Source organism: Arvicanthis niloticus, chromosome 4 (assembly GCF_011762505.2).
Source record: "Arvicanthis niloticus isolate mArvNil1 chromosome 4, mArvNil1.pat.X, whole genome shotgun sequence".
NCBI classification, from domain to species: domain Eukaryota; kingdom Metazoa; phylum Chordata; class Mammalia; order Rodentia; family Muridae; genus Arvicanthis; species Arvicanthis niloticus.
In genome coordinates this window covers 30,244,218-30,316,306 of record NC_047661.1, presented here as the reverse complement: position 1 = coordinate 30,316,306, position 72,089 = coordinate 30,244,218, and the positions used below count along the sequence as shown (strand labels likewise).

The window sequence follows — 72,089 nt, the reverse complement described above, 5'->3', positions numbered from 1 at the left end:
AGATGGAGAACACTGGAGGTTCCATCATGGCAGGTTTCTCTAGGTTGTGTTGTAAAGATGAAGTATGGAATAAATGAATTGTAATGGCTGGCTTAAATTTCTAAATAGAAACATCAGATTGTTTTGTATACAATGATTGAAATAACAGATGGTAGAATGAAGTAAACAAGAGACAAAAAGGGGCATGAGGAAAAAGGAAAATTGTAACAAAATAAATGTCAACACATGTAGTTAAATCAAGCAGAATGATAACACACACACAACACACACACAATTCTCTTTCACTGAGAATGTGTAAACCTAATTTGTGTACCCATGTTATAAATACAATTGTTAGACATCTGTGCATAAAATGAAATGATGAAGAGGACAAACATTTTGAAATCACATTAAAATAATTTTCTAGCTTAAATAATAAGATATGAAACCTTGAGCTTGGAAACAAATTTATTCATCTTAATATTGTCATGCTTTCCCCCTTGGTACATTATCCCTTCTTCATTTTTAACAATGATTGATGTCAAGTAACAATGTGAATGAAACAAAAATTGCTGTTTTATCATGAGCAGAGATATAAATAACTAAATAAATAGGAACATACAACCATCAGTTTCAGTTGGTTAAGGAGTTTAGTGTTTTATCCCACACTTGAGATGATTTAAAAAAATTCATCTGCCTTTGGTTCTCAATAAAGAAGTTATTAGATTTTCTAATTTATATTTTAGTATTTAAAAAGCATTCAAGAGATATAAAACAGATATTATGTCACATAGCATCATTGGGCAGTATGAGTTTTATCATTTTTCTTTGAACTTTGCTTTATTGGTGATGTGTCTCTCATGCTAGGATAATGTGCAATTTACTTACATGCAATGTCACTGACTCTTCTCTTTGGGCCTGTATTTATAAGCTGGTTGAAATGTTACCAGTAACATCCTGAGCCTTGTGGCTGATCTGTTGCTGATGAAGATCATAGCATATAGACATGCAATCCTTCACCCGGGCTTTTTCATATTAGTTCTTCTGTTTCCTTTCTTGGTCTGCAACAACATAAACTGAATCCACTTTGGCAAATATTCTATTATCAGTTAATAAAGGTTCCTTTCTTATGTAAAAATTTAAAGTCATTGAATCCATTTAAAGTTAGCACAATTCCTCTGTACAAATCTCAACAGAAATATTCCCTTATAGCAGTAACTTTTACTATATAATTATAGTTTTACTATATAATTTTTCAGTTATATAAAAATACCATTTTGTCCTCTTTCTTTAGAAAAAAAAAAGGTTCATATTCCCTACATTTACACTTGTGATAGTAACTGGTTCTAATTAAGATATTCTTGAGGTAAAGATTAGTCTACAATGTACTTTGAAATCTCCAGTAAATCATAGCTCAGAGCTCTTCCTTTTGTGTCACACAATGACACATGACATCCATGATTCTTATAGTAATTGTCTCTACTCTCTGTTTTGAAATTTATGGCCGCAGTGACTCTACCAGTATTTGTTTCTCACTATCATTTTCAAGCCAAATAGAACTATTTCCTGGAAGTAGCTTTGGTGTATTCTCCATTAGAGGATTCAATACAGAGTCTGCATATTTTGAATATATATATATATATTATATATTACTGCCATCAAATGTTGTTACCCAAAGTCACTCCATTTTGTAAAACCTTTTCATTTTGGTTGAAATATGGCTGATCCTGCATCCAAGGCCTTTGATTTTCCACATTGAAAACTAAAGCAGCTTGCTCTATCTATCTATGTATCTATCTATCTATCTATCTATCTATCTATCTATCTATCTATCTATTTATTTTTGAGACTTTTCCCTATACATCCTCATGAATTATTCACTAATTGTAACCATACACTGTAGAGTATGTTTTACTTACAGGCCAAAGAACCTTCCCCCTTTCTCTGAAACCTATACAAAAGGATTCTAACTATGAAATATAAATGTGTCTACAGTGCTATTGATGCTTTAAATAAATCTCTTACCCAAAAGGTGAATCTGTCTCAGGATTTGAGGCCTAAACCAAATTTCCTGATAATGCCATGAGCCTCGCTTCCTTCATAAAGGATGACATTACTTCCTTAATATCAAGTTCATATTCTATCATCTATAGACTGCATTACACTGTCTGTTTTATTTTGTCGTCTCTGTTTTTTCTCATTTTCCTTTCTTTGCTTTTTTCTTCTCTGTCTATATCTTGGTATGTCTCTGTCTACAGACAACCTTTATTATCTTACATAGTACATAATAACCTTAATGAGGATGAAGACCAAGCTTGCCTTTCTACCTTCTGATAACTAACATCTTACACTCTTCTTAATCCATTGTAAATGCCTTATAAGCAATGAATGGACCTTTTACATTCCTAGGTAATGTGCTAGTGTTAATTCCTTCCTTTGTATTAATTCTTTGAAAACATATTCTCAGAGAAAGAAGAAAAACAGTAGTTGTGGGTGAACAAAGCAAAAATAAAAAGACTCTGGAGATTTATAATGTAGGAGCAGTGATGAATGAAGAATATTAAAGGAGGGTTAAAGGCAGGAAAGATGGCTCAGTGGTTAAGAATATTTGTTACTCTTGCAAAGGAATGAGGTTCTGTTCCTAGCACCAACATTGTAAATCATAGCTAGTCATTCCTTTATTTCCAGGGTATCAGACATCTTTTCTTGCTTTAATGCACATACTTCAGTTTATATTTTCAGTAAAATACATATAATAAAGTAAATGTTTTTTAATTGTTTTATTTATTTATATTCCAAATGTTTCCCTCTTCCCAGTCCCTCCTCCAAGAGTTGTTCAACCCATCACCCTTCTTTGCCTCTGAGAGATGCTTCCCCATTCATCATCCTTGTATACTCCCCCACCTCCACCCCGACCCACCCATTCCCACTTCACCAGTGCTCCCATCATCCCCCTTCTCTCAAGCATCAATTCTCTACAGAATTAGGTATATCCTCACCCACTGAAGCCAGATAAAGCAGTCCTCTGATACATATGTATTGGGGTCCACAGACTAGCCCATGGATGCCATTTGGTTGGTGCCTTAGACTCTGGGCTCTCCCAAGAAATCAGGTTAGTTGATACTATTGTTTTTCCTATGGGGATGCCATCCCTTTCAGCTTCTTCAATCCTTTCCTTAATCCAATCATAGGGGTTCTGACCTCAGTCCAATGGTTGGCTGTAAGTATCTGCATCAGTTTTAGTCAGCTGTTGAGAGAGTCTCTCAGAGGACAGTTGCACCAGACGCCTGTCTGCAAGCACAACATGGCCTCTGTAATAGTGTCAGGGTTTGATGACCATCTTACAGGTGGGATCCAAAGTTTGGTAGGGCACTGGATTTTTTTCTTTCAATCTATGCTCCATTTTTATCTCTGCATTTCTTTTACACAGGAACAGTTCTGAATCAAAAATGTTGAAGGTAGATTGGTGACCCCATCGCTCCACTGCGGGCCCTGTCTATCTACTGGAGGTGGCCTCTTCAGCTTGCATTTCCCTACTGTTGGACACTTAGGCTAAGGTCATTCCCATTGAGTTCTGGGAGCTTCTTACATTCCAGGTCTCTGAGACTATATAGAGGTTCCCCTCACTCCCACAAAACCCACAATTGTATCTTTCCATTCATTCTTCATTCTTCTGTTCCTCTGGACTTCTCTCCTATCTCCCCCAGTTCATGATCTTGTCCCCTTTCATGGTATTGTGCAAGTTGTGGTACATTCCCTATCAGAAGAGAAAAACTTATCATAAAAGTAATTAAAAGGGATTTTTATTTCCTACTCCCTTGTTATCTGTCCCGAAAATTTTTAATTTTTAAATAAAACACACTAACATTTTAATTACATAACATTGCATTTAATTTGTGTTATAAATGAAAATGGAGTGATTTATTTAAATGGCCAGAACTTTAATATTATAACTTAATCAAATACATGTATGCTTTATAATTTTTCAAGTTCTTTGGTATATCCTATTTAATTTAAAGCTGTAAGGTCAGCTAAAAGAGAGTGCACATGGAAGACTTCTGGGAATGCAGAAATCCTCTCTCCTTCCTTTCACCATGTTCCCCTAAGCTCATCTCTTTATCATAATTCTTTTATTTATCTATTTTTTATTAAATTGATTTATTTGTGTCAAGGGAGGTCAGGTATATGTGAAATTCAGAGGATAACTTTCAGGAGTCAGTTCTCTCCTCATGCCATCTATGTCTTGGGGATTTAACTCCTCTTATCAGGCTTTACAAGAAGCATGTATACCCACTAAATCATCTCACCAGTGCCAATATGCTTCCTATTTCTAAGAGAAGTTTCAGTCAGATAGCTTCAGTTCCTCTCCAGTGTTTTTATCCACTCTACACCCTCCAAAGTACTTCCAGAATGTTCTTCTAAGACTGAAAATTTATCATAACACCAAGCTTTAAATCTTTCAGTGGCTTAGTCTCATAAGCAGGGAAAGGTTGGATATAATTTGTTGCTTGTCTTATTTATATTCCTTTTTCCATTATGCCTCCCTGTTCTCACTACACCTTTGATTATTTATAGATGCTTGAAAATGACCTTCTCCCTTACTCCTCCAGGCCTCTATGCAGGACTTTTGATGTCTAGCATGTTTTTTCCCACATTTTGCACTTGGTTAAATACCACATGTGCTCAACTTTGCACTTCAAGTGTTTTCAAATTCTGAGTCTTCTGGAGCTCCTCATACAAATGCATTCACTCTCTTTTATTTTCCACAATGCATGTTTTATTTTCTGTATGATCACATGTTTGGATCTTATTACAGTGCTGCATTCCTATTGCGAACACTCTGAGAAATATAAACCTTTTGGTCACTTACAGATTCTGAGAACTGACATCTGGACCCTGCATTCAATACCTACTGCATATAACAAGTTATATATTCCTCTTATAAAATACTTTCCCTTGGTTGGTAATGTTAAATATCCACTTGACATTTTGTATTTTGCAAAAATAAAACATTCTACTAAAACATGAACAAAAGTTAAACAAATGTGTTTTTGTAATGTTATTCTTTCTCTGCTTCTTTTTGTCATCTGCCTTATGTATTCTTACTTCTTACTTTAAGGCTGCTGTATGATTATGGAATTGAGAAACAACCTTATTGTGATATTATTTGATATTCTTCACTTGTTTGTGTGTGCATGTGTATGTATATGTACAGGCCAGAGCTGTTTGGTGTTGGCCCTTAAATTTCAACAACGTTTTTGTATTAGATCTTTGAAAATTTCTTACAAGTTTTGATCACATTCAACTTTTTTTCTCTACCTTACTGAATATCTATCTTCATTTTATGTGCACCCAACTTTGTGTCCTCAGTATTTTCACTTATCACAAACAGTTAGAACAGCACATAGGGTGATGGGTATACAGCTTTTCTCTGGAATATGATAGACCCACCAGTGTAGCACACTTAGAGACAGCAGGCTCCCTTTCATAGCAGCCATCTTTCTGCTATGTCTCCTCAGATAGGGGTAAACCTTGTATCCAATTCCCCTCTCCATGCTGGAATTTCACATGGCTTAAGGGTGCATTGAACATGGGTGTGCATGATTTTATGACTGCTATGAGTTCATATGCTCAGTTCACATGATTCCAGTAAGATACTATTTCCTTATAATCAGCCACAAACTCTTGCTCTCACATTCCATCTACAACTCATCTACAATGATTCCTATTCTTTGGCATGGCTATGTTCAACACTACTGTTCCATTTAAGGTCATTCTACAATGATTCCTATTCTTTGGCATGGCTATGTTCAACATTGATGTTCCATTTAAGGTCATGCATGCTTATGGGACAAAATTTTTAATGTTCTGAGACATTTCAAGTATACTCTAAAGGCTGTGCAGTAAATTCCAGAAATCTATTTTTGCCTCCTCAAAGATGAATTTGCATGTGTGAACTACAAGAGAGTCTATGTGAGTTCTGAGGATCAAGCACAGTTCACCATGGTTGCAGAGTAAACTGAACCAATTGAGCTATCTTCTAAGCCCCCATATACTTATTTAATTATGAGAGAGTCACAGAATAATGGTTGAGCCATGAATTTATAATCCATCAGCATGTGCTTCCCAGGCACCTGGAATTATAGTCCCATACTACTTAGAGGTTTGTTTGTTTGTTTATTTTGATCTACCTGTGTTATAAATTATTTATAAAATAACTTTTATTTCCTAATTGAAATTTTCATATATTGCAATATATTTTGATCACATATTGGATCTAGCATGGCTGTGTAAAGAGAAGATGTGACATGTTCCTGCCTCTGGAGCATTGTCAGGCCTTTGATGCCAACAATCCCCAGGTGTTTTGTTGACTGGGGTTGCCCTGATCTACTGTCTCTACTATTTTGTTTTCAATCTTTGTCTTTAAAGAATACAATTCCCCCATATGGCTAATCATGCCATAATAAACGAACAGGTGTGGTTCTCCAGAATGAGGAATGAACATGGTCATGAATCTGTGGAGGACAAGGAACAGGTAGGTCTTCTCCTTGGCCATGGAAAGGATCTAGACAACATAACCACAGAGGCCACAAATGCCTACAGGGTCCTTTGTAGAATAGTTCACTGTCATACTTGACTCTGAATTTGGAATTATGAGGAGATACATGTACCGTCTGGTCCAATGGCACATTAACTAGCCAGGGTGAACTTGGGGACATCAGGAATAGAGAATTAAAGTGATCTAAAGAAGAAAAGGCATGCATAGGAAAGGAATGAATCTGTAGAAAACAAGCAATTGATAAATGAGTTTATTTTATAGGAGAGAGTCTTGCATGTTATCTAGAAATCAGAAGGAGAGTGAGGCTATGGAACTAAGAAAGGAAACAAAGATTCAAGAAATAAAAGATGATTACAAGCGTATAAAATGTTAATACTTCGCTCTCCTAGCTACTTAAAGGATTGGAGATGACAAGGCCTAGAGAGAGATTAGAGACAGAGAGCTAGCTGCTTTGCTTGCATAAATTTGAAAAGTTTGTAAAAATTATTTTAACTCTAGTAGACTGTCACCTTTGTGTTCTTACATGTAAATAGTTACTAAAGGCTGCTCTCTACTGTTCCAGGAAACCACAAGAGCTTTGTCCAGTTACCCATGAAAAACAGGCTATGTAAAAATTATTAGAAAATATGCTTTTGCTTTGGGTTTAGTTTCTGTTTTAAGGAAGCAGGTGTTGGGACTATTAACGTAGGACTCATAGAATTGATGTAAATATTAGAATTAAAAAGTATTAATAATGATAGAAGCCTTAATGATGTAACTTTAGTAAATAAAAGACTGGGTTCAGGATCTCTGGTTGGGAGAAGGCTAAAGAATGGAAGTGGAGAAGGCAAAAGAATGAGAAAGAAAAGAGGAAGAAAAAAGAAAAAGGAAGAATGATGAGAATCTTTAGGAACAGAGAGATTACTTGGACTGACAGCTTATAAGCACTACTGATTTTGAGCGTGTCACATCAATTATTTTCTTTCAAACTGCCCCATGTCCTCTTTTCTTCCCAACTTTGGGTCCTCTTGCTTTCACTGTTAGGAAACCTTGAGTCCAGTTAGGGTTACCCCCATGTACTTGGATCTGAAGCTATACACTGAAATATAAACAACCTACCTGCATTCATGTCCCTTATGAATAGTGATTCTTACTCCCTACAGAAGCATAGTTCCTGATAGACCCTCTGTGTAGGATGTGGTTTCAGTATCATCTTCCTCATTTGTGTGCTATTCATAGGGGTTCAACATATATTGACATGGAAAATGTTCCTGCTCATATAGGGACAGTTGTTCTGTCCAATCTGTGGTAGACAAGGCAATGGTGGTCTCACTGAGCTGTAAATCTGCTCCAAAACACGTTTTTATATGTAATAGTTAGTGGGGTTTTTTTTTTTTTTTGTATTTCTTTTCTACTTGTAGTATATTTTTATCTATATTCTTATGTTTGGTTGTTTTCCTTTTTATTTTATTTTTCATTATTTATATTTAAATAACTTTTGATCATATTCTTTCCTTCCTCTAAATCCTTCCATATCCTCTTCTCATCCGTATCCAACAAACTTTAAATTCTTTCTTAAAAAACAAAGAACCAATACAACAACAACAAAAAACTAAAACAAACAATATAAAACCACATCCCCCCCAAAAAACAAAACAACTAAACTATAACCAAATAAAAGTTCACATCACACACCCACAAAAAAAAAGAAAAAAGAAAAAGAAAAACTATAAAATACGTTATAGGTTGGTCACTTACTCCTGAACATGAGGCCTCCTCTGCAGGAGTCACTGATATACCCAGTATCTACTGAAGAAAACTGACTTCTCCCCCTCCAAGCAGGTATAAGCGATAGTTCAGTTGTTACATATTTTATGTATTTTATTAATTTGTCATTTACAAATATAAGAAAATGAGAAAATAATAAGATAAAGCAAAAACTATCATACTCATTTCGCTGACAACAGGGTCCCCAAATGGAGGAGTTAGGAGAAGGACTGAAGGAGCTGAAGAGGTTTGCAAACTGATAGGAAGAACAACAAATATCAACCAATCAGACCCCCCAGAGCTCCCAGGGACTAAATCACCAACCAAAGAGTACACATGGAGCGCCCCATGGCCCCAGTTGCATATGTAGCAGAGAGGATGGCCTTATCTGGCTTCATTGAGAAGGGAAGCCCTAGGTCCTGTGAAGGCATGATGCCCCAGCATAGGGAAATGCTATGGCACTGAGGAGGGACTTGGTGGGTGAGTGGGTGTGGAAGCACCCTCATAGAAGCAATGTAAAGAGGGTAGGATACAGTATTTGTGGAGGGAAAATACTTGACAACCAAAAAGGCAGCATATACCAACTGATAAGAGGCCCCCAACACATATACAGCAGAGGACTGTCAAGTCTGTGTTTAATCAGAGATGATTCACTTAACCCTCAAGAGACAGGAGGTCCCAGAGAATTTAGAGGTCAGGTGGGGTTGGGGTTGGGGGTTGAGTAGTGGGAACAGCTTCATGGAGACAGGGTGGTTTGGAGGTATGGGATGTGGAAAAGTAGAAGAGTGGATGTGGGAAAATAAAATCTGGAAATAAATAAATAAATAAATAAATAGCTATCTTATTGAAGTTGGACACTGTGTTTTAATTTCTAAATTTAAATTCTAAAGTCAAAATTTAATTACATTTTTCTTACTGTTTAAAATAAATCATAAATGATCACATTTAAGTGGTTATTTTGTGTGTGCGTGTGTGACCATAATTCTTGCTAAAGAATTTTGAAAGCCTTAAGGTTAAAATCAAACCACCTGCAAGAGAAAAATATTAGACAATATCAAGTACAATGATATCTGTTTAAAGAGATTCCATAGGAGACCCACTATTGTTTAAAAACAGCTAAAATATTAAAAAAGAAGAAACAATATTTAAAAACTATTTTCTGTGTGATCAATGTAAATAAAATGGACTCTACCTATGTGCTGTTTTGCTAAACCCACAACTGCTCACAGAGAAAGAGAGGAGGGAATGGAGAATTGGTTTGAATGTTTCATCTACTTCAAAATTAATATCGAATTTTACATATCCTTAATGGGCTTTTTGATGTTCAGAAGTGACCAAGAGATGGTTAGAAGAGCTGTGGCCCCATGGATCCAATTTGATTCTGTACCTTTATAAAATGTCTTTAAGGAGGCACTTCAGTCCTTTTTATCCATTCTGCTTTCTGCTGTCTCAGGACAGAAATTCCTTTGTTTTTGTGTGATCTAGAACTCAAGAAATCATTTGAAAGCAGGGGCAGAAACATTGTCTTTAATAGCTGAGTAGTACTCCATTGTGTACCACATATTCTGTATCTATTCCTTTGTTGACGACGCCTGGATTCTTTCCAGCTTCTAGCTATTATAAATAAGGCTGCTATAAACTTAGTGGAGCATGTGTCCTTGTTATTTGCTAGCACAATGTATAATACTTATTCCTATTATTAACTTATGACTTTTCATGATATCCCACGTTTCCTGGATTTTTGTCTCAGGAAATTTTTCGATTTAACATTTTCTTTGACTAATCTATCAATTTCTTCTATTATATATTCTACGCCTGAGATTCTTTCTTCTGTTCCTTGTATTTTGTTGGTGTGGCTTGCATCTGTTGTTCCTGTTCACTTCTCTAGGTTTTCCACCTCTAAAATTCCCTCTTTTTGTATTTTCTTTAATGCTTGCACGGTTTTATTTATTTCCTTCATCTGTATAATTCTATTTTTTTTTATATATAATTTTAAGGGATTTCTTTCTTTCTTCTTTAAAACCTCTACCAGTTTAACTGAATTTGTGTACTTTATTAAGGGATTTATTAATTTCTACGTTAAAAGCCTCTATTATTTTATAGGATTGGGTTTGAGGTCATTTGCTCATGCTTTGGTTGTGTTAGGGTATCCAGTACTTGCTACAGAAGGGTTAGGGTTACTGTGGGGCGGTGGGCTGTGAGAAGCAGCTGGGTGCTTGGTTGAACATGAGCTTGTAACCCCAGAACCTTACTGGACTGCAGGAGCTCAGCCCTGGTTCCAGGCTCTGGTTCTTTTCATTTAGCTTCAGCCCTCTAACAACCCCTTCCACAGAGAGGTTTATGACCATCAGTCAGGAGGAACAGTGCCTCAGGCTCTCCCACATGCAGATGAGGTATCTCCAACACCTCAGACCAAGCCAATAGGCATTATCTGCTGCCAGACCCTAACCCACCCTGAAACTATATATAAGGGCTTTATTTAGGGGAAGTAAGGTGCTCAAGAATTATCCTGGTGTCCGAGAGTTTCTGTCACAAGAGCTGTAACACTTGGGGAGAGATCTGCTCTCCCCGGAACCTGCCTAGGACACCAAGCTGCCTCCTTGCCAGCTAGCCAGCTTCTTATCCGCCCGGCCCAGCCCAGGCCCGAATCGGCTCAGCACAGAGAGACAGGTGCAGCACAGTGGCAGCGGGTGAGCAGAGGCAGCAGTGTGGCAGGCAATCTCTCCTCCTGCTCGCACTCTGTGTCCCTTGGCCCAGACCTCCCACATCAGGCCAGGCCAGAGACCTACAGACAGTGGAGCTGCGCAGGCTGGAGGCAGCACGGAGACAGTAGCAAACCCTCCCTGCTCTCACCCTGTCCCCAGCCGGGAGATTCTCGTGGGACACCCTCCAGAACAAAGGACCTACAGGTTGCTGTGTTCTGAAGGTGTCATATTGTTCTGTCTTTAGATGATTGTGTTCTTTTGAAGACCTTTAGTCATCTGGATGGCTTTGATCTCTGGATGTTTCCCTTGTAGTTTGTATTTGAAGAAGGATTATTCTGGATGGCCCTGGTGCAGCAAGCCTCTGATGAGTATCCTTTGGCTATATGATACCAGATTAGCAGATCTGTGTGGCTTAGCAGCTGCAGTGGGCAGAGAAGTGGTAGGAGAATGGAGGACTACATGGGATAGCTAGTTTCTCAGAGCAGGTTGCTGTGCCTGAAAGGACTAAGCAAGCAGGGAAGATGGGTGGGAGAAGGGACGCTATCATGTATGGTTTAGTCTCCATAGTTCTGATGAAGGTGGGCAGAGAGGAGGGAGGAGAAAGCTCCAAGATTTTAAGAGAATAAAACTTACAATGTTTGATCAGTCTTGACTTTCAGTATCCATTGGTACCTTTTAACCAGTCAATTCTATTACAGGGAAAATAAGTTAGGACACAAATTTGCTTAGAAGATATTGGATGTGGGAATCTGGGTAGAAAGATTAATGGGTGGAGAACTTACTGAGTTCTTACAAGGACTTGAGATCAGATCAGCAGCCAGTATATAGACGCTGATTCCTATAAACCACAAACAGTGGATCTTCTGATCACAAAAACCGAGTTTAACATAAAAGGGAAACTTCAGGTTCAGTGAGAGACCTGCCTTTAGAACAGGTGGAGAGAGGTGAGATTATGGGTGTGCAGGGGCCCATGGAGGCCAGAAGATGTAGTTGGATTTCCTGGAACTGAAGTTACAGATTGCTTTTAGCTACCTTGTGGATGTTGGTAATTGAACAATATTTTCTACAAGAGTAGGAAGTGCTTTTAACCTCTCAGTCATTACTTAATTATTCATTGTTCCCTCTGTTAAATTAATGAATTACAAATGTGAAAAATGAAAATCTTAATATCATTATATTATTACTTGAAATACTCTATAGAGATCTCCTGTCACTTGCTCCTGTTCATGTTTCATTCGTGTAAACAAACCAATTTTAGACTTTAAATCCATGTACTCTTTTTAACAGAGTGATTTATCAAAAACTGGAAACTGAAGTGTGTGTGTATCACTCCACGTTGGCAATGTCCTCTTCATACATAATGAGAAATGTTCCAGTGTCTGATAATATTTGCATATGGCTTTTCACTAACAACCTCATTTTTCACTTCTGCAGGTGATGTCTAGAATTGTTTCATCCCTGTGATTCATTCATTGAGAGAGACTAACTTAATCACATCTTTGTGGTGATTATTTTTGCTACACTTTCTGCCTTGGTGATTTTCAGAGGTCAACATCCATCATTCTGTGTTTTTCAAGCAATGCTTCTCTCTGTGTCTTTCCATCTTTCAGTCTTTCTCTCTCTCTCTCTCTCTCTCTCTCTCTCTCTCTCTCTCTCTCTCTCTCCTCTTTGTCTCTCTCTTGATATGTTGTACAGTAGATATTTTGCAGGTTTCTGTAGATACTGCTGAGGTAGAAATGAAGAAAGGAACATGGCTGTTCAAATACCTAAACAATCTACATATTAGAAGAGAATAATTAGAGATGCCTAGTGCTATTTAAAAGTATTAGAGAAACACAAATATGAAACATGTCAAATTTCTTTGTTGTGGTTATAAATGAGATGAAACCAAGACAGTGCACACCAGGGGTTAGCCAGTAATTGCAGGGGAAGAGACTCAAAGAGATCACTACAGAAAAACAGTGATCTCTCAGGGTAGAATTACCTAAGGTCAAGGTGCAAATGTCTGACTTGGCTATCTGATGTAAAGAAAGGTCCTCATTTAGCAGGTTACAAGCAGCACCAAAGGAGCATTGTGGACTCTGAAAGAATCCTTAGATTATTCCTAAATCTCTGACAGACAAAGCTCAATTTGCAGCCTCATTTTGCTCCCTTGATGCCATCAAAGAAAGGAAGAAAGGGAAGCTCTGGTAGGCCACCTTGGAAGCTCTTAGTGATGCTGTGCAGGAAGAAAGTTTTAAGTAGAAAAGTGACCACAGAACTTGAGGGTCTCGATAGTTTGGTGGATTGCTGTTGCTGTCTACTGGAGCAGTAACCAGAATGGATCACACACTGGATCCTGGCAGGAGCCTTGTTTAGCTTAGGGTAGCACTTACATGCACAAATCACACATAGATACACAAAAAGAAAAAAATAACCTACTCTGTTACACTAGTCCTCAGCTCCTCAAGACAGGCCTTGGGGATAGGGGGTAAGGAGGTTGAGATTCAATGACACAAACTCGGGGAGTCAGGTACGAAGTACAAGCAGACTCATTTATTGCAGGATTGAGGTGTGCCTTTATACTCTCAACCTGTGCCTCTTTGTTTCATAACTGCTTGCTCCATGTAGTTGGGACCATCTGACAGGTTATTCTGGTCATGCTCTCAGGGCATCAGGCAGTTTTCAGGGTTAGCAGATACAAAAGCAACTACTGATGCAGGGACCACTGTGACCTGCCAGTTAGAGCATGCTGACTCATTCCTTCTACACTGTTTATATAACCTATGCAAGTCTTATGAGCACATAGGGCAGTATATCATTATTCAATATAAAATAATATGATTGGAATGTGTCACAGGAAAATTGCACCTTATAATGAGCAAATATCAGAGATGACATTTCAGAGTGTCGAATAAAATTCTTCCTTTACTGATATGCATACTACATTGTAATTACTAAATTCATTATTATTATTATTATTACTTATGTTGGTATTGGAATATATCTCTTAAGCTTGTTTTAAAAACAGCAGGATTTGGATAAGTTAAAAAGCATATGAAGGCTTCCACCTCTGGCCCTGATACCAGTGGCTCAAGCAGTCTCCCAGCCGATCTGCTCCCCTCTGGAAACTGAGTTCGGAGGTACCCTAGGGAGGGCACGGATCGCAGAGCAGAAGGTAGGAGAACCCGCCCACAGCCCTAGGCCTTAGAAGCACATCTGGCAGTTGAGAGCCCCCCAGAGGGCACCTGGCAGCCAGACCCTGCCCCTGCGGAGGACCACTCCCCTTCCGCCTCTGGCCCAGATACCAGTGGCTCAAGCAGTCTCCCAGCCGATCTGCTCCCCTCTGGAAACTGAGTTCGGAGGTACCCAAGAGAGGCCAAAGACCCTAGAGCTGCAGGCATCCTAGTGAGGACACGGCCCTCAGAGCAGCAGAGCAGGGAACACCATATCTCAAAGCATCCTAGAGAAGCAACTACATTCAGAATATCAAATACCTAGCTGGTCTACCACTGTGGAGACTCCATATCCTGAAACATCCTAGAAGAGCCACTGAACCCAGAGCAGCTGAAGCTCAGGATCATAGAGTCATCCATACCCCGAGGAGTTCTGATACAACCAAGATAACTGGAAAGGCAGACTCCAGTCAAAACCAGTGAGTGCGAGTAGAACTACAGCTAACCAAATAGCAAAAGGCAAGCACAGGAATGTAAACAACAGAAACCAAAGCTACTTGGCATCACCAGAACCCAGTTCCCCCACCATAACAAGTCCTGATCACCACATCACACCAGAAAAGCAGGACCCAGAACTAAAATCACTTCTCATGATGATGTTAGAGGACTTTAAGAAGGTCATAAATAACACTCTCAAAGAATTTGAGGAGAACACAGGTAAACAGGTAGAAGCCCTTAAAGAAATGCAAGAAAACTCAACCAAACAGATGAAGGAATTAAACAAAACTGTCCAGGATCTAAAAAGGGAAGTAGAAGCAATAAAGAACTCTCAAAAGGAGACTACTCTGGAGATAGAAAACCTAAGAAAAAGACCAGAGGTCATAGATGCAAGCATTACCAACAGAATACTAGAGATAGAAGAGAGAATCTCATGTGCAGAAGACACCTTGGAAAACATTGACACAACTGTCAAAGAAAATGCAAAATGCAAAAAGCTCCTAACCCAAAACATCCAGGAAATCCAGGACACAATGAGAAGACCAAACCTAAGGATAATAGCTATAGATGAGGGTGAAGACTCCCAACTTAAAGGGCCAGTAAATATCTTCAACAAAATTATAGAGGAAAACTTCCCTAACCTAAAAAACGAGATGTCCGTAAATATACAAGAAGCCTACAGAACTCCAAATAGACTAGACCAGAAAAGAAATACCTCTCGTCACATAATAATCAAAACATCAAATATACAAAACAAAGAAAAAATACTGAAAGCAGTAAGGGAAAAAGGTGAAGTAACATATAAAGGCAGACCTATAAGAATTACACCAGACTTCTCACAAGAGAATATAAAAGCCAGAAGATCCTGGACTGATGTCATACAGGCCCTAAGAGAACACAAATGCCAGCCCAGACTACTTTACCCAGCAAAACTCTCAATCAATATTGATGGAGAAACCAAAATATTCCATGACAAATCCAAATTTACACAGTATCTTACCACAAACCAAGCCCTTCAAAGGATAATTGGTGGAAAACTCCAAAACAAGGAGGGAAACTACAACCTAGAAAAAGCAAGAAAGTAATCTTCTAAGAACCCTAAAAGAAGGTAGCTATACAAACACAACACAACCGCCAATAACAAAAATAACAGGAAACAACATTCATTTTTCCTTAATATCTCTTGATATCAATGGACTCAATTCTCCAATAAAAAGACATAGACTATCAGATTGGATACATAAACAGGACCCAACATTTTGCTGCATTCAGGAAATGCACCTTTCTGAAAAAGACAGACACTACCTCAGAGTAAAAGGTTGGAAAACAATCTTCCAAGCAAATGGCCCCAAGAAACAAGCTGGAGTAGCAATTCTAGTATCAAATAAACTAGTTTTTCAACCAAAAGTAATCAAAAAAAGATAAAGAAGGACACTTCATATTCATCAAAGGAAAAGTGCACCAAGAGGAACTTGCAATTCTGAACATCTTTGCTCCAAATGCAAGGGCACCCACATACATAAAAGAAACTTTACTAAAGCTTAAAGCATACATTGCACCTCACACAATAATAGTGGGAGATTTCAACACCCCACTCTCAGCTATGGACAGATCGTGGAAACAGAAACTAAACCAAGACACAATGAAACTAACAGAAGTTATGGACCAATTGGACTTAACTGACATCTATAGAACATTTCATCCTAAAACAAAAGAATATACCTTTTTCTCAGCACCTCATGGTACCTTCTCCAAAATAGACCATAAGGTCACAAAACAGGCCTCAACAGATACAAAAAGACTGAAATAATCCCTTGTACCCTATCAGACCACCATGGACTAAAACTTGTTTTTGACTTGGACAAAAACAACAGAAAGCCCACATACACATGGAAACTGAACAATGCTCTACTCAATGATAACTTGGTCAAGGAAGAAATAAAGAAAGAAATTAAAGACTTTTTAGATTTAAATGAAAATGAGGACACATTATATCAAAATTTGTGGGACTCGAAGAAAGCAGTACTAAGAGGAGAAATCATAGCTCTAAGTGCCCACAAAAAGAAAATGGAAAGAACGTACATTAATAAATTGGCAGCACACCTGAAAGTGTTAGAACAAAAAGAAGCTAATATACCCAAGAGGAGTAGACGGCAGGAAATAATCAAACTCAGGGCTGAGATCAACCAAGTTGAAACAAAAAGAACTATACAAAATATCAACAAAACCAGGAGCTGGATCTTTGAGAAAATCAACAAGATAGACAAACCCTTAGCCAGACTAACCAAAGGGTGCAGAGACAGTACTCAAATTAATAAAATCAGAACTGAAAAGGGAGACATAAAAACAGAAACAGAGAAAATTAAAAAAAATCATCAGATCCTACTAAAAAGGCCTATACTCAACAAAATTGGAAAATCTGGATGAAATGGACATTTTTCTAGATAGATACCAGGTACCAAAGTTAAACAAGGAGCAGATAAATCATCTAAACAGTCGCATAACCCCTAAAGAAATAGAAGCAGTCATTAAAAACCTCCCCACCAAAAATAGTCCGGGACCAGATGGTTTTAGTGCAGAATTCTATCAGACCTTCCAGGAAGACCTAATACCAATTCTCTTCAAACTATTCCACAGAATAGAAACAGAAGGAACACTACCCAATTCATTCTATGAAGCTACAATTACGCTCATACCTAAGCCTCACAAAGACCCAACAAAGAAGGAGAACTACAGACCAATCTCTCTTATGAATATTGATGCAAAAAATACTCAATAAAATTCTCGCAAACCAAATCCAACAACACATCAAAGCAATCATCCATCATGATCAAGTAGGCTTTATCCCAGGAATGCAGGGATGGTTCAATATTCGGAAATCCATCAATGTAATCCACTACATAAATAAACTCAAAGAAAAAAACCACATGATCATCTCACTAGATGCTGAGAAAGCATTTGACAAAATATAAAATCCCTTCATGTTAAAAGTCTTGGAAAGATTAGGAATTCAAGGTCCATACCTAAACATAGTAAAAGCAATATACAGCAAGCCCGTAGCCAACATCAAACTAAATGGAGGGAAACTTGAGGCAATCCCACAAAGATCAGGGACCAGACAAGGCTGCCCACTCTCACCCTACCTATTCAATATAGTACTGGAAGTCCTAGCTAGAGCAATTAGACAACAAAAGGAAGTCAAAGGTATACAAATTGGAAAGGAAGAAGTGAAAATTTCACTATTTGTGGATGATATGATAGTATACTTTAGTGACCCTAAAACTTCCACCAGAGAACTCCTAAACCTGATAAACAACTTCAGTAAAGTGGCTGGATATAAAATCAACTCAAACAAATCAGTAGCCTTCCTATACTCAAAAGATAAACAGGCTGAGAAAGAAATTATGGAAGTGACACCCTTCACAATAGTTACAAATAATATAAAGTATCTTGGAGTGAATCTAACTAAGCAAGTGAAGGATCTGTATGACAAGAACTTCAAGTCTCTGAAGAAAGAAATCAAAGAAGATCTCAGAACATGGGAAAATCTCCCATGCTCCTGGATTGGCAGGATTAATATAGTAAAAATGGCCATCTTGCCAAAAGCAATCTATAGAATCAATGCAATCCCCATCAAAATTCCAAATCAATTCTTCATAGAGATAGAAAGAGCAATTTGCAAATTTATTTGGAACAACAACAACAAAAAAACCAGGATAGCGAGAACTATTCTCAACAACAGAAGAACTTCTGGGGGAATCACCATCCCTGACCTCAACCTATACTACAGGGCAATAGTAATAAAAACTGCATGGTATTGGTACAGAGACAGGCATGAAGATCAATGGAATAGAACTGAAGACCCAGAAATGAGCCCACATACCTATGGTCACTTGATCTTTGACAAAGGAGCTAAAACCATCCAATGGAAAATGGACAGCATTTTCAGCAAATGGTGTTGGTTCAACTGGAGGTCAACATATAAAAGAATGCAAATCGATCCATTCATATCTCCTTGTACAAAGCTCAAATCCAAGTGGATAAAAGACCTTCACTTAAAACCAGATACACTGAAACTAATAGAAGAGAAGGTGGAAAAGATCCTTGAATACCTAGGCACAGGGGAAAAGTTCCTGAACAGAACACAAATGGCTTATGCTCTAAGATCAAGAATTGACAAATGGGACCTCATCAAATTGCAAAGCTTCTATAAGGCAAAGGACATAGTCAATAAGACAAATCGGCAACCAACAGATTGGGAAAAGATCCTAACCAATCCTACATCCGATAGAGGGCTAATATCCACGATATACAAAGAACTCAAGAAATTATACTCCAGACAACCATATAACCCTATTAAAAAATGGGGTACAGAGCTAAACAAAGAATTCTCAGTAGAGGAAACTCAAATGGCTGAGAAACACCTTAAGAAATGCTCCACATCCTTAGTCATCAGGGAAACGCAAATCAAAACAACCCTGATATACCACCTCACACCAATCAGAATGGATAAGATCAAAAACTCAGGTGATAGTAGATGCTGGCGAAGATGCAGAGAAAGAGGAACACTCCTCCATTGTTGGTGGGATTGCAAGCTGGTACAACCGCTCTGGAAATCAGTCTGGCGGTTCCTCAGAAAACTAGACATAGCATTACCTGAGGATCCAGCTATAGCACTCCTGGGCATATACCCAGAAGATGCTCCAACATATAATAAAGACATATGATCCACTATGTTCATAGCAGCCTTATTTATAATAGCCAGAAGCTGGAAAGATCCAAGATGTCCCTCAACAGAGTAATGGATACAAAAAATGTGGTACATCTACACAATGGAGTATTACTCAGCTATTAAAAATAATGAATTCGAGAAATTTTTAGGTAAATGGATAGATCTAGAAATTATCATCTTGAGTGAGTTAACCCAATCCCAAAATAACACACAGGGTATTTACTCACTGTTAAGCTGATGTTAGCCCCAAAGCTAGGATTAGCAAAGACTTAACCAGCAGACCACATGAATCTCATGAAGAAGGAAGACCAAGAGGGGATGCCTCTGTTCTACTTAGAACAAGTAACAAAAATGCTCAAGGGAGCAAATATGGAAACAAAACATTAGACAGAAACTGAAGGAGGGGCCACCAGGAGACCATTCCACCTGGGTATTCATCCCATGTACAGCCAGCTAGGCTAAACATTGTTGTGGATGGCTGGAAGTGCATAATCTGAGGAACATGATATAGCTGTCTCCTTAGAGGTCTGCCAAAGACTAACATACTCAGAGGATGATGCTCACAGTTAACCACTGATATGATCAGGGGTTTCCCAATGGAGAACTTAGAGAGAGGACTGATGGAGTGGAAAGGGTTTGCGACCCCAGGAGGAAAGCAACAATACCAAACAACCAGAGCCCCCCAGGGTCTAAACCACCGGCCAGGGAACACATAGGGAGGGACCCAAGACTCCAGCGGTATATGGAGGGGAGGATGGCCTCATCTGGCATAGGTGGAAGAGGAGTTTCTTGGTCCCATAAAAAATAAACACAGAGTGTGTGTGTGGGGGGGGAATGTGAGGGTGGGGAGGGAATAGTGGGGGGTGTAGGTGTGGTCACTGCCTCATAGAAGCATGAGGAGGGGGATGGGATGGGAGGTTTCTGCGTGATGGGAGGAAGTGAGTTTAGGGGATAAAATCTGAAGTGTAAATATTACAACCAATTTTCAAAAGAGGGAAAAAAAGAAAAGTTGTTAGAACCAACATCTTTAAAAAGAATGTCAGCCCCCCTGGGGGAAGGGAAATTTTTTTTTCTTGATACTAAAACTTGTTCTGAGAATTGTACATTGCAGAATACACAGCCTTGGTGTATCTACTCATCAATCATACTGAGCAGACCTGCCCAAAACCTCCAGTGTCCTGGAATTCCATCTGGATTCAGTGAAGACACAGCATCAGAGGCTTATCAACTTACTCTTCCCCCCACCCCTCTCCTAATATCTCAACGCCCATAATCAGCTTGAAGAAGTTAAAGAAGAATCAGCGACCCTATTCCCTGGGCTTGGGGACAAATGTGGTTAATAATGGTCTGTCTTTCTAGGGAAAAGTAGTGATCTTGTTGGAACAGAAAGGATTAGCTAGGACTTATTGCATAGCCATAACCTATTGGTAGAAATCTGTATAATTATTATCAAAATGAAGTTATAATTTCTTAAATGGTACAAAACTTACTTTGATTTCAAATTTAAGGTTTTCATTGGCACGAGCTTCTTATTAATATAAAAGTGAGATGAATATTGATACTCTCATGGACAATGTGCCTGTATAACACATTTAGGAATACAAGGCCTAGACCCAGTCCTTCTCTAACTTTTTTAACTGATTTGGGACGGTTAACCTATGAGTTAAGGGACTATAGCAAATTCATGGCTTTGAGTTTATTGTTAGGAGGTTTCCCATATTTTATTTAGAAATAGCTGAGAGGAGTGAACAGACAACAGTCCAGGTGACCTTACATGGATAGTTGGTTCTCAAAACGTCAGAAGTCCATAGAATTGACGCTACACATATTTCTATATTAATGTTCATTCTGATTAGAGACCTGTCTGCTCCTGACAGCTTCCTGTTGTGGATTCTAAGAAGAAATTGAGCATCCTTGGTGTTATGCCAGTTGTGTGGTGACAGCCACTAGGCAAGAATTGCCTCTTTCCATCTACAGACCAATTACTGTCCAGAAGAGGACACACTTGCAGAATAGTCGACTGATTATATCTGCCTAGACAGAGTAATCAGTCCTTAATAATCCTGCACCACTAAGGTCTGTCAGATGACTCTGGGCCAGAAGGCTGAAGATTTGATGCTCAAACGTTCAGTAGTATAGGGGCTTTTCAGGTGTTTAGAGGTCTCTATAAATTGGCTAAGTTTTAGAAGCTACGTTTAGTGCTTCCCATAACTTCAGTTAACTCAGTCATTCTGGATTTCTGACGGGGTTGAAGACCCATAGTCTCATAGCCAATCCTGGCTATTTACTTTGAGAGAAATGATCTGAGTATATAGTTTTCAGCTGACATTCACTCTAAAGCCAAAAAAAAAAAAAAAAAAAAAAAAAAAAAAAGGCAGGATCAAAAAGTAAGTGTTTTAGTTAGAAGAGATGACAGAAGTTCTGGTTAGTCAACAAAATGATGGACTGGGTATTAGGAATCTTGTACCTCACTGGTACAATTAGGAATAAATATGCTCTAACTGTATTTTGAGAGAAAAGTTTTACTTTAACAGGAAGAGTGATATGTAGGAGGAGCTAAGTGGGAAGGAGTATTGAGAGGAAGAGATGGAGTAAGGAGAGAAGATGAAGGAGAGGAGAAGCTAGGTGGTGAGAGAGAGAGAAAGAGAGAGGGGGCATGGAGGCACATGTTCACAGGTCTCCACCAGTCAAAGATAGTTTTTATATCTAGGTTGGGTATTGGGTTACGCTTCTGATTGAGCATTACCAAACTTATAAATCCTTTGATTAACATTTAAAAAATATATAAAAGCAAAAAGGAAAGGGCGGGCATGGGACAGGGGTTTTCTAGGGAGGGGAAATGGGGAAAGGGGAAGGCATCTTAAATGTAAATAAAATATTAAATAAAAAAACTCCAAAAAAAGCATATGAAAAGCAAATTCAGTTCATGGTAAAAATAACCCCTTGAAGCTTACTAAATGCATCTAAAACCAAATCACATCAAATATAATAAATGGCCTCATATTTTATTTGGTTAATGTAAGTTTTTATTCTATGTATTTAATAATTGTGAGTGTGACTATGTGTATATATTAGTGTGTGTATATGTTTGTGTGTATGTATGTGTATGTTCATGTCACAGTATACGTATTAAATTCTGATGATAATTGGCAGAATTAACTTCTTTTCAACTATCATATGAGACCTGAAGATCAAATAGAACAAATACAGGTCTTTAGGTCATGGAGCTTTATGGTATTACCATTACATAATGAGTCATTATAAAAAAATATTGGTGTTACCACTGTCATAGGTCATAGAGGGAAAATTGCCTGATCCATATAAAAATATATTTCATACTTCTTTCCTGATTTAAACTCTGATGGTTGTACTGTATAAGTAAGAATAATTTGATATTTTCCTCACCAGTTTTGAAGCCCAGCTTATCGCTCATGTGTATTATCAATTTAGTTTCATATTGTAATATCTCTAAGTCATGTATGTGACCCTCTTATTTTGAATTTCTCCAAGGGTCCTATAGACAATGAAATATGCAAGTTGTTATAATTCATGATACAAATAGAATTGACCCCTCAAATCTGTTCTAAGTGTTGTCACCATACCCAAGACATCATGGCAACATTTTCATTTCATCCTGGCTTCTAGACCTCTCCAGAATCCTGGCTATTCATTATTCTCCAGATAGATATCACTTGTCATACTATTCGAAGTAAGAAATTATTTGAAAAATGAACTACAGCCCTAATTGTGGATTACCTCAATATTCCTGAAAATATATTTACCTTCGGATCTGTCTGACTTTTTATCTATTATATGTTTAACTACACTCTCTCCTCCTACATGTGTTGATGTCTTGATCCTTATTAATTCAGAATGAGACTCTTTCAGGAAATGTGATCTTTAAAATGATAGTTGATGTAAAGTGAGGTCATAAGAGAGGGTCATAATTTCCTAATCTAAGTATGATTGATGTTCTTATCAGACAAGTAAATTAGAACACAGATGACACCCCGATCTAGGGTCAAACACAAAAAGGATCTATGCAGAAGGGTAGGAACAGAACACTCAGAGGAAATTAAACTTTGAAAGACCCTGATCTTAGATTGTTATTTACAAGAACTGTGATAACTATATGCATGCTTCTATAAATCACCCAGTCTGGTAATTAATTTAATAGCCCAGACACTTAATACTACCTATGAACAAAAGAGATAATTTGAAAAAATAGAACAAAAGAGATAATTTGAAAAATATAAATTGTACTTTGTTTTATTCTTTTGTCACTTTGTTTTGTTTGTTTTGATCTCTGTGTGTGTGTGTGTGTGTGTGTGTCTGTGTGTGTGTGTGTGTGAGAGAGAGAGAGAGAGAGAGAGAGAGAGAGAGAAAGAGAGAGAGAGAGAGAGAAATGAGGAAGGATTCATATATGACAGACAGACCTCTTCTATGTAGTCAGAGATGACATTACACTTCTGATCCTCTGGTCAGCTCAAATCTATAGTGTTGAGACAGAAAATAAGCCAGTATGCCTGGTGTTATTAAATGCTAGGAATCAAAAACAGATATTTGGGCTTGCTTGGCAAATTCTCTACCAAGTAAGCTATAGCAACATCCCACAGAAAAATCTGATTTTTATGACTGTCTGGCTTTCTCTATTAATCTAAGATAATGATCCTTTAGATGATGAACATACATGAGAAACATAAGTGATATGAAAATGGTCATAAAGCATGATATATAGTTTTAACCTTGAAAATTAAAGTACCTAGCTTAATATCCAAATTAGAATAATGTCACCAGTGAAGAACAATGTCTAAGCATTTTTATAAGTCTTGAAAATAATTAGCAAAAAGAAATAATGTATAGATTAAATCATAATGGATTAATATATTTATAAAAATGTGTGTGTGTGTGTTTGTGGTGTGTGTGTGTCTGTGTGTGTGTGTGTGTGTGTGTGTTTGCACCTGCTTGTTCTTTTAACTATTTCAATAGAGATGAAAGGGACATATATCTCCTTAGATAGGGCATCCACTACAGAACAAAAACTAATTCCTCTTAAGTCTAGTTTTAGAGAACAATGAGTGAAATTCATGTTACTCTCAAGAGCATGGAGGAGAACTTACTCAGAGAAAAATTGTGGGTAGCTATAGCATTGGAGAAAAACATTTCTCATTAAGTAATTAGTAACTGCTAATTACTCATGAGTCTCCTTGGGTGGAGGAATCTCTCTTCCCTACTTAACTGTGAAGAAAACTTTGGGAATAGATAGTGATAAATGAGTCCCTCCCAGAGTCTCTGCCAGGACTCTAGTCTCCATGAGCCTAATCTCATGTAAGTGTCCTGGTGAACATGGCTGCTCATAGCTCAAGACTGAGATAGCCTGGTAATGTCCATTGGTTGCCTTCCATAAGATACTCCTCAATTCTACCATTCTCTTGATCCATCTTCCATGGAACTTCCTTAGCTTTCAAAGTAGTGATGTAGGTGTTCTATTTAAAGCTGAACATTTAATCATTTGTTTTCAGCATTCTAACATCTATAACCTCTAAACTCTAACCTCTCTGTAACAACTATAGACCAATAAAATAAAAACCTTCTCTGATTAAAGGTAAGGGGAGTGTTACCTTACCCAAGATTTATATATACCTTGTTCACTATGAATAAAATTGAACTGTTTCACTAAAGCTGATCCTAGAAGGTTTTTTCTCATGCCCTGCCAAACCCTCTCCCTGTTCTGCTAAGTGGGTATCAAAGAGAACAATTTACCAATGTCCAATCCATACAGCATGAAGAGATCACATTGCTTATACAATTTGCTTTCTCAAAAAATTACTACTCATTTCAGCAACATTGATAGGAAACATTATTTATTTCACCATCCATAATCCAGTTTCTTTCCATGGTGTATCCTGCTTCTTTATTCCTGTCCTGCCAGGAAAAGATTTTCCATTCTTTTCAACAATTTCAATAGTCCATGAGCTGGCTATCATTGCTCTGGCCAACTAAATTCCAAGAGAGAAATACGTGTGTGTGTGTGTGTGTGTGTGTGTGTGTGTGTGTGTGTGTGCATATGCATGTGTGTATGTGCGCATGTGTGTGTGTGTGTGCATTTTTTTGTGTGTAGGCATGCATATATACCAAGGTGATTGGTAGATGTGGGGTGACAGATATAGTTCTTACCTTCTGCTTTGATTGAAACTTTGTCTTTTGTTTAGAACTGCAAATGCCAACATAGCTAGCTGTGGGAGAAGTAGAAGTCTATATAGACTTACTTAAGCTACCCTGGCTTTACACGAATTCTAGGGATTCAAATCCAGGTCTTTGGGCTTTCACAGAAATCGCTTTACATACCTATCCATATAGCTGCGCTCACTTGCTAAGACTGATAGAATCTGGCCCAAGCTGTGGCTCGCTGTTTCTCCACTGGATATACAAATTGATAAGAGAGCATTGAGTTGAATGAGAAATTTCCATCTTAATTATACTTTTTATATACAAAATAGTGTGTCTCTGTGTGCACATATGTCTGCAGGTATTCTTATTCAGATATGTACGAGCGAATGCAAGAAGTCAATACTTGATGCCTTCCTCTATCTCACTATACCTTACTTTATGACACAAGTGCCCTCATTCAAAATGATGGTGGCTATCTGAGCCAACAAGCACAGAGACCCATAGTTTCCAGTTCATTAGATAGTAGACTACAAGTGTATGCCACCATCCCCAGAAATTTTGTGCGGACGCTGGGAGCTAAGCTCAGATACTTATCTATATAAAGCAAAAACTACCCAGGGGACAATATTATTAGCTCCTGCATTTTCATATTTAAGAGACCTCATTATTTAATTTATGTTTCAAATTATTAAATTATTTCAGATACTTTAACAAGAAAGCAAATCACTTATAACTTCAAGATACTGTTTTCCTGATTTATTCAAGTTGCTGTTATGGAAAACCAAACTATCCAGCCCCATGTAACGTAGAAAACTTTGAAGAGTCTCGACTCCAGTATCACCCAAAGAATATTACAGAGACTGTAATCCTCAGTTAACCCAGCCACATTGAAGGGCTAATAACCTAAAATAAAAGTCTCAAGAGACCTGAGAAACACATTGCAGAAACAGCTGAGACCCCAAGTTCAGTTATGAGCCAGGTGGGTCCCAACAGGGGTTCAACATATCAGGAGAATTTCCGTTGAGGGCACCAACAGGATAAAGAGCTAAATCAGGAGAAAATTGGCCTGAAAATGACAACTTCCTACCCAGAAGTTTCATTTTCTGCTCTATAGAACAACATACCCTGAACTGTCTCCACTCAGAGGAGAAACTGCTGTCCTTAGACCTTCTGATAAAAAGACAGTCTTTTCTAAAGAGGTCAGTATCCACTTCCTTTGATTTTCATGAGACTTATCACACTTATTTCTATTTATTTTTTTGTGTTTTATGGCATCATTTATGAGTTTTAAATAGCACCCCATATAATTCATATATATATATATATATATATATATATATATATATATATATATATCCAAATTTAGAAAACAAAAGCAAAAAAAAAAAAAAAAAACTTTGAGAACGTTTTCCTTTCTTTATTAGCCCTGGTAAGGTAATATTTTGTGAAATTATTTTAACATCTAAGAGACTATTCTGTTAGGTTTTTGGTCAATGACGGTGCACACTGATTTACATTCAGAGGAGTTAATAGATTGGAAACACCTTGAATAGAATGGAAAAGCATTGCTTAGAAATTGTGTGAATAAATAAAAATTTCTTTAAGTGCAATTAGATATATCCTGGCTCTATCACATCTAATAATAATTTAAGCATAACTTCTGAAGTTTGAAATATTTTGTTTTCAGTTGGAAGTAAAATCAGCTATATAGAAGATGGAAAGATGGTTTATCGTTTAAGAGTACTGGTTGCTCTAACACAAGAGTTTAATTACCAACAACTACATTGTGAGTCACAATTATGTGTAACTCTGGTTCAAGGAGATCAAATGTATCAGGGACACTTCTGGTACATGTACATTCTTATAGGCAAAAAAGTCATATATGTGAGATAAAGATAAACAAACCTAAAAAGATAAAATAAATCAGCTTTTACAGAATGAGGTAGAAGCAGTCCCATGAGTTGAAGGCTGGTTTAAACTATATTGAGTTATAGCAGAGAATCTGTCCAAAAAACATTTAAAAAAAATTAAGGTACTGAATGTTGATACTTGTAAAGTGTTGATTGGATGAAACATGTATATGTCAGTGTGTAACATGAACCTGTATATAAATGGAAGGGTTGTTATATGTTTAACTAGGATATAAGCCTTACTATGCAGTTATTTGGGATAGGATTCTTTGTCCTTATTTTGTATTTTACTCAAACAAATGCTAACTAAATGGTGGTATGCTCATCTCAATATGCCATGTAAAGAAATGTCTGAAGTGTCAACCACACAGCTGTCTCCTCTGTTGTTTTCTTTCTGCCCTGGTTGGTTGTTAATTCCTGTATCTGTAACACTGTTGCTTTTCAGAAGAAATAGACTGTTTCCGTGTTCTGTTTTATTTGGTACTTGGACTGAGGTAGACTAGATATCATTTTTCTATACATTATTTAATAGTTTGGTCTATTCAAACAAATGACCTATAAGTACTTCAATTTAGTAGGAAACAATCACTTCTTACAAACAAAGTCAGTTTGTAACCAAACTCATTGGCACATTTATCAATTATGTGTGTAGGAAACAGATTCTGGCCCAAACTTTATTAAATAAATATTGACTGTATTAGTTAACTAATACAAAACTCTAAAGTAGGATTTAATGTTTGGAGACATTATTTTAGTTACATTTCTATGGCCGTATCAACTTACCATAATCAAATCCACATTTATATTTTTACTTGTGAGCTTAGCCTATAACAGATGAGACAGCGCTGCAGCCAAGCTAAGGCAACTTGTAAAGGAAAACATTTAATTGGCTTTCCATTTCAGAGGGCAAAATTCCAAAGTGTGGATCTAAGGCTTGGTAGGGGAAACAGATGAGAGCTTGCACCCTGATCTGTAAGTATGATACTTGTTCCTCAGTGATACACCTCTTCCAATGAGGACAAATCTTCTTACCCTTCCCTAAATGTTTCACCAACTATGGACCAAGTGGTCAAATTTATCTCATTTAAGCCATCCCACTCATAGGCTTGACAGCTTACTCTACCAAAATGTTTTAAAATGCAATTTCTAAACTCCAGACTCTTTTCCTTCATTTGCTTCTCTAGAACATCAATATTTAATTCATAAGAAACCAACCAGAACCTCCCACCCATCCAAAGCTCCCAAAAACCACCAACGAAAGAGCACTCCTGGAGGGACCCATGCATCTAGTCTCATATGTAGCTGAGGCTGTTTTTTTCTGGCATCAATGGGAGGAGAGACCCTTGATCCTGTGAAGGCTCTGTGCCCCAATGTAGGGGAATGCCAGGGCAGAGAGGCACATGTAGATGGGTGGGTGGGGGAGCACCCTCATAGAAACAGAGGGAAGAGGATGAGATATGAGAATTCTGGTAGAGTGGAAACTGGGAAAGGGGATTACATTTGAAACGTAAATAAAAAAAAATACCTAATTAAAATATATAAACAAAAAAGATAATATATAGAAATATTTAAATACAGCTACTGATTTTTATTTTTCAGATAACACATATACCAAAACCCATTTATACATCTAAGAGTTTTCATATTGTAAAATTGTCAACATCAGAATCTTAACACTATTTTTCCCAACAATTCCTTTCACCTATTTGATTTTGGCAGGAAATATGTTTGTTGTTTTGTTTTCTTTCATTTTGTTTGTTTGTTTGTGGTATTTTATTGGATGAAAGGCAGATTCACAGAATCATGTCACTAAAATTCATATTTTTCTTATTAATAAGGCTCACTAATACGATTATGTTTTCCTTAAGCGAATGCCCTTTTAAGATGAGTAAGTCCAGAGTGTCTTGTTATGAACAGTAGATAGAAGATTGTTCAGAGAACAGGATGTTCTCTAAGTTCCTGATGTGACATTATCAGCGCTGTCATATGTGGCTCTGTTTTCTATTGAAGATTAACCTTCAGCTTCTGTACCAAGTGAGGATATTCTGCCAAGATACAATGGCTGTGGCATTCAGAGAACTTGATTTATGTTTGACTGTGTATTTAGAAACAGGGGAAAAAACTTGTTTTATCCCTGTTACAGAAAGAGAGCAAGTGTATATGCATCTAGGTTACATTTCCATATTCACACATTCAGTACACACAGTGGAATAGCTTTCAAATCTGACACTTCTCAATGTGGATACTGAACGACAGAAAGCAAGTTGTTTCTTAGTACAAGGTAGCCAAGCAGGATACAAGGGTTTTGTTTAATCCAATCTTTGATTTCTATGAATAAGATCATGTGACACCTACCTTCAAGTATGTAGGGTTTACTGGACATATTTTAATATTTATCACTACTTAGTTTTCACATAAGGAGGGACTTAGATATTAGTTTACTCACAGTAGAATAGTATATCAGAAAAGAGAATGTCTCTAATTTAAAAATTGTTTGATGGTTTTATTTGCCATGGGTGCTGCTCTGTGTGCAAATGAGTTTTTGTTTATTTCCATTCAACATCCTGTCACCTTTTTGTTTCTCTTTCCAGATAGAAATGGAGGCAATATTGAAAGAAGTATTGCCTAAGTGAACAGGGACTGGCCATTAAAATGTAGATCTTGTCCAAAGTGATGTTTGCAGATGCCACAAAATTGTAACTGCAGAGGGGTAAGTGTGATTGTTGGTTCTTATTGGTGCGAATGGCAGCAGCCCAGAACTTGCTTTTATGGTTTTTGTTCAGAAGTGCAATCCATTATCTCTTTTCTCCTCCCTGGGATCAAATACTATTTTCGTGAGGATTACATCCTGTGCTAAGCAGCCCTGGAGGCAGTGGCGTGAGCTTTGAATGTCAAGCTTATTTCCAAATGAAACCCCTTTACAAGCTCGGAGTTGACTTAGAAATTGAAATCCAGGTTATGTAATTGATTTTTAAAAGTTTTGAATAGGAAACTCTTCTAACAAAATAAGCATCCAAAAGACTCAGAGGAAATAACAAAAATTATAGCAGAGGCAAAGAAATGCAAGGTTTTGGGATAATTTGGAATTCATGACAGATTGTATGGATGCCAAACAATCGATATTTTCATAGTAGTTTTATGCAAGCAATTTTGTCAGTACTTTATTGCAAATGGGAAAATGAAACATAGAAAGTTTAAGCAAAGCACATTTTTCCAAGTTGCATACTTATTTAGCCTGCAATCATAAACCTTTGTGATTTTCGATTACATCCATGTGACTTTGTATGATTCATGTAGCAAGAAAAAATAAACAAAAACAAAAAACCAATTGTGTTTGTTTTGTAGGGAACAGCTATTTTCTAAAATGAAAGACAAATACAAGTTTCATAGGAAAGTATTTATTAAATGTTGGGTATTGTTGATATATGTATTCCTTCTGACCCTTTAATATATTATAGAATATTGTATCAAGGACATTATTACCATGAAGTTCCATGTGTAGAAGAAACAGATCAGATAATAAAGTACATAAATGGTCCTCATGTCTCTATCTCCTCAGCATAAATTTGTAAAGGGGTTCAATACATGCTCATTTTTCTCCTTTCCTTTCCTTTTTAAATTTACTGAAATCTTAATTTTCTTCTAAACATTTATAATATGATCATAATATTTTAACGGTAAGTCACTCAGTGTATGCATGTGGGGAGGGTGTAGAAACCATATCTCATCCTTTAGCCCAGGCTTACTTGAACTTACCATATTTCTATATATATCTCACCAGCTCCTGGATCCCAGGCATGAAAAAAACACAGCCATGAACATACTTGAACAACATACTTATTATTGCTTTTTAAAATCTGTTTTTCATGTTTGGAAAAAAATATTTATGTAGACTACACTTGCTTTTGGGAACTGCTGTTTCACTACTATTTGCTTCTCTCTGTTCCTCTGATGCCTTTCGCTTTCTTCACTGTAATATGCCAGTGGCCTCAAGAGTATGGATTTGTTTTGGCTGTTGGTCATATAATTATAGTTACTTATTAGCTAAATAGGTAGATTCAAAAATGACCTCCTGTGTCCAGAAAAAAGTTGCATTATTGAACTTTATCAGAACCTAATCAAAACTAGAGTTTTGATGAGAAAGCTCACTGTATGATAAAAGGCATCTGAAAAAGTCAAACTTGAGAACTGAAGTTATTTCAAGTGTAGATAAGAGGTATACATCATAGTGATAAAATCTTTTAGTACTTATTTTCACATCTTCCTCTTTTGTTTTCACCCTCAACACTTTCCAGTCTCATATCATTCATATATATACATATATATGTGTGTGTATAATATATATACAGTCTAGATTATGTAACTGATCTAAAACATAATATATACATAAATATATATGTATATATCTTAAAACACAAATATAACACATATACTTATTCCCTAATACCCTGGTATATGTTATGTATCTCAGGCTAGCAGCATGTTAAAAACACCTCTCATCCTGTTTCTGTTAATGTATCTAAATTAAAATGAAAATTCCTGATCCCTGTTTGAAACAGCCATTCTCTTGTTAGTACACCATGGGTGTGCCTGTTGTTGTAGATATTAAGAGTATCAGAATTTAGTGAATATGTTAATTTTGCAGTATTAAAGAGGAGCCATAGCAGCCATTCCTGATTGAAATATCTTTATAAATCTACTATACTGAAAGCTCAGAGATCTATGAGGATGAAGAGCGATTGTAAGAGCCAGATGTGATGGATGACTCTCAAAGAATATATACATATACATACTAATTCACAGAGACTGTGAGAGCGTGCACATGTGCATAGGGTCAAACCAGGATGAGTCTCACCAATGAGAAAGGTAAGTTGAATTAACATTCCACAACAAACCAAGAAATAAGTTTGCAATTGTTACCTACTTGAAAGGAAAAGTTAGTTTTCTCAAATGGTGTGTCACAGGATTCATAAACCCACTCCAAAAGATGAGGCCTCATGCCCAGACCTAGCTGGCCAGCACAAAATAGACAGTCTCTGTGTGTGTGTGTCCTTTTAAAAATTTGTGTGTGTGTGCTTTGTTATTATTTGACATACTGATTTTTAAGACTTTTTTTCTAAACTTATTTTGTTTTTAAATTAATTTTTTAAGAGAAAGAAAAGCATTAAATTGAGTAGTTAGAAAAGTAAGGAGAATCTAAGACGAGTTGAGTAGGGAAAATAATATGGTGAAAATACATTGTATATAAAATATGTTTTGAAGAAAAACAAGATCATTTCTGATGACTGAAACCATAAATCCATATTTATTTATTAGTTAGGATCAATGATATAGAAAAAAGCATCTTCTCCAAATGAAAATCAGAATTTTCATGTGTAAGGCAAGCAAAGAAGAAAATGTACCAAAAATATTAAGTTATAAATGGTCTGAAAAACAGGCTATTCCCAAATCCTGTAGAACATAAACTCCCTGAAGGTAGACTTACTCCGTGTTTTGTCACAGACCTCCTAAAAAGCATACCAGATATTTATCAGGGTTAAGACATTTCCCAAATGAATGAAAGGTTGCAGAGATACATAGCAATTAGCAATCCAGAACATGAATAGAACATCCCTGCTAGATTCATTTAGAGCAACTGAGCAGAAGGCAAAGCCAAATAAGAAATAAGAATGCATTATCTTAACGGAGAAAGTTTTTGAAAGCATCTTCTCTCTCTCTCTCTCTCTCTCTCTCTCTCTCTCTCTCTCTCTCTCTCTCTCTCTCTCTCTCCCTCCCTCCCTCCCTCCCTCCCTCCCTCTCTCTCTGTCTCTGTCTCTCTCTCTCTCTCTCTCTCTCTCTCTGTGTCTCGCTCTCTCTCTTTCTTCTTACTTCTCACATTGTTTCTCTGTCCTTCTCTCTCCTAAGGTCTTTAGTTTATAAATGGTAGAATATGACAACAATTATTGTCATTTGAAGCTTGGAAAATATTTACCCACAAAGCAGCTTGAGAATAAACTTAATTCTTCTGTTTTATTTCTCAGGATTGAGGTTTAGCACACACTCACTATGAGTTGTTCCTTAGTTGACTTTTCCCAGGCACTCTTTGAATCTTAAAATGTATGTCAAGAATCTTCAAGATTCTAATTTAAAGTTTTTTTAACATCATACACAAATTGAATTTAAGCACATTTTTTAACTAATAGATTTGCCATAGTGTATTCTTTATAGCTACGTACAAATGCTTGTGCAGGTAATCAAATTCTGGCATGCATTTTCTCCGAAACTAAAAATAACAAGACAATCACAACACACACCACTTGCCTCCAGATTGTTCCCATTGAACAGGATGAGGTGATTTTCTTTTTGCCATCTGATGTTTAAAACATGCATGGATAATTGCTGCATAGTCTTATATTTAAATGATCTTTAGAAGATAACACATTCTAAATCTTCTCCCTAGAATGTTATGCAAGTAGCATTTTTTTATATAATCTTCTTAGGAATATAGAGCCTCAGTTAAAGTTACTGGATACCAAATGCGATTTTAAAATGTGTTATTAAAAATGTAAGCTCAATTTGACAAAAATATATTTCATATCTTTTCTACTGACTTGGCATGTATTTTTTATAGTTTTATGAAACCTGTTTTCCTTAAGGCTTACTGGAGTCTTTACTTGAGGATATAATGAAGTATGTGAAAACAGTAGACATTTCTTTTGCCTCTTAATATTCTGATATTGCAGTATACCAGGGAACATGTATAATAATTGCACTGAAGTTTGCCATTTTAAACTGAAGAAGACATGAGAGTACAAGCTTCTAGACCTGCCACAAATAACTTGGCTACTACTTTGATTATTATACTTTTGTATTCTTATTCATTTTAAAACTAAAAGTTCAGACTTGTACTGACCACAGGGTATTGGTTTCCATCTATTACAGCAATGCTGTACAAAAATAAATATACACATGCATGCTTCCATAAGGCATGCAAGAGGACCTCTCTCCATCAGCCATGCAAGAGGACCTCTCCCTATCATCTCTGTAGCTCTCACACACTCCTGCTTGCTCACTCTTTAATTCAGAAATTTTCAACTTCTGACTTACTCTGAAGACATTGATTCCTTTTCTAACTATATTGTCACATTTGCTATATAAAGATAATAAAATAAGTAAATAAAATCACCTGACTGAGGCCAGAGAGATAGTTCAGTGGTTAAGAGTGAATCTTACTCTTGCAGAAGACCTATGTTCAATTTCAGGCACCGTCTTAGGGAGGCAGAAAATGATCTATAACTTTATCCACAGGGGATCTGAAGCTGTCTCTAGCCATTAAAAAATTCCCCCAAGTTCATATGTGCTCACATAAACCTACCTGCACATACATATTCTCTAAATCAACAATAAATCTTTAAAATTAATATTGTACCTATTAATTCAAGAATGATGATCTTGAGAGATGGCTGGAGAGATGGCTCAGCAGTTAAGAGCACTGACTGCTCTTCCAGAGGTCCTGAGTTCAATTCCCAGCAACCACATGTTGGCTCACAACCATCTGTAATGAGAGCTGATTCCCTCCTCTGGTGTGTCTGAAGATAGTCACAGTGTACCCACATACATGAAATAAATAAATTAATCTAAAAAAATCCAAAGATGATCGTTTAGATTTTGATTAGAAAATATTCTGAATGTAGTGATAAGACACAAAAATTGGCAGAATCCTAAACCTAAGTGATAGTATGTTAATCCACTCTAAACTCCCAGGTGGGTGTACATACACTTCTCATTACTGCCCCAATGTTCTGGATTACTGAAAAAAAAAAAAAAAAGACATACACACAGAGCATTTTATTTTAAATACCTTAAACAGCTCAATGGCTGGACCACTCCCTAACTCCATGTGGCTAACATACACTCCCCTCAAATTCCCTGTGTTAATATTTACTAAGTCTGTATTTTATCTTTGCTGTCCTGGACCCTGCTGAGCAGCTCTTCTGGGATTGTTTTCCTCTCTATACTTAGATGTCAGCTGTCCTTTCTAGCAGAACCCCCTCCTCCTTCTTCCAGGTCCCTTCCCTGGAATCCTAAAAGTTCCACCTCTGTCTCTCTGTGCAACCATTGGCCTCCAATAATTTTATTGACCAGTCAAAAAGCAGCTGGGGACAGGCTTAATTTAGTCCTATGTGTGTGACACTGCAAACAGGTTTTTGGGTAACATAATTAGCATGCAAACATAAACCATGAAATAAACCTTATAAAATATATTCTTAGTCACTAATAACACACATTAAAAATAATCTTCATTAGTTATTAGATCAATGCCCAGAAAATAAGACAAGAATAATGAATAATTCATAAACATGAATTTATAAACATAATATCCTAGAAAATTCAACTGGAGGGGCAATTTTTGGCAGGATCCTGAGAGTAGCTTCAGTTTTGAGCAAGGCAGATTGGTGATAAGCATGTTAACCTTACAAAAGATGAAAACAGAATCAAGATAGGAAGACAAGTGGATTTATACAAATGTGTGTGTGTGTGTGCACACTATACTAATTAATGTGCATGCTATACTAATTAATGAAAAACATTCATGAATTTGAGAGTGGGAAGATATATATGAGAGGATTTAGAGAAAAGGAAGAGAAGAGAAGAAACATTGTAATTAAATTAGGATCTCAAAAATAAACAACAAAAAACAAAAATAAAGAAACAAAGAAAAACCCTATTATGTCCACATGTCATGGGTGAGGAACAGATCACACAAAAGAAGAAAGATAGACAGTGCTCAGACAATCATTGTTCTCTGTGTGAGTTCTGGAGTTGATAAAGATTTCAGTTATTTTTTTAGTCATTTTCAAAGTGAAAGATTACAATCCCAACCCTTAACCCTGATTATCTGGTTTTTCACACACACACACACACACACACACACACACACACACGTGCACACACACACACGTGCACACACATGCATGCATGCACATACACGTACACATACAGGCACAGGCACAAACACAGACAGGAAAAGTCCTGGAACCTTTTAGACTCCATACATCTAATCTAGACATAGATTCTTTTCAGATTCTGAAATTTGCTCTTGCATAAACTCATTCTCTCTTGTTCTTTCCGAACTCTAAATGGCTGGTCAACACAGTTGTTCTGGCTCAAACTCATCTGTAAGATAAATGATTCAATCTTGCCTCTCCATGTTCCTTGTGAACTGCTTTTAAATTGACTTTAGCAATATGTTTTAATCTTCTGGCACCTTCTCATTCTCTGGCACACACTGTCTTCACCTGTGTCTAACTTATTCTCTCTCAGCAACCTGCCTCAGTACCACTGTCCTGCCAACACTGCCTCCTACCTTTCTTCCTCTTTGTGCTGCTCTACTTTCCCTCTCAACTCTACCTTATTGATCTCCATGAACTTGATGGTATTTTTGTGCATACATTCTCATACTGTCAAATGCAACATGGTTGTAAAAGCAGCTCCATGACACAGTTTTGTCTGCAGGAGTATAGTCAACCTGAATAATATATCTCTGGCTTTCTAGTATACAGATGGCTTTGCTCTTTCTTGTACGCTTGTCTGTTTTGCCTTTTTCTATACCATACTTGTCCTCAAATATAAATCTGGTAAAATTTTTGTGAGAAAGAGGTTGGGGGTATTGCTATAGATGGAAATGACTCTGATGTCTATTAGGAACAAACTGCTTTGATCCCGGCCATTCAAGCAGTCAAGCCAGGCATAATGGGACCAGGGGTTCTGGATGTGCAGGTTGACTTAACTAATAGTTCTCTAGGAGATTTAGCTAACTCCTTAGAAAATATTCGAAGCAGGAAGTGTTCTTTAGAAATCTAAAGTTTTAGTAGTTAAGATGACTGAAGACCCTAAGGAAAAGGATTATTGGGCCTATATCAGTTAGGACAGGGATGTCCATAGAAAATACAAGGGACAAGTTAGGGGAAGAATTAGCTGGTTATACTGGATTAGTGAGCAGTGGTGAAAGTTCCCTGAGAGGCGGTCTCTAATAATAGAAAGTTTGATTCAAAAGTATTATTAGTATATATAAAATATTATATATAATATATATATTATATATATTAGTATGTATAAAAGTATTATACGTATATTAAAATATATGTATAATAGAAAAGATAAAAGGATGGGTTGAAGTCTTTAGACCCTGTGAGAAGGCTGTTGAATTGGTGAACTGACCTTTCTGGAAAAATTGGGACATGCTGATTTGACCCTGTAGCATTGCCCAACTAAGGAAATTATGGTACAAGTTTTAAGAGGTAGAATTTGGGCTTGTGAAGGAGCCCTGGGGGAAGCTGCTGGAGGAATTAATATTGCATATGGAAAAGAGTTTGAAAAGCATTGTAGAAATAGATATTTGGATGAGTTCAATAGGTTGAGGAAAGAAATTCTGCAAATTTAGAAAAACTAAAAATATTATTACCCTGATTTGTTTAGCACCTTTCTGTTTTTTTGCTAATACTGTAACCTCAAGTTTATGTCCAGATGACCTGTGATTAGGAGTTTTTTTCAAGAGTGAAAAGTTAATGTGTAACTTGCTTTTGAAGACACTGAACTGTGACTTAGTGTGTGCGTTATGCTTTGTGGTGATGTAGTTATAGGGGAGTTTTCATTAAAAATAGTGGGTTTGAGGAAAATAATGTAAAACCTTGTAATTATGTATTATTGTATGATAAGAAAATATATAACCAATAAAAGACTGTGATAAACTTAGGGAGAGAGAGAGAGAGAGAGAGAGAGAGAGAGAGAGAGAGAGAGAGACTACAAGCTATCTCCAAGCATAATTTTAGAATGTCAATGAGTCACTTGTCACCTTATACCTCCATTCATGCCTGAGACTGATTTCATGCCAATTCAGTCCTCCCATTCTTGAGACCTCCCCAAAAACACGAGGCTACTCCTCGGCATCTTCCTCTTGTACTGTGTATCTCTCACATAAGTAGCTCCCCTTTTCCTCTCTATCCTCATAAGAGTTGGGCATATACTATTCTGTCAATAATCTCTTCAACTGATGTGTTCTGTAGTTCTGACTGCTCCACTACTTAAATGAACTTAATGACAAAATATTACTAATATTAACATGGATGGTTACAGCTACCATTAAAATCTAAGGTAAATGAAGGCTGGACACCGAGTTGGGGGGTGGGATTCGAAGGTGAGGAGGTGGGAATGGGGGGATAGGTGGGGACACATCCTTATAGAAGCAGGAGGAGGGACGATAGGGGGTTCCTGGGGGGGGAATGAAGTAAGGGGATAAAATCTGAAATGTAAATATAATATTCAATTAAAAATAAATTAAAAAAAGGAAAAAATCTAAGGGAAAATAAACAACATAATAAATAAAAATATTGCTGTGATATCTGAATTTATTTTAATCTTTGTAAATATGGATCTATATATTTCCCAGTAAGGGATATGCTTGTGCTATATGTGTGAGCTTGTTTTAAATTATTGGTTGATTTGGATACATTACAAAAGATATACAAGTTAAATGTTTTTATAATTCAGATATTTCTAATTGTTTCAAAATAGCAAGGATTATTGCCAGTGGTAGTCAAATAGCAATTCCATACTAAAACAAGTCAAGTGCTTTTTCATCAGATGCCATCAGGGTTTTCTTGTGAGAAGTGGCTATTTGAATTTCCAGTGATGCTTATAATATTTGTATGAACTATCATGGAGTAAGGGCTCTATTCCTTCTTGTAGATTGCCTTCTCAGGAAGTCTACAACTACAGATAATACATACATGAATTCAAATTGAATAATGATGATAAATGACAGTTGATGATTTGAACCAATAGCCTCAAATGGTTTTTGAATAGGGATCAAAAGGGAATTTATGCTTATACTTGTTTTTCCAGAGGAAGCTAAAGAGCTAAAGTGAGTGTTATATTTTTAGCTCTACAAACTAAAAATAAAACAACAAATACTAAATTTAAAGTAAATATAACTATAGAATATAAAAACAATTGAATTAATAGCTATAAAGATTATAAAAATAAAACTATGTATAAAATCATATGATTTATAATTAACCCAAAAGTTTATTAGTCAAAATGCAAGAAACAGAAAAGAGAACAAGAAACAATAACAAAGAGAAATGTCAAAAGAGAATGATTTAAAAACACATTCAATAATATATTATAATTTAATTAAAATAGCTTTGAAATAATTTAGTAAGAATTAGAGTATATTAATACTAGAACTTGATATTACTACACACCCAAATTTTTCTAGAAAAAAAATATTGCAAAATAACTTAACCAAAAAGGAAGCTGAAAGCTAGCAATCTTCATAAGGAGATTTTTTTCAAGTTTTCAAAAATAGGAAAGTTTCAACATATCATAAATTATTGTAATATAAATCTGATAAAGGGAGTGTAGTAAGGCTGTCTAAACCATATAAAGGGTTGATAGTACCATTTATATAAAAATGCAAAACTGAAGACTAAACAGCTAAAACTAATATAAAATTTCATAGTGTAACAAAATAGAACATAGTCTATGAATTCAGGATAATTTCATGTTAGGAAACAAATTAGCACAATGTACCATGTAAATATGCATTGTCATGCTACAATTTCTGTAGAAGTCTATGAGAACCTTATGAACTCTCACCATCAGATTCTTCCAAAATAGTAGACAAATATATCTGGAGGATTACTGAATCAAGCCCCAATATGGCTGAGAATATATAGGTAATCTCCAGTATGGCTGAGAATATATAGGTAATCTCCAGTCTATCTGGATATACATTAGTCTGTCATACTGAGCATAGGGTAAAGATTCCCCCTTTCCACAATTTCATACTGAACATATACAATATAAATATGAGATCATCAGATATTAGAAAATAGATGTCATTGTAAAATATAACAATTAATGAGATAGAAAAGCTCTATTTTAGATAGAAATTAGCAATTCTGAGTGATAAATTGTTACTTTTTAAAACAGTAACATTAAAACAAATCGAATATTTCTAAATACACAATCCTTGAGAGCCTTAGACTTTTTGTAAGTCTAGGCAGATGTGTTTGACATTCATTTATGGCAAATATGTGGTGGGAACTAAGAAACATACTGGTCAATGTATTCTAGGATACTATTCCTGTTTTGGTGAAATATGGACTACTTCTATATTCTAGGTCTCATATGAAATTTCCTTAAAAGCAAGCATTTTATTCTCTTATATGTAAAATTTAGAAGTGTGTCGTGAATATTCCAACAGTAAAGAAGAAAACAATTTAGAGACAGCATATATTTGAGGGAAATGACCCTCTTAACACAAAAAAATCAAATCAAAACAGAATTAAACGAAACTAAAACAACAACAAAACTACTAAACCACTATGGAGAAATCAATAGGCAAATTGCCCATGGCTGAACTGCAGAGAGAATCCTTGTGAACACTGCCTGAATGGAGAGACAGGAGGATCAAGCATCTGCTTTGCAAACTGAAATGAAATGTAAATAACTCAGCCTTTTTAAATGTCAGATATATTTCAAAGACATTTGAATTAATTTATTTTATGTAATAATAATAATACAAAATCACTTTTAAACAATCATTGAATATTTTTTTCAAATTTGTAAAGGTAAAAAATAGAACACTGTGTCCCATATGACTAGGACACTAACTTATAATGACTTAGGAAAAGAACTGCACAGGTTTAAAAACACTATCTCATATTCATTAAACTATATAGATAGTTTATTCTTGATAATTCAGATACCTAGTAAGCATTCATTTCTCTCAAACAGATGCATATAAATTACCATGGAGCCAGCCACCATAATGCCTAACTACAAACTTCTCACACTTTCATCAATAGTATACTACATCAGTTGTCATGACATACATAACAAGATAGAGTTGTACAATGAAAAAGAGTGTTGGAAACCCTGTTGGCTTTCCACACATTTTGTTAAGTGACATGTCTCACATGCAATAGAAAGCACATCATATTGCTTCATCTATATCAAGTTTTACATTTTTGGGAAAAAGTTGCAAAAACAACATGTCGTATAAAAAGTAAATATTGTAGTGTATTTTTTGAAGAAAGTGGTTTGATAAAAGACAAAGTGCTATTTCTTTGAAATCTGACTCATACTCCTGATGGCTCCTTTATTGTTGATTTTAGAATTTAGTTTATATGCCTATTTGAGCCCTTCCTGTAAAGCATCTAGATGTGACTAACATTTTGACTTAGGCTTCCTAGATTCGTATCTAGTTTTCTATGACTTAAACATATAATGATGCTCATTGAATTCATTTGTAATATATTAATTCTTATATCCTAACAGAGAAATAATAGTCAAGATGAAAAGAGAATTTCAGAATTTATATTTATTAAATTTTTATGACTTCCTATAATTTTCATGCTGCTGTCAGTAAGAAGGCTTCTTTGAAAAGATGTGTGCCTTAACTCTGTTGTGAACCTAGTTAACTACCCTGAACTGTTCATCTCTAATTTACCAGCTAGTTTACATTGGAGAAATAACTCAAGGCATCTAGAAAGTAGATTACTGTGTTCATAAAGACTATAAGATTTCCAGAATGCAATATGTGACACAGCTCAGACACAGCATCCACAATGCTGCACAAGGGACAGAAGTGAACATCAATCGCTGATGAAGCACCAGATTCTAATGCCCACAGAAGGCAAAGCACTTGAGTGTGTCAGGTAACAGCTGAGCAGTGACAGAATCACTAAGGACATCCATGATGCTCATTTGAAGTTCAGCATGGAAAAAGCACTTGACAAAAAAGAAAAAAGAAAAGAAAAGAAAAGAAAAGAAAGAAAGAAAGAAAGAAAGAAAGAAAGAAAGAAAGAAAGAAAGAAAGAAAAGAAAGAAAATCACATTTGGATTTCTAATGCACACTAAAATTCAGATTAGGAAAGAGTTTTGAATGGAAGATTATGTGCTCAGTTCACTCCAAGCACTAAGATTGGGCCACATATACTTTTATTAACATATGAAGTATTTGAAGTTATTATGCCTTGCAGTATTCAGTAGTACAAAGTTAAATCTCATTATAATATTTAAATTATAATACATCTGTGGGTTAACAAAACATAAAATCAAAAGAAAAAATAGATAAATATTATTTTTATATTTTTATTAACTATTATGCTATTATAATTCATTTGGGCTAGGCAGGATGAACTTTATCTTTTCTCTTACTAGAAGAACTGTTTTAAATTAAAAATATTGAAATTGCAGGTGGTTGCCAGGCAGTGGTGGCTCACGCCTTTAATCCCAGCACTTGGGAGGCAGAGGCAGGCAGATTTCTGAGTTCGAGGCCAGCCTGGTCTACAAAGTGAGTTCCAGGACAGCCAGGGCTTCACAGGGAAACCCTGTCTCGAAAAAAAACAAAAACAAACAAACAAACAAACAAAAAAACAAAACAAAAAAAGAGAGAGAAATTACAGGTCGTTGCTTATGCCTTTAATAGCATTTACATATGGATGCACAAGAATTAGGACTGTAAACCTAATCTTGAATATATAACATACTCAACCCCTGTCTGATGACTAGTATTCAAGCAATTAAAAATAAATTATAAATTCTACTCTATATTAAATGTGTTAATTAGTATGGTCTTAACGGCCATTTGTTTTCATTGCACTCATTATTACTGTAGAAAAAATCTCTCTCTTTTCCTCTCTCTCTTTCTCTGTCACACACACACACACACACACACACACACACACACACACAAAACTCCTTTATCAGAAGGTTAAATGTGATAAGTTAAAAAGGAATGGAGACAAATAAGGATGATATATGCTTAAGGTGATTTATGTACCTTATGGGTATTTATGGAATTGTCTTAATGAAACCCTTTAGTGTGTAAAGTTAACATACATTAATTAGATATATAAATACTGCAATTTATCTGTATGATGTGTATCACTAGGTAGAAAACTTTCAACTAATTCTACGACTATTATAAGTGATTATCTATTGCCACACCAGTCATTTTATCAGTTGGTGAGGATAGTATAGGATCATATTTTGTTTTTTATTTTTTTCCTTAGAGGATGCCACAACACCATTCCATTTTTGTAAACATTTGTCTATTCTTTTCTTGTAATGCCAAGCCACAGTGATAATGTGTGTTTTCACTGAAGGAGTTGAGTTTTATGTTTGGATAAGCACTTTCCTTTTAGGTTTCCTTAAATACTTCAGTGTATGACACATACACAGGTGATTTTAACCCAAATGAAAGCAACCAACATTTTTTATTTTTATACACACATTTTTGGTACTCATTAGTCCCTTTACAGTGAACTTGGGGCATATATTATGCCTGGATTAGTAAAAAAAGGTCTCATCTTATGTTCATGCTAATTCTACAGCCTCTTGAGTTGGGTTGAGTAAGCTTTGGTTTAGAGGTCAGTGACCTAAGGGGGTCATTTTAAAGTTGCTACCTGCGTAAAATCATTTTTCTCTAATTATTTATATAAAAATCTGTGGATCACAGTTTATTACATTTTAATTAGTTATTTAATCTTGAAGGCATGAGCTGTTTGGATTATTTTTTCTTCAAGGCATTTATACATGCACTCAGACTTTACTGTGGTTTCCTTCTGGGCAAAGACATATTTGCTTACCAACACATGATCAAATTCCCACATGCCATATGATCGCAACATGAGGAATGGAATTTGAAAACTATAAAAAACTAGGTTGGGATTTTACCTAAAACAACCTTGCAAGGGTGGAGGTGACAGAGCCTCTGCTGAGAAAAGGTGCACAAGTATAATGCAGATGACTCTCCTTATGGCAAGGCCTGAGGAGTTGGATCCCCACATTGCAATGACCTATGGGTACATCCTTACAGAATCTCCTGACCTTTCTTGAGGAAGCACTTGGCTCACTTCTGCCATGTGTTTACTTTCTTGGCTTTGCTAATGAGAGATTTTACTTTCACTTTGTTGGTGACAGACATTACTTTGGATACAGAAAAAGAAACTTCAGTCCCTGGTTCTTTCTTGCTTGTCTCTGAGGATCACAGGAGTGGAATAGAACTCCATTCCATTGTTTGTTATTAATAATGATGTATTGAGTCAATAATAGGAACTGGTCTGGGCACCTGAGCTAATGCTGTGGGTGTTCTCTCCCATGTGAATATGCCTCTGACTACAATTTTCCCACAAACCAGTTCCAAAGAAGAGTTAAAATTATTGTCTAAAAGGTAGAAAGATCTTGCTGGACTGTTGGTTCTAAGAATTAATGGATATATTCAGACGTTAGCCAAGACTGGATGGGTAACTGAGTCTGGATACTGAATTTGGTGAGAGTCCTGGGCATTAGAGAATATGTGAAGATTCTATGAGCCCATAAGTAAATCAGAATTTCCTAGGTATTCGTCTTTCACCTCTCTATATTGTAACCACAACTACTGTCAACCAAGGTCACTCAGTTATGTACCAATGTGTTTCCTGAAGCTATGTTCCTCTTTCTTGATACAGTTAATGGGTTAGCAGCAACCCACAGGAACTGAGGAGAAGAAGAAAGGGAAAGTTAGTGAACACTTTATTGTTCAATGTAATAGAATATTAAAAGAGACTGTACATGAGAAAATGAATGTAAAACCTTTTCACCTGTGAAAAAATTGATGTAAAATACAGGTGCCCAGAGCTCTCTCGGTATCAGAGTACATGAATTGTATCTCTTGGTCCACGTCTTTATTTGCCTATTCCACACATCCCGCTTTGAGTTCTGAACCATGATGGGGCTTGACTCTAGCACAAGGAAAAACTCACATGTAAGGTAAAGTGAAGTACAGATGTTCTTACTCCACATCCTCACTAGCCTAAACTTTCCTTTGTTTTATTGATCTTACCTATTTGACAGGTATAAGATTAGATCTCAAAGTAATTTAGATTCACATTTCCCTGATTGTTTAAGATGATAAAAATTTCTTTATGGGTTTCTCAGCCAATTATGTGTCCTAATTTGAGAATTCTCTATTTATATTCTTGGCACATTAAAAAAATTGATTTAATTGTTTTCTGAATATCTAGATATTTTAGTTCTTTATATATTTTAAATATTAGCATTCTGTAGGATGTGGATTTGGTTAAAAAAAAATGGTTTCCTATTTTGTAGGCTACCCCTTTTTCCAAATGACTGTATTCTTTGCATTGCAGAAGGGTCTCAGTTTAGTGAGGTCTTATATATTTATTGTGGATCTTAATGCCAATGTTAATTATGTTCTGTTTGAAAGTCTTCTCTGCCAAGAAGTTTAAGGGTATTCAACCTATTTGTCTACCAAGTTCAGTGTGTATGTTTGGTTTATATGGTTGTGTGTTTGCTTTGTTGTTATTATTATTGTTGTTTTATAGGTGTTTGCTGCATTTGAAGGTGAATTTTGTGCAGGGTATAAGTATAGTTCTATAATATATTTATTATTCTGGGTTGTTTTAGCTATCTGGAGTTTGTTGTGTTTGTATACAAAGCTGAAAATTATTTTTCAAGATAGGTAAAGAACTGTATTGAAATTTTGATATGGATTGTATTGGTTTTGTATATTGCTTCTGGTACAGTGGAATACAGTGGTACATTTTTACTATATTAATCCTATTGATTTACAAGAGTGGGAAATCTTTCCATCTTCTGAAATCCTCTTCATTTTCTTTATTCAAAGTCTTATAATTTTGATCATACTAATTTTTCCCTTGCTTGGTTAGAGTTAACCCAATATATTTTTTAGTATCTAAAACTATTACAAAATTTGTGTTTCCTTTATTTTTTCCTCAGTCCATATGACATTTGTATAAAAAGAGTTACTGATTTTTGTATCCAGCTCTTTTGCTGAAAGATTACTGTATGAGTCTTCTATTGGCATTTTCAGGTAATTGTATATACTATGATAACATCTGCAAAGAAAGATGCTTTGACATCCTTCTTTCCAACTCATATCACTTGAAGCCATTTACTTGTACTATTTTTCTAGCTAAGATGTCAGTAACTCTATGGAGTCAATAAAAAGTATACAAATCTGTCTTGTTCTTGATTTTAGTAGAATTGTTTTCAGTTTCATTTCATTTAAGTTGTTTATGACTATATATCAATTTATGTAGGTCAAAACATACCTGCATCTTTGGGATGAAAGCAACTTGTTTGATGATTTTTTATGATATGTTCTTTGATTCTACTTGCAATATTTTATTGAATTTTTGCATCTATGTTCATAAAAGAAGCTGTTATGTAATTTTTCCTTGTTGGGACTTAATGTAGTTTGTATATCAGGGTAACTCTGGCTTCTTAAAACAAATTGGGTAATATGCCTTCTGTTTCTATTTTGTGGAATAATTTGAGGAGTATTCATATTAACTCTTCTTTGAAATTCTAGTAGAATTCTGTGTAAAAAACATTTGGGCCTCCAGAATTTTGGGAATGGGGGACTTCAAATGACTGCTTCTCTTTTGCCAGAGGCTCTAGGTCTTTTAAAATTGCATATCTGATTTATTTATTAAAATATTTTATTTACACTTCAAAAGCTTCCCTCCTTCTTGGAGCCCCCTGCCAGAATTCTTCACCCCATTACCCCTCAAACTCTGAAAGGGTGCTTCCATATTTGCTTACCTATCCCCACCTCACCTCCACCAGCCTTCCTCTTCCCTGGTAAAGCAAGTTTACACAGGATTAAACACATCCTCTTCCACTGAGTCCATAAAAGATACACCTCTGCTACAAATATGCTCATGGCCAAGAAACAGACCATGTATGCTAATTTTCTTAAGCAGTACATTTGATTGGAGTTATGGAGGAAGCAAGACAGCTGTGTGAGCTGCCTTTCATTACCTGGCAGTTCCTGATTTATTGATTTTATTGATGGCATAGGTATCCAAATAGTTGTTATATACTTAATTAGAAATGATCTTGACCTCATTGCCTAGGAAAAGAAAATAAAGACTTCCATTCAAGGCAGCCTGAGTTACATACTGAGAACTTTCTCAGAGAAACTGATGTGTGTGTGTGTGTGTGTGTGTGTGTGTCCTAAAAGAGACATGAGAACAGGTATAGTGAGCCATGTTTATATTAATTTAAAAATTATTCATTTGTCAGCACAAGAAATACTTTCTTTTATTTATATTCCTTCTTTTTATTTAATCTTTTCCTTTTTTTATATACTCCAGATTTTATTCTTTTTCTGACTCCTCCGCATCACATAACTCCTACCTGCCCTCTGTTTCCATGAGGATTTCCCCCCCAGGACCCACCCCACTAGACCTCTAAACTTCCTGGGGCCTCCAATCTCTTGAGGGTTAGAAATTCTTATATGGATATATCCACTCCTCTTTGCACTACACAGAAGTTCCTACTTCTTATACTACTTACAGTCCTGAGTGCTTTTCCAATGATTGTCGACTAGGCAACTATAAAGTTGTCTCCATTAGACTTAACAATGCTCATTAAAATGCTCAAAAATACAGGATTTCTCTCTATGGTTTGCCAGATTTCCTCACAGCATTTAAAAATATTCATTGGTTTAAAATATTTGACACAAGCAATTTTCAGTTATCATTTAAAATTATTCTTCTATTTGAGTTAGATAGTCCATTAAAGGCCCTTATTTCCTCCCCACGATGTATACATATATACATATGCATATATATATATTATATATATAATATATATTATATATTATATAATATGTATTACACTTAAGTATATATATATATATATATATATATATATATATTACACTTAAGTAATTTGGAAAAATGCCCCCCTGCTGTAATTTATGAAGCTAAATATGTCTTCAGAGTTCTGTTTTATAATATCCAACATCAGAGCTTGTAATTAAATAGATAGAAACCAAAATCAATCCTGGCGTTTTATAGTCAATGAAGCCAAAAGATTTACAGATGCATTGGCATTTCTTATGCAACATGGTTTGTTCATGGACTGAGCAGATTTGGTATGTAATGATTACATGCTATGCCACTTTCTTGTGTCTCTATGTGTTCTTCATCATAAGTTGTAAAGCTGCAATAAGTTCTACCTTTGTAAAATAAGATGATAGAAGCAACATTTCACATCTTTGATGAAGACAGGTTTAATTCATGCAGAGTGTTTTTTTTTTCATTTGTCAGTAGGCAGCAGCCTGGACCAGTCTTCACTGTCTGATGGAAAGAAACAAATGTTAATATAACAATATCCTTCAGAAGACACTGGGCATTATGAGAGGAAAAGGGATAGACCAAAGAAATCAAGTTGGTGGAGCAGTAATATAAACACCAAGAAAACAGAATAATGTCTGTGAAAGATTGGGGCCATGAATAAACCTGACAAATTTCCTCAAAAAATCCTGAGAATAATTAAAGAACTTGTTGAAAAAAAAAAAAAAAGCATTTCTGCATTAAAATGTATGGTACCCTATCTGCAGTAGTAAGGGGGGCTGTCTTTACCTTCATGAAGACTTCACATTTTAACCATGCACAGGATTCTACTCAGGCAACTGTAGCCCATCATTTCAATTACATGTCTATTATAAATTAATATCAACCAAGTAGCCCTCATTTTAATTTGCTTCATTTAAATCAATATGTATGTACATTCAACTCCATTTTTGAAACTAAGTCTTTAATAATAAAGTATCCTAAAAGTATTCATAAACAAATTCATAAACCCTATTTTGGAATTTTTTTTATAACTAATACTTTCCTGGCACTTTCCCCATCTGTTCCCTACAGTTCTCATTAGATATGGATATTATCTATCTCAATATTTGAATAAAGTATACTTTGTATATATGTAAAGTATCCAGTCTATCATAAAGAAAAAACATGTTTTATTCCTAAGTGTTGTGTTATATTTTGTAATAAGGAGAAAGAGTAGAAAATAATTGATATAAATTACTGATTATCAACATCAAATGTAGTTTATAAAATAATTATTTAAATAACAGATTTTCATATAAAATTTTCACTTCAGATCTAAGAAACTAAAGAAATTTCTCCAGAAGCAATTGATACCTCCATTTTTTCCTTCCCTTTTTGTACTATTTTAATTTTCTGCCTAGACAATGCATACTTTAAAATTATGCCATAAATAAAAGAATTAAGAGTAAATATTAACTATTTGAAAGCAGCATAAAATTCCCCTTAAATATGTATAGAGTACATTTGGGACTAAAATTGATACCTTGGCATGTAATCCACAAACCAAAGATTGGAAAATATTTACATTATGGTTGGTGTAACATTTCCATTCTCTAATTATAGCTGGTTTTATTACCAAGTTTCACAAATTCATATTCATTTGCACTTAATCATATACTTAGCTTCTCCATTGTCCACAACATGAAGTGTCTTGTTTCTGACTTTTACAACTGTCCTAAGAAATTAAAAAATGACAGTTCATGAATAGACTTAGTTCAAAATAGAGGTATTAAAAGCTATAATTTTTTCCTGAGATCCCATAATATAATTTTTATCTCCTCAGCCCGGTTGATCTACTTAAAGCTCTCCTTGGCTTCTTGTGTTAGTCTTTCCTATGGTCTTTACATGGCCATTTACTTCTTGAATTGTCATCCCATTTGAATGCATACAGAAATTTTTACAAGACTGCTCTGTTAACTCTGTTAACTCTTCTGGGTCAGTGAAAGACCTAGCAGGTACAGGCATTCCCAAGCATTTATTACTTGCCAGGACAGTGATATATTTCCTCAGTGGTGAAGTCATCCAAAGGTTGTTCATACATCTATAAATAAATCTAATACACTCACTGGTTCATGCAGCTCAACTTGGGAAAAATCTTTTGTTTCTTTTTTTAGAGTTTTTATTGGTTATTTTATTTATTTACATTTCAAATGATATTCCCTTTCCCTGTTTCCCCTCCACAAATCTGCTATTCCACCCCCTTCCCTGCTTCTATGATAGTGCTTCCTCACTCACCCACCTACTCCTGCCTCACCTCTCTAGTATTTTCCTATGCTGGGGCATCAAACCTCACAGGACCAAGGGGCTCCCCTCTCATTGATGCCAGATAAGGCCATCCTCTGCTGCAGCCATGGGTCCCTCTGTGTGTACTCTTTGGTTAGTAGTTTAATCCCTGGGAGCTCTGGGATGTCTGATTGGTTGATATTGTCTTTTCTCCTATGGGGTTGCAAACACCTTCAGCTCCTTCAGTCCTTCCTCCTAAATCCTTTATTGGAAGCCCTGTGCTCAGGCTGAGGGTTAGGTGCAAGCATCCACATCTGTATGGACAAGGATATGGCAGAGCCTCTCAGGACAAAGCTATATCAGGCTCCTGTCAGCAAGCACTTCTTGGCATCAGCAATAGTGACTGAATTTGATGGATGAATCACCATGTGGGGCTGTCTCCCAAGAAAGAACTCCACCCTGTACCTCTTAACATTTCATACAATGTTTTCCTTTCCCTTTAGAAACAGAAATGCTTCTGGGTGAGATATATGCCCAGACTTTGAGTTCGTCTCCCTGGGAAACGCTTCCTTAATGATGGATTGTTGTTTTGTTGTTGGTTTTTAGGAATTTTATTTGGTAAACTGAATAAATAATAACAAGAAACACATTATTTAAGGCTTTTGACATATATGGTCTGTGCATTTCTTATTCTGTACACTGCAAGTGAGAAATCTGAGCAAACAGAGGCAAGGCTGGCTCTGTGGCTGAATGAACAGCACACCATGCTGTTGAAAGGGGAAGAATGTTGGTATCCTGCAGATTTAAAATTTTATCCTCAGCTGTGTTATGATGGTGGGTGTGTTATCTATGTGTTATAAATCATTTAGTGGATTTGCGTATAGAAAGGTATGTTAAACCAAATAACTAACAGATTGCTGCATACACACATGAATTTCCAATTTATACCCATGATTCTATGTCTGGACTAACATGAGGTCTAATCTCCATTCCACCTTCACCCTACACAGGTGGAGGGCTTGATCCAGGCCCTTGAGAGATTTACATACTAATAAGGTACCTGAAGGCCAGAGGGTGGAGCCAAATAAGCATTCCTCCCCAGCCCCTCCCCCCTCTATTCCCCTCCATATTTAACTCAGGTCCACCCTGGGTTTTGTGGGGTGGGGGTGGGGATATGCATCCAGATCCAACCACCATCTGCCATGTCAATAAACCGGTTTTAGAAACCCAAGGACTTCCTTGTATGTTGGGGCCGCACTGTAAGGAGCCATGAGGAACCGTGGAGAGGCCTTTAGTTAATGAGCAGCTGGGCCCAACTTCCAGCTGGAGGAACCCAGAGCATTCCCAGCCGACTGCCCACAGCATGGCAGGAGGAACCCTGGGTTCCCCAGTCATATTTTTTCCTACAATTCTAATTCTAAATATTGACATGAAACAATAATGGATCTTCGATTACAAAACATCACAATTTTTTTTTTCTACAAGCTCTACTAAGGTGCTTCAAGACAATATTTGAAATTATTTTCCCTCTCTTTCAGCTATCCAGTAAGAGAAATTGGTTTGTCCTATTTTCCTTCCATTGACAAAATCAGAAACCTAAAAGATAAGTTAAATATGTAAAAGTAATATTATGCCAGAAACTCATTCTCATTTTTTATCAAATAACACTAATACTTAACAGTACTTTTAGATTTGTGTGTATATGTGTGTGCTTGCACATGCGTGTGCAAGCATGGGCATGTATACCTATATAGGCCTATAGAAAGCATCAAATCCTTTACAATTAGAGTTACTGGAGATTGAGAATTGTCCAGTAAGGATGCTGGGCACTGAACCTGAATGTTCTACAATATCAGTGCAAACAGTTCTTCAGGCTCTATCCCTTCACCATATGCTCCTGTGTGAATATCCACAACCAGCTGAACTGAACAGAATCTTCAAAGAGTGAATTAGAGTTTACTCTGAATTTATTCCCATTTCGTGTTCTTATTGATAAAAGTTTTTAGAACACTTTTTCAAATGTAAGTTCAGAAGTGCTGGTCAGAATCCTATTACAGTAATGTTGCTAAATTATTCTCATAATAGAGTTTTGTAATCAGAAGAGCATAATAAAATGCCATAAAAATAGATTTAACGATCTACCATCTGTCAATTTCATTAAATTTTAATCAATTTGGTTAAAATGTAAAAGTTGAAACCCACTTGAATTATAATGTTGTTTGGTACACTGCCTTTTACTTTCACAGGACACATCAATGTTTGCTAATTGCCGTTTTGTTTGTTGTCTCAAAATATTTTGTAAACTAGCTCAGGGCTCCCTGTCTCCAAATTCAGATGAATATGGGGCTGTTCTCTCTTTTCTAAGGCAGAGAAAGAGGTTAGACTAGGACAGATGGGAGAGTACAGACACCACTGTAAACTCTAACTCGTGTTCATTTTAGAGAGCAAATAAGATAATCGACTCTACGCAAAAGAGTAACCTGACCATATTCCTCAAAAGAAAGCAGCATGGACTGTGTGCAGGGGTGACTTGAATTTGAAGAAAGATGATGTACTGCAAAACTCTGGAATGTCTCTACTTCAAAATGATAATGTTTTGCTATCTTGTCCAAAATATATTTTAAATCTGAGTGGTTATTCCAGGAATGTTTTTCTTTGTACACTCACCATAAGCCAGGCACACTATTAAATTGTTCAAAGTATTCCTCTAGATATACAATTAGTTGCATGATCTTCCCTGACATGCATTCATGACTTACATGTTTGTTCTTTTACTTCTAATGTGTAACATCTGTGAGTTACATCTGTGAGTGATGATATTTGTGTAGCTAGCAATTTGTTTTTAAATATTAGAATTTTCTTTTTTCTTTAATTTCCTTAATAAATTTCACTTTCATCTTTGTTAATTGTTTTACAATTATTCTTATTTTTTGTTTTGAATTCTCATTGACATTTAGTTCCTACCAAGCTCAAAAGCCATGAAAGAAATTATTTTAATATCTCTATCACTGAAGTATATCTCTATGTGTTGCATATTAGAAATCTTTAGTTCTTTTTGGTTGTTCTTAATAGTTGTGAAGATTTCACATTTTTACCTTTGTCTCCTAACCTAATGTTCCTCTCATCTTTCATGATTTATTTTTCTTAAGATGTTGATTTTTATGCCTATCATAAAGCTTTGTAAGAAACTTTTGCCATTTGTTGATCTGTTGACTTAGTTGCTTTGGTATATAGAAGTCCTGGTACAATTTTTTAATGGTTTCACTGGTCTTTCTACATTATTTTTTTTGGATGTTTCATATAGCTAATATTCATGAGTAATATAAATTATAAATTATTTTCCTGATATTTAGAATTTTTTTTCCTATCACTCATGTTTGTTCTCTGTTTCCTTCATGTTTGTCTGATAAACAGAGGATATACTCAGTCATTCTACATATACGTGTATATGATGATTACTGCTTTAATTATGTTTTCACTATTTTATTTTTTGTTTTGTGATTTACTTTTATTCCTTGATTTTATAATGAATTACTCACTCAACTTTCTTATGGATCTTTCAATTAAAATTTGAGTTTCTATTCATTATTTTGAGTATAAATGACAAGAGGTCTTACCTGTAGGCAATTCTGTGTGAATTTGATGATTTTGGGATAGATCACAGATGTTATTCTTTTAAATTGATGGCAGCTAATCATCTAGATTATGTGAGATTACAAATATTGACTCTAAACTAATTATCCTATTTTTCTGCCTGCCATGTGTATCTCTTTTAGTAGTTTGACCTTTATCTAATTATCCTTCTTGTCTGAATGCTACTTACCTATCTCCTACTTGTTTTCTCCAGTAGGTGAAGCTTCTGAAAATGTACAAGGTAGTTCTACTTCAATCTTCAGGGCTGTGGCTTTTTTTTTTCCTTAGCCCAGTCATGTCAGTGTCCTCTGGCTCTGTTGATCGCATGTCATTATTTGTGTGTGTGTGTGTGTGTGTGTGTGTGTGCGCACGCACACACACACACGCTCACACACGCAAGGATGCATATAGATATATAAAGACAACATCCTTTGCATATTGAAACTTGTGCGTTAGTGATTTTATCACTGACCACTTTCTACTGGATAAACAAATAAAGGCATCCTTCCTGTAGAAGTCTATGTTTTCCTCTCCCACTGTTATTGATGCCTGTAGCTCTTTGTCTAGGAATTGGACCTAGTAAGGCTTCCCTTCCATATATCAATGTTCTGTCAATTACATAGGCAGACATATTTTTGAAATACTGTGGTTGTAGCTTTTCTGTCACTTCTAGGGGAACTAATCACACACCAGGCTTCCTACTCTTCTACCTTATAAATTGTTTTCTTCCTCTTCCACGATTTTTCGTGAGTCTTTTATGGAAATTTTATTGTAGGTAAATAATCAGGCCTAGGTCCCCCATGATTACATTTTACCCTGCTGTGGCTACTTATAATGGTCTCTGTGATAAGCATTCTTGAAAAACTTTTAACACCCATAATCCCAACACTATCTTCTGGCTACCATAATCCATCATTGTTTAAGTTGGTACTTCATTTACTTTGTTAAGATGTGTGTCTTAACTGGTCATAAGCTGTTAGGGGTTTTATTTTTATTAATTATAAGTGTGAGTAAATAGATGGCAGCTTCACTTTAGTGAGATTGAATAAAAGAAAAATAAGACATATGACCTGTATCCTCTTCATCTTGATAATTTAATTTGGATCAACCATGAGAATTTGCCAGCAATTGATAAGTAAAGTAAACATTCAAAAATATTAAGTTTAAATAAATTATTTGTTTTGCCTTCAACCTGTATGCTACATGACTAAAAGTCTCTTTTTCTTTTTTCTTTATTTTGTTTCAATACTCCCTCCCGCTCTATCCCCTATCTCTCTCTGTGTGTGTATGTGTATATGTATGTGTGAATATTTATTGTTGTTTCTTTTTATATGTATGTATGTGTGTGTTAACAGTGATTGGTTTTTATATCTAACCTTTTTAAATCTCTGCAATCAAAAAAAGAAAGCATTTTCAATAAATGATTCTGGTCCTATTGGATATCTACATGTAGAAGAATACAAATAGATTCATTTCTAAAACTGGCCATCTTACCAAAAGTAACCTACAGATTCAATGCAATTCCCATTAAAATTCCAATACAATTTCATACAGACCTTGAAACAACAATACTCTAATTCATGTGGAAAAACAAAATAAAACAAAAGCAAACCAAAAACAAAGAAACGAGCAACAATAAACTCTGTACAATAAAATTACTTCTGGGGTTATTATAATCCCTAATTTTAAGATTTAAATTATCCTCATGACTGTATCATTGACATTGCACTCATGAAAAGTTTATAGGACATAGGCAGTACCAGTATAGGATAGAGCTTAATCCCAGTTGACAATGTGCCCATCCACATGAAGCAAGACCTGACACCTGAAACAATTTCAGCAACGGTTTGTATTCTGCATGTAAAATTAATTAAAAGTAGACCTTTAATTTTTCTTGTCTGAAAGCAATTAAAGATCATTGCTGACTAAATAGGATGGTTTCACAGGGGCTCCAGGAAAAAGAATTAAGAAGATATGTTAATACTGCACTAAGAGAAAATGCCATTGTTCTTATCCAGTGTGGTCTGGCTCTTATTTGTAACTTGGGTGTCATGGAAACCAAGCACTAATTTATAGGTCCATAATGTATGAAACTTATCTGCTCCAAACTGTGGCTGAAAATAGTTTGCACAACAGATTTTGAAGACAAGTAAATGACCACAGCCATTCTCTGAGCCATTATAAAGGGTTTCTAAATGTCTAATTGGATGCATTTGTTTAGATTTCATCCTGGAATTTAAAAATAAATTATTTGTAAAAAAAATGATAAATACCAAAGTTCAATATGTCAGCATGTACATATATACTTTTGTCTTTTTCTTTTCGAAGTTCTAGATATCCTTATATAAGGATTGTAAAATGCAAGTCCCATGAAATTTGTCTTTGTGATGGCCCCATCATTCTGTTTATATGCAACTATATTAAATGTCTATTTTTTGTCACATTTTCCTCAAAATTGGAGATGGTAGTTTGTGGACTTTTAAAAATGTTCACTTACTATGTACTTACTTGTTAAATCATCTATCTAGCTACTGGTATTCAGTGCCAACGATTGAGCACAGACCCTCAATAAATGGTGGATTAACAATAAACTATGTGGCTATACCTGGACTGTGTTGATTTTCCCCATTTCTTTCAGGATCAGTGGTCTTCTGTAGTCATTTTCTCTCAACATTTGTCTTCTTACTGTCTTGGGTACCATCTGACAAAACAGTTTTTCACTAAATACTTTGAAACAAATCATAGCACACATTAACAATCTCCTCCTTTGAATGCTAGCCCAATATTTTGGCATAAAAAATTAATAGTCTAAAAATTTAACTTACTCACAAATTGGTACTAAACTGTGAAGACAGTAGGCCTACAACATCTGTCACCCATTGATCACTGGGTTTACTTCAGCACATCCAGCTGGCAGGGTGGCTTTGCACTTCCTATGTTGTATCTGTGTATATTTCTTCTGAGGCTGAGTGCTTGGTAGAAGTTGAAGACCTTTCCAAATAATCTTCCAAAAATGATGATTCATTAGTCAAATCAATATGTATAATGACAAACCTTCCCTGCTAAAACCTCTCTGTAACACCTTAAATATTTATATTAAAAATATACCATGACATTTCCCTAAACAAGAGGATATACAAAGCCTTTATCTCTGATTTGTTATCTTGGCCATTATATTAATTATTTCCAGCCACAGTATCAAATCCAGTTGCTGTGCATAGTTAAGAAAAAGATAACAATATCTTGATTTCTCATTTCTCCTATTTATATATAATGAATCATTCCTATTTTTGTCCAAAGTAATTTACATGCAGTGAACATTACAGGTGGCACTGTTCCTTTTGTATCTAATCCTGCTGCCCAATTCTATTGACTCAGCCTAAGGATACATGTAACATCTGAAAACATAAAAACAGTAAGCATTTTCTTGGGTCCATTAAAAGTGAGATAAATATTTTATATCAGCTAAGAAAATGAAATTATAACCTCACATTAGAACCGAGATTGTCTTCATCCCTGCAAGGCTGCAAACATGTAGAATATGGTGATGATCAATGTGAACTTCTGACACAGATTGGTGCTGCTTCCATTCTTTTGAGGATGTGTCAATAGTTCATAACTCCTCAAGGCTTATTTATACTTTACAAATTCTTTCATTGCTTAAAAAGAACATTTTCAAATAAATTTCTTCACCCTGAAGCTAAAGTAATCAGTGGATCTATGTTTGTTTGACTACAAACATATCTTTAAACCAGTAAGCCAAAATGACAGAGAAATTCTCCAGATGCAGACTGATTTTGAGTCAAATCTATCTCTCTATATTTCTATCTGTCTAACTATCGTCTATCTATCTATCATCTATCTATCATCATATAACTTTCTCAATGTATAGTAATTTGGGTAATTACTGTAAATTGAAAGAGATGGAGACTGCTCCAGATATGCATATCTACTCTCGCTATATAGAGATTCTAAATATCATTTATCTCTATCTATCTATCTATCTATCTATCTATCTATCTATCTATCATCTAGCTATCTATCATTTATTTAACATCTATCTACTGATATATTTATTCATTCATCAATCAATACATTAATATATTATTTAATATGCTGGTGCACAATATTACATACTTCAGGCAACACTGACTCTATGTACATCAGAGGATAACCTAGAGCTCCTGATCCTTTGACTTTTTACCTCATTATTGCAGGAATTATGGGTATGTGCCCCTGTATCTCTTTACACAGTACTGGGAAACAAATCATAAATTCTTACATCTGGTAAAAATGGTGTCCTTTTACCAAATGAGATACAATTTCAGGTCTATCTTCATGAACATCTGACTTTGATGATACACTCTAGATTTAAATGCTCTTGAAAATTCTGCAAATCTTTCATAACCTCATTTTTCCAAGGCTTTTTCATACAATAATAACTTTCCACCTTTCCCGTTTTCACTGACCCTTCTATTCTACTGACATTTGAAACGTGAATTATCCTCAAAATTCAGCAAATCTTCTTGATCTTCTACCTCCTTAGTAAGTTATTGTTTTGTAAGGGCATCAAAATTTTTAAGGATTAGTTAATGTGTCTCAATATCACTACATTGTAATCTATAAGAAACTAATAATAATTTTAAAATAAAATTTGTCTTATTGTCTTTACTCACCATTTAGACTAAGAAGTAACACAGAATATATGAGGAATCAGTTCCATAAGTGATCTTCTAGCCCACTGACAAATTTTCTTGTGTAAAAAAAATCCTAAACCATGATATTGAAAAAGATGTAAAACAATGTTGTTTAATTTCTTACCTTTTTCTCAGTCTTTCCTTGCTTATTAAATGATTTTGCTTCTCTGTTCCATCTAGTCTTAGAAGTGCAAACCACTTAATCACAACATATCAAAAATTTTAATTAAATTTATCTACAAAGCACATGAGTCTGATCCCACTGGTGAACAGAGATTGCTGACAACTTTGACTGCACTAATTTCCAGATGACTAGGTTACTCTATCAGTACTTATAGAATGAGGACATTGAATTCTACAGGTTTGTTAAATCATAAGAGGTGAGAAGGACAATATTACACCTATTTATTTTTCAGTAGATTTGATAACAGAACATTAGATGGTACTCGTTACTGTATTTAACATGATCAACAAATAATACACAGATTAGCTTACATAAAAAAAAATCATTCAGTGAAATAGCCAATTATCCTAAGACATTCTACATTATGTAATGGTACAAACTTTTTCCCACATTAAAAAGTCTTTAAGGTTAGCATTTTCAACAGTTAAATGCTGGTAAGCACACTAGACTAGTAGTTGCTTTTAAAGTGTGAAAATGTACAGTTTTCTGGGTTATTTCTGCTGTACTTATGACTGTATTAATACAATTTGTTGTAGTAAAAAAGGACAATTCAGCACAAATAATAAAATAGGACATGCCCAATTATTATGTTGCCCTGTCGTCAGAGTATTTTCTTATCCGTAAGCTTTACAAGAAAAATAATATGCACTTGCCTTTTTGCTGACATGGTAACATCTACTTAACTGACCCAGGCAAACAAGGAACAAATTCAAGATCTCCAAAACTGTTGACAGTGTTGTTTACTATGATGCTGATAGTGGTGTGACTGAGAAGCAGTCAGTAGAGGCTCTCATTCAAATTTCTTCAAAAGGACGATTTGGATTTACTATAGATTTGAAGATAATTTGTTCATTTTTATTTAAGACCTTCAGCTGTTCAATATTTGCTTTTATAATGCAATTTGTCGTGTGTGTGTGTGTGTGTGTGTGTGTATGTGTAAGGATTTGCATGATACCACATTGAGGGGGAGGTCACAGTCTAGCTTCTGAGAGTCCGTCTCCTTTTCCACCTTGCTGAATTATAGTTTCACTTGTGTCTGCTGAACTGTGGACTGCAGTTGAAATGATCCTGGCTTCCTGGTGATTTCCTGTCTTGTTTCCTCTCAGTAGGTGGGACTGAGATTACAGAGGCTAGCTACCACACCCTTTTTATTGTGAGTTTCTTGGTTCATGTTCAGGTTATCAAGTTCATATGGAAACTGCTTTTACACATGGAGGCAAATCAGTAGTTCTCATAATTTAAGATTTAAAACATTTTAGCCAAATGGTTAAATGAAGAGTATGCAATTAGACAATAGTGGCTATTGGGTTATGATATTTTCATTATACCTGGCTTACTATTTCAATGTTTCCTATTGTAAGTAAAATAGTAAAGATATGCTAAAACAAAATATAGAGTGCCATATCATTTATTCAAAAATGTACCTTAATAATTTTTTGGCAAAATTACTTTCAGAGAGATAAAATATACAATCAGAAAATATTATAAGCAAAGTATTTGAGAAAAAAGATGGTATCCATTTATTAATAATCCAGGTTTTCCTGAACTCCACAGGTATGTTCTTCTCTCCCAACATTAGAAATTTCAGTTGGAATTTTATATAATTAATGGCATGATGGTAGCATCGCTGTATATTGCTTGCTTTTACTTATTCATGTTGAAAATGATCAAGAGAGAAAAGAAACAAAATACACAATAATATACTATGGAAACTAGATTCAGTTCAATTGTTGTGGCCATCCATGAGAATAAAAGAACATAGAGAACATAAAGAAGTAACCCAAGAGTAATAACTATATTCTCAATTATTATGTAATTGACATACCATGTCAATAGGTGTCTAAGGTACATGGGAATGTGGCATCTATTGTTACCTCCCAGAAATGTCCACAAGGAATCTCTGTAACTACTTTAAGCACCAATGATTCTTCAACTGCAGAATTGCTTAAAATGAAATACATAAATTCACCCTTTATCATATGGCATCTCATTTAAACATCTTCAAAAGTCTAAATATATTGCTTGTTGTGTACAATACAGCAATATATTGCTGTATTGCTTGTTGAAAAATTAAACGGATATGTGTTTTTATAGTTATTATGATACCATTGAGCAAAAGAAACTCGTGGAGTTTTCCTAAAATCCAGTCTTAGCAAACAATTCTTCTGTCTGTATATTGCTTTATTTTACTTTAAAACAAATGGATGTAAATAATAATTTACATTGTATGCATGAAAATATTTCAAAATCCATGCAGCAATTTTGCAGCACAATGAAGTTGATGGGCTTATTTTTCTTTGGATGTTCAATTATATTATATGAAGTTGTTTTTCATCAGTATAGGAGTGAGGCTGTATGTGTTTGCCTATATATGAGTGTAATCTTGAGTATAGAGGTCAGAGCTTGATGCTGAGTGTCTTTACCAGCCACTCTCAATATTAATTTCAGAAAAAAAAGCTTTACCACTGAACTTGAGGCATACTAATTAGGCTAAGCTAAATGGCCAGAAAACCACTGGGTTGTGTTGTATCTCCTACTGGCCACAGTTCTGTGATTACAAGCATGCACCTCTGTACCTAGCATTTATAGCAATCTAAGGATTTGAACATAATTCCTAACATTTGAACAGCAAACATCTTATGCACTGAGCAACTCCTGAAGCTTTAATTGAGATAAAAAAAAAAAAAAAGCCATGTATGTCAAGAACATGTGTCCCTAGCATAACTCCATAACCTTTCTCATTTCCCTCATAACTCTCACAGGATACATAATTAAGAGATATACATATTCCTAAGGCAAAGTTAGTTTTCTTTTGTTTTTCATTTTTTTTAGAGGCCCGGTAAGCTCAGCATCTTCAGTTTGATAAGGTATACTGAGACAGGATAGGGTTAGTGTAGTTCTTTGGAGTAGCTAGAGAGCAGTTGAGCTTTTTCTATACAACATGGGTACTTGAGTTTGGATCTACAAATCTAACATAAAAGGTGGATATGAGTTACACATCATGAACCACAGTTTTGGGCAACAAGAGGCTGAAGAATCTCTGATGCTTACTTTTTAGCTAGTTTAGAGAATCATTTAGATCCAGGATCAGAGAAAGATCTCTTTGTCAAAAATAAGAGAAGTAATTAATAACTAAGAAAGTCAAACAGTGAACATTTTTATCATACCACATACAAACACATACACAGATACAAAGCACTAACATCCTAATGACTTGTGTGTAATTGATATAATTATATCACTTTATTAGAAATACTTTTTTGTAACTGTAGGGAGTTTAATACATATGTAATCAGGTCTAGCCCCATGGTCATAGGTAACATTGATATTTCTATTATCGTTTTCTTTTCTTTAAATCTTCTCTTTTGTTCAGGGTTAGGTACATAGATTTATGGTTTGGGAGGAGGTCTGATACATTCAAAGCTCTCTAGATTCTGTAGGAAAGATTTGTACCCTGAAATGAATCTGAGAGTAGTGACCATTCTTTTCTGTGTCAACACTGAAGTGTGAGAGAAAATCAAATGTGAATTATTTACTGATTTATTCCTTGAAATTCCGTGCATAGATATTATACATTCTGTTCAGTCTGTACCCTCTTTAATCCTCCCTCTCTCCCTTCAAGCCCCCTCTGCATCTCACTAAGACCTATCCATCAGGAACAAAAGATAATATCCTGAGGGTCCACGTTGTGTGCAAAACTGTCAGAGTTGTTTTCCATTAAAATAATGTAAGTTTGCTTTTGTGTAATATCTGAATTTCTACATGGTAATTATTTCAAAAGTAAGCACACAATTTTAATGTGAAGTGTATGACTAAACATCGTGTATGTGTGTGTGTGTGTGTGTGTGTGTGTGAGTCTGAGTATATTTATATAGAAATTGTGCTGAAGTATAAACTAAGAATTTCAAGATACATTGAAAATGTCTGCCAAGTTTCAGTGTTCACATTAATAAGCATCACTGATCAGACATCTGTAAAGTGATTTCCTGGAATCCAGTCATATTTTCTAACTAACCAATGGCATGTCTGTTCAAAGAATTTCATGATAAATGCTTAAGTTTAGTGGTGGTGAGGCTCATTAGAATCCTTGGAAAAGAACAACATTCTCTTCAGGGACCTCACAAGACTATATACATGAACACGCTGTGTATGAGCTGTCATTATTAAACGTTAATTTAAATAGTACTATTTGTTATTCTCATACAGAAAATTGTGTTTGTTTTTTTTTCTGTTCTTAATTAAAAAGTAAGGTTAAATTGCTACTTTCATATTTTTACCAGGAGTAATAATGTTTCATTAAATGTTTATTCTAACAGTGGTTTCATCACAAATATATCAATTCATCAGAAAAATATTGGCCAGTTTCAGGGAAAGTAATTTCTATATATAAGATATTAAATGGTTTACAGTACTTTGGTATTCAATTTTCATCTATATTTTAGTCAAAAAATAAATTTATACCATTTTCTAAAGCCAGGTAATTGGATAAAATATTTTAGAGTGCCTAATTTTGAGGTAAATTCACTTTATCCTATGTATTTATTAAGAACCTGCCATGTCAGTGTTCTGTGCATTAGGAACATAGCAGTAATGGTGAAAAGTACCAGCCCATATAAAGTTGAAACTGTACAGAGTAAAATATAAGTTTGATATCTCATGAATATAGAATTGAGTAGCAAAAGACATTTATGTGATTTTTTAATGAAATTTGATAGAACAGAGAGTACAGACAAAATCTTCAACTCATTCAGACTATAGTTATTTAGACTTGACAATTAGATCAAAAAGTAAACACAGAGAAAGAGACGCCAAAACAACAATAAATGTATACATTGTACATTATTGTTAAGCATTCACATTAGGTATTTCAGACACTTAAGTTTTATACATTAATCAAAAAATATTAAAAAATATTATCTATCATGATCAAAGCAGTTTTATCTAAGAGGTATAGATATGTTTTTTAAATCAACAGATGTAATCTAGTTCGTATGTAATGTAGTTCATGAGTAGCCTCAAGTTTAAAAACTATATGATCATCCCGTTAGACACAAAAAACATTTTAAGAAAATAACAAGTATCTCTATACGATGATAATCCAAAGAATCTAGGAATTCAAGAGCAAATTTCATCATTATAAAGGCAATTATAAAACAAGCACCAGATTTATATTTAGCAGAAAAAAGCTCACAGAATTTCAATAAAATCAGGACTATAGATTTGTCCACTTTCTCCTTTCTTATTCAATATGGTACTGGAAGATTTAGCTAGGGCAATAAGATAAAAGAAAGGGATCAGAAGGATACACATAAAAATCAAAAAAGTAAAATTATCCTTATTTTCACATGATAAGGTATCATATATAAAAGACTAATCAACCACCTGAAATCTTCTGCAGCTGGTAAACACATATGGAATCTAAGACAGTGCGGAAGTAAAAAACAAAAATCAATGTCCTTCCTGTACACAACTGACAAAGATACCAAGAACTAAATCAGGGAAATGATTCTATTAACCATATTCCCTGAAATAAAACATATTGTGTTAAATATAAATAATGTATTGCAACACAGGTACAATAATGACACTAAAACAAAATGAAGAAGGTACCAGAAGATAGTAAGACTTCCCATACTCAAGGAACAGTTTTTTAATAAACAGTTTTTTAACAGTTTTGTAAGGTGGTGAAAATTACCACCTTACAAAAAGAATGTATAGATTTAATCCAATACCTATCACTTACTTACTTTTTATAAGAATAAGTTTCTTTTCTCTTGAATAATTATATATTTTAGCATATACTATTATATATCATTGCTGTAACTAAAAGAATTAGAAGGCATGTAATTTTAAAATGTGATGTTTTGTTTAAAGGTTATTTCCCCTGAAATATGCATAAAACCTCCTTTTGTTGCTAAACACTAGTGAAATACTGATTTAGAGACATTTTAGATTCCTATATTCTTATGGTATAATAATTATGGAAAAATATCTAATATTTTCCTTCTTCCAAAGAATAATAATATACTTTAAAATTTTCTTTACTCACTGTAAACTGTGGTAGAAATTAATGTACAACTTACTTAACTGAAAATAAATATCTAAATATATTCTATCTCATGTTTAATTTTATTTTAATATTTTATCAATGATAACATTACCAAATAATTTTTCAGATAAACATGCAGTTTAATAAATGAGAACATGTAATCATCAAAGATTTTAGCTTAAGGAAATATATAGACTAGCTTTAATGAATAGATCTTCAAAAGTGCTTATATTAGGAAACAGTGAAGAAAAACCAACATACAATAGATTTGAGCATAAAGATTACTCCAGAACTAAATGGGGACTTGACAACTATGATAAAGTATAATATATTTCCAGTTTTTAATTTATTGTAATCGAAGAAACTAGTTGGTTTACCTAATATTGAAACCGTTCAATCTATTGATGATTCATTTTTCTTTTTCTCTTCTTGATTTCTTTCCTTTTAAATAATTTTAATTTATTCTTTTTGCATATTTTGCATCCTGACTGCAGTTTTTTCTTACTCGATTCTTCCCAGACCTTACCTCCTATCTCCCCCACATCTCCTCCTTCTGTGTTTCTCTCAGAAAAGAACAGGCCTCCTAGAGGTATCAACTGAACACAGCATAACCAGATACAACAAAAATAGGCACAACCCCCCCCATGTGAAGGCCAGGTGAGGCAACTCAATAGGAGCAAAAGGGTCCTAAGAATGAGCAAGAGTCAGATATACCTCTCACACACATTGTTCACATTGTTAAGTGTCCTACAAGAATTCCAAGTTACAAAACCGTAATAGAGGACCAAGCTCAGCCCAATATAGAGTCTCTGATTGTTGTGTCAGCCACTGTGAGTTCTCACAAATCGATTTGTGAATTAAGTCCATTTTCTACTTTGGTTAGGATGAAGAAAGTCATGCAATTAGTTGTAGCTGTTTGTTACATCTGAGGCAAAAATTTATTTGAAAGTGTGATCTCTTCCAATTTTGCTTTCCTGGTATAATAACTGCCCCCTGTGGTGGCTCCTTCAGCTTTGATTCCTGAGAGACTTAGGAAGAAGAGAAATATCCTACAGATATGAATGTCTGTGACCAACATACTAATTTAGAAATTCCAATTGTTTTTGGAAAATACTAAGATTCTGGGGGACATTCAGGAAACTTGCCTGATAGTCTTCTGCATTTGTCCCTTTTTTTTTTTTTGCTGTTAAACTCTACTTAATTTTCAATTGTTAATATGCTTTTAAAACATTATTTAATACAAAAATAATCATTTAAATATTTTTTACTTAAAATATGGACAACACTTGTTACTGTCATGATACCTTAGCTCAATTCATTTTATCTTTCCCCCACACAAACATGATAAAATTAAGTTGTTGATTCGGTTCTCTAAAAAAAATATTTTTTTTTTTTGCCTTTTATTAGATGGAAGTCATTTTATTGCTGTGTTCAGACAAAGGAATCAGGGCATGAGAGGGACATTATACATTTTCTAGAATCTTAGAACAAAGCTCATACCTGCTATTTTTATGTTTATTACGTTTGTCAGTTTATTGACATTTTTTACCTAGATATAAATGCTTTCAAATGATGGTTTAGTAACTTAGTAACTAAATCTAATGAATGCTATTGCTCACTATTGAAATGAAGAGTTGCCTTAACAGACTGACTCCTCTTATTAGTTATTCAATTTCATTCATATGACAATAATTATTCCCAAGCTCACATTTCTCTAATATTTATTTAAATTTGGTCTCACTGGAAGGATACTTGCATTTAAATAATGTATGTGAAGTATTCAAATCAAGTAATTTTCAGCATCAATGATCATGTTTCTTTATAGCCTGGCAAATAGACCACACTGGGAAGAGAAATATCACACACACACACACACACACACACACACACACACACACACACACACACCAAAGAAAAAAATATTCAGAAATATTCAAAAGCTTCATTAAAACATTGAAAGAAAAAAGTGATCTATTTTTTACTTTTCTTTTAAGATTTCAGAAAGAAATTAATCTAGAGATTTTTTAAAAAGTAAATTCAAGTAATATATAATGTGATGTTCCTCATATTCAGTCACTGTTTTATCATAAAAATAAATGGTTAAGAAAATATAGTTTAAGTTGATGTAAAGGAAATAATTTTCTGAAAACATAAATGATAACTATTTATGACAAAATGCCTATAAAATGTTCTATGTATTCTGAGATGCTCAAGAGAATAGATTGGCAATAAATAAATAAATAAACAAATATTTTTTTGTGAATTCTGTAAGATCTACTTAAATATTTTTTAATTGTGGTTAAATTATTTAAATATTTGAGTATAAGAACTTCAACATAAATTTAGCCATAGTAAGACTGTTTAACATTCTATAATTAAACCATGTATTAAGCACTATAATTCATAGTGTGTTAAATTTTAAATAAGCAGAAAGCTTAGAAAAAGGGAATATTAAGATATTTTTCTCTAAAAGTGATTTACCTTGTGTTTACTCATCAAAAAAGCAAACAATATTTAAATTTGTTCTAGGAATATATATTTTGTAAGTTTTTTTGCATTCCATGACACTGTAACATAAGATTGCTCATGAGTTTTTCCTGCAGTTTTCAAAATGAAACTTGGAAGGAATTGTTAACTGATTTCCTGAGGGTAGCCATCAATAAAAATTAACATTATTTCTCCTGATTGAAGATAACACTACTCATTTTGAGAATTAGTGAAAAGTGATTTGGGAATTTGTAATATGGATTGATGATGCATTCTCAATGCATCTTATTAGATTCATGAAGTTAGTTTGGTTTAAATCAAGGTTAAATAATGAATTAGATCAAAATATTCAAAGCTCATCAAAAGAAAATTTAAGAGTTAGTAAAATGAATACATTATTAGAATGTGAAATAATAGTCTTTCATGCCACAAGTAAAGTAAATAAAGAAGCCAATGTTGAATTAGTTTATACCTGAAAGATAAACTACATTTTAATCCATAAAATGCCATATATACCTTTTATCCTGCCCATGTATTCTATCAGACGATTCTGCAAATAGATAGATAATATTTGTGAACAACAACATGTGATTTCTCAGGAATCCACTTTTTTCATGTTGTGAAACTGAGAAACAATACATTGAGCAGACAATTTCATCATTCTGTGTCCACTTTAGTTCTTGTCCAAATGATGTAAGTACACAAATAGACACAGCTGTGTTATTTCCTTTACTGTGTATTGTAAGTTAGCACACACACACAGAAAAAAAATAAAAATAAAAAAATCCAGTAACAATTTTACCTTAAGCTTTAGGTAGTAATGAACCCACATGAAGGAGGTAGCCAGGATATTTAAGTCTATCCTGCAAAAGAATGCAATTAAGTGTTTAGTTTTATGATCTCAATAAGCAATCATATTTAATTAATGTGATAGATCTCTGTGATTATTCATGATAAAAGGTAGGAACTAATTGTACTAATGAATTTCTAATAAATAATACAAATAAATATATAATAAACTATACTAATGAAATTTCAAGCATTCATCAAGGTTTTTTTGAATAGGTACATTCAAAATAATAATGGCAGGTATGCAATAACTGTCTATTAATCTCCTCCATTTTGACTGAGTATAAGGAAAGCATGTTAATTACCTTGAAGTTCATTCTTAAACTGCATATGTTTAAATGGTTCCTCAAACATAAATATGTTATATAAATAAAAGTAGAAAATATAATGGTTATTTATATCTTTAGTATTTTGAATTTGGTATTATCACGTCCTTTCTTGTTTGTTTGACTTTGTATTATTTTTACCTTTTTATTAATCGGTTGTGAGTTTCACACTACGCACTTCAATTCCACTCATCTTCCTTTCCCCTTTTAAATGCCCTATACCCTTGCAACCTGCCAACCTGCAACAGAAAGAAAAATAATCTTGTTGTGGACAGTGTAATATGTCATAGTGTATGCCACAGTATACCTTTTGGTTCACATGTCTAGTATGAGGCTTCTGGATTCTGCTATACTACCAATATTGAAACCTTGCGGGGGCTCCTCTCAAATATACTGTTGTTTCCCTGTATCATGGAGATCCTACTGTTTTGAATCTGTAGGACCAGCCCCTTCACATCCACCAGCAGTTTATCAGTGGGGTGGATGCTGGGGTGGGCCATTCCAAATCCCTGGATTAGGGCCTGGGAGTTATCTGATCTAGTCAGCCTGTCAGCTCTCCCAAACCCACACTACTGGATCAAGCTCTCCTGCCCTGCCCTGCCCTGCCCCAACAGGACAATATATTGCTGCAGCCACCTACAAGGGACAGATCTAGCTTTACTACTTTCATGTCCTTGGGCTGATTTAAGTGTGTGCACCCATATCATCAGGCCATTTCTACCCTGCTGCCAGGTGACCTGCAGGAACCATTCTCCTAAGTTTTGCAGCCATTGAGGGGATGAGGGACAAGGTCAGGTGTCCTACTCTCATCACCCTGGAGCCCAGTCTCCCACCTGCCATGAATGGGATAAAAGATAGCATCTCTTATCCCTAGCGATAAGAGGCAGGAATCTTAGGGATAAGAGAAAGGCATCTCTCTTTTTCTGCACCACTGCACAGTAGATTAGACTCAGGGTTGGTTCATCTGTGCTTCCTACTAGTGCTGGCTCACTAGCAATTTCTACATGCATGGACTCGTTTAGCATGATCCCTAGTTTGAGGTGCAGGGCCCGCTCTCTGAAGTGCTGTAGCAGGTGCGAAACAGGGACAGCTCACCTGCTTTCATGACTCCATTGGATCCAGCTGTGCCTCCAGCAACATGTAAGAAGGACAAAAGGGAGGGGAGGGAAGGGAAGGAGATATCTCCCTTGCTGACACCAGCATACAGCAGAGAAGAGGCAGGGTTGCCTCTCCCACACTCATGCCGTCCAAGCCGGCTCATTTGCAACCTTCATATCCAAGGCCAGGTGTGCTGAACTGCCCAGCTAAGGTGAAGGCACATTTTCTCAAGTGCTGCTGTAGGTGAGCTCTCTCTGATGACCTCAGGGCCAACTCTCCCACCTGCTAAAAGTGGCATGGGCTGAAAGAGAAATTCTCTCCCTAGGCCATGTCACCACACTTCAGACAATTGGTAGGAACAACTCCTCCACTATGCTGATGCCTTTAGTGCAGCTTATTCATGCCCACACCAGAAGTGTCAGCTCCACTGTGCTGCCCAGGAAAGGTTCAGATCCTGCCTCTACCAAGTGCTCCAGCTGATGAGGGGCAGGGATAGCTCTCCTGCTCTCATGACACCAGGGGCAGGTCTACTGCCTGGCACAGTTGTTGAGGGGATGAGGAGATGAAGTTAACTCTCTTTCTCCTTCATATCACTGCATGGGAGAAAAGGGGCAGGGTCATTTCTTTCATGCTCATACCCTTGTGATTTGCTTGCTTGCAACTCTCACAACCAAGACCAGCTCTCTTGTGCTTCTGGGCAATGTGTGGGGTCCACTCTCCTGAGTACTTCAGGTGGTTAGGAGCAGGGTTAGCATACCTGCTCTTACACATCCAGGGCAAGTTCTCCCATGATGCCAGGGAGAGAGGTGAGGCATTTCTTTACAGCCTCAAACAAATATCATTATGCCATAGCCCAGACCAGGGACATTCGCTTGGCCATAGGTGGCAACAGACCACTGGTGCTGCAGGGCGATGGACACAGATGTGGCCACTAGTGGCACTTTAGACCATGCTCCACATGTTCTCTGGTGGTATCTTCAGCTACTCACATCAGTCTGTTCCTCACTATCCTTGAGTCTTGTTTTGCCTCTCTTCATTGTGTCCACATCTTTCTGCTTCTCTTTTTCCCCATTTCTCTACTATTTATTTGCTCTTCTTATTGGTGTCCAGGATCTCTGAGTGTCTGTGGATATCTCAGAAGTGGTCTCAGGAGTCCTATGCCCTGCTTCTGGATTATGGCACTGGGCAAGGGTCATCTCAGGCATGGTCTTTCCCTTCCTCTAGTCATGACTCTCTGCAAGGTCTGCATGGCATATGACTAGTGGTCATCTCAGGCTAGCTTCCTATCCTAGTCCAGCCTATGGTGCTGGACTGATGGGTGTACCCACTCATGGTTCCATATAGGGGTTGTTTGTCTTGGCCTCACTTCCAACAAGACACTTTGGTCTTAGGCATAGTTTATCTTTTCTTAGATCCCATCTGGGCCTGTGTGAAGCAAGACTTATGGTTGTTTCCAGTTTGAATTTTTTTTTCAGGAAATGTTAGGCTGTTAATTATTCAGGTATTTATGGATCAGAACACTGAGCTTAGAAATAGCCTGTCCCCTCTCTGCCTCTTACTGATGTGCATGTGACACAGCAGCCACACCTGTAATGCCTCTGGGGTCAGGATGTTGTTATATTCTTGACATGCACTTGCCTAAATAAAATGAAAATTCAAAACACAAAATATGACCATTATTAATACATCTTGGAGAGATAAAAGCAGAGCAAGGCACCCTTGATCATTTTCCTGACCACTTATTAGAAGTGTCTCTATGCTGTCATTAATGGAGATTCTCCTTCAAGGTTTCCGTGTCCTTGTCAAGTAATTGCCTCAGAAGCAGATCAATGAGAATCTATAAAGGAATTAGGATCAAACTAAGTTTAAATACCCTTTTCTAAGTAGAAAGGCCCTTTGCACATCAGCATACAGCAATTAATATACATTTATGCTTGCCACCATCCCTGATTCCTGTCTATTAGGCAAAGGATTTACATAGAAGCAAGATGATTTACAGAAATGCAACACATTCACAAAACATTTTGAATGTGTTATTGGAGCATCCAAAATTTCTCCAAAGCTTTACCTTGAGAAGATTAAAGTTTTTTTTTTTTTAAATGGTTAAAATGCCTAGAGAAATGTTCCACATGGTGGGAGGAAATTAATTAAATCAAGAAGCATTTAATTTAGTTACTTTTATCAGTGGCCAATGTGAAAGTCAAGAACTTTCAAAGTCTTTATAACTCCTTATCAATTATGTATTTAAAAGTACTCAGTATTAGCTGTCAATATATTCAAGTCTATATTTCATTGTAAAAATTATTGTTTGAAGACATAAAATGGGAAGAGAGAACATAGAGATTTACTACTGCTATTCTTAGTGACTTTATGATAAACAATAGGT

At 35.5% G+C, this 72,089-nt stretch overlaps 1 non-coding gene across 1 annotated transcript; it reads right to left on the bottom strand.

Annotated features, from left to right (window-relative positions):
• Positions 1–71,180: 71,180 nt before the first annotated feature.
• Positions 71,181–71,312, bottom strand: LOC117708015 (small nucleolar RNA SNORA17). The gene has a single exon (XR_004606750.1). It is a non-coding gene; the product is annotated as a small nucleolar RNA SNORA17 (small nucleolar RNA).
• Between the last annotated feature and the right edge of the window lie 777 nt (positions 71,313–72,089).